Source organism: Sorex araneus, chromosome 2 (genome assembly GCF_027595985.1).
Source record: "Sorex araneus isolate mSorAra2 chromosome 2, mSorAra2.pri, whole genome shotgun sequence".
Lineage (NCBI taxonomy): Eukaryota > Metazoa > Chordata > Mammalia > Eulipotyphla > Soricidae > Sorex > Sorex araneus.
In genome coordinates, this window is record NC_073303.1 from 217,291,922 (window position 1) to 217,364,010 (window position 72,089).

General features: G+C 44.3%; 1 protein-coding gene and 2 non-coding genes across 3 annotated transcripts; 1 reads left to right on the forward strand and 2 right to left on the reverse strand.

Moving 5' to 3' along the window:
• Positions 1-22,062: 22,062 nt before the first annotated feature.
• Positions 22,063-39,761, reverse strand: ATP23 (ATP23 metallopeptidase and ATP synthase assembly factor homolog). The gene is made up of 6 exons (XM_004601656.2): positions 39,357-39,761; positions 36,701-36,746; positions 35,334-35,415; positions 31,654-31,791; positions 28,396-28,479; positions 22,063-22,504 (listed from the first exon to the last, which is right to left on the reverse strand). Exons 1-6 carry the CDS (start codon positions 39,535-39,537, stop codon positions 22,301-22,303), a joined length of 735 nt encoding a protein of 244 aa, XP_004601713.2. The 5' UTR covers positions 39,538-39,761; the 3' UTR covers positions 22,063-22,300.
• On the reverse strand, positions 25,259-25,365 carry LOC129402788 (U6 spliceosomal RNA). The gene has a single exon (XR_008628831.1). It is a non-coding gene; the product is annotated as a U6 spliceosomal RNA (small nuclear RNA).
• Positions 34,049-34,154, forward strand: LOC129402838 (U6 spliceosomal RNA). The gene has a single exon (XR_008628877.1). It is a non-coding gene; the product is annotated as a U6 spliceosomal RNA (small nuclear RNA).
• Positions 39,762-72,089: the final 32,328 nt, after the last annotated feature.

The window sequence follows — 72,089 nt, forward strand, 5'->3', positions numbered from 1 at the left end:
ATAAACAAATAAACATTCTCTTTCTTTTCTTTTTTTTTTTTTGCTTTTTTGAGTCACACTATCTTGCAACTGTAAATCTCACAGTCATTCAAATATATGTGTGTATACATAATTTTACAAATTATGTCAACGTCTCCTGTGGAATTGCCCTCCATGCTCATTTTTTTTCCTTTAAGTATATTTTGGGATAAAGGACATGACACTTGTACTGAAAAGAACAGTTTTTATAGTCCAGAGGTCTTTTTGTTTTTTAAAAAAGATCTCTCAGGGCTGGAGCAATAGCACAGCAGGTAGGGCATTTGCTTTGCACGCGGCGACCCTGGTTAGATCCCCAGCATCCCATATGGTCCCCCGGGCACTGCCAGGGGTAATTCCTGAGTGCATAAGCCAGGAGTAACCCCTGTGCATCTCGGGGTGTGACCCAAAAAGCAAAAATAAATAAATAAATAAATAAAAGACGTCTCATGACATGAATTCCTAGGGACTGGCTTCCAGCTGATCAGGCTCCTTCCCACTGGTTCTCACAAAGTGCGTTTCTCTGAGGGAAGTGGGGCTGGCGCTCCAATCTAACCCAAGTCCCTTTCTCTTTGGCTTCTTTCTTTCTCTGATCATTTTCCTTCACTCACTGCAGGAGGTTGTCTCAATTCTCAGAGTGCTTAATGTTCTCCCTAGGAGCATGAATTCTCTTGGCAAGAATCTTGCCCTTGACTTGTTTGTTGGTACGAGAACAATGCAAAGATCAAGCTGGATAGCACTGGGTAACGTTGTAGACCCGTCCAGTTTTGCCATGGTGACATTTGTGGGCATTCCTTTTTAAACAGTGCCCGTTCTCTGTGAACAAAAGAGGTAAGTGTCGTGCCATATATTTTCCTGTCCTGTCCAAGTTATTTGAGGAATTTTTTATTTTTAATGTCAAGAGCTCTTCCCCACACTCAAGATTCCATGTGACACTCTATGTCAATGACTTCAAGTTATTATTTCACTGGAGTTTCTCACAAAGTTCCCAGTCCCAACATTCTCTCTGCACTACACCTCTTGAATTTTTCACCGAAGCTGTCCCTTCAACATGTCCATCATCACCTTATCCTCAAAATCTATTTCTCCCCCTGTGTTCCAGGATGGACTGGAGCGATAGCGCAGCGGGTAGGTTCACCTTGCAAGAGGCCGACCCGGGTTCAATTCCTCCACCCCTCTCGGAGAGCCCGGCAAGCTACGGAGAGTACCTCACCCCCACGGCAGAGCCTGGCAAGCTACCCATGACGTATTCGATATGCCAAGAACAGTAACAAACAGTAATGTCACAATGGAGGCATTACTGGTGCCCACTCAAGCAAATCGATGAGCAACGGGATGACAGTGACAGGGGCAGTGTTCCAGCATTAGAGAAGTTGCATCTCCTGTCTGTTGACCAAGTCTTATCAATTCTGTCTCCAAAACATTTTCTTTATCTGTCACCTGTTCTCTCTACTTGTTGGTTCAACTTCAAACTTTTTCTTTTTATGGACCCTGGCAAGTATTTTATTATTGCCAACCTATGTCACTCAATGCATTCTCAAAAAGTTTTTCGGATATTTTTGTTTTTCTTTCCTATTACACCTTGCAGTGGTGGGGTCCTGCCTAGTATGATGTTCAGGGGTCACTCCTGGCAGGTCTGGAAAACAATGGGGTGTCACTGATGAAATCCAGGCTTCCCACAAGAAAAGCATGTGTAGTAGCCCCTTGAGTTATTTCTCCAGCCCCATGTTTTTTGGGGGGGTTTGTTTTGTTTTTGGCTTTTTGGGCCACCGCTAGCAATGCTCAGGGGTTACTCCTAGCTCCACACACAGGAATAACTGTTGGTGGTACTTGGAGGACCATACGGAACGTCAAGGGTGGAGCCCAGATGGGTCAAGTGCAAGGCAAATGCCCTCCCTGCTGTACTACTGCTCTCGTAGTTATTTTTTAAATATACATTTTCATATTACCTGCTTTCTTAAAATACTTGAGCAACTGTTCCATAACCTTCCAGATAAATTCGAATTCCATATTATTGCCACCTGGTCCTTTGTACTTTAGTCTTGTCCTAGAATACTCGTCCGTATTACACTTCAACCCATCCTTTTGCACTCAGTTCTCTAACCATGTTGTCTCTCATTAAACTCCGGAAGGGAGAAAACTCCCCAGGAAGGTTCTCACTGGTGGTTCTAGGACAACTGAGAAAACCGGAACTTGGTTCTGATCCAACCGGAACATGGTTCAGTGCAAAGGTCAGGGGTTATGATGCTACTCTGGCCCTGAAGTATCGCAGACACATGGATTGCTGGATGGTGTTGAGAACCTCCAGAACCACACGTGATATTAAACTTCCATGTGAGATACTAGTCTTGTAGAAGAAAAAGAATCATAGCAACACCTACGCAGATTCCAGTCAGTGAGGCTGTAGAATGATCTGCTGAGTGGGGAACCCTGAAAGATCAATATAAAACATACCGTCCCAAATACAATGACACATAAGCACTAAGCCTTGGATGATTGGTGATTTAAACATTTAATCGAATAAAAGTATACAAGGGGCCGGAGTGATAGCACAGCGGGGAGGGCGTTTGCCTTTCACGCGGCCAACCCGGGTTCAATCCTGGGCATTTCATATGGTCCCCTAAGCACTGCCAGGAGTAATTCCTGAGCAAAGAGCCAGGAGTAACCCCTGAGCATCGCTGGGTGTGACACAAAAAGAAAAAAAAATAAAAAATAAAAAAATAAAAGTATACGAGTATTATAAAACTTAAATCAGCAGCACTTGTAAATATAAAATGATGTTTAAAAACACAAAAGGATTCCAGTCCCAAAATAAATCTTCCGATCGAAAACAGTTATTCTACTATTCCAACCAATGATGTTTCTGTTATCATATAATCAGAAAAGAAGTAACTAGGCTTTAGGATAATAAGAAGATGTTTATTTTCTAATAAAACGTTATTAGAAAATTTGGGGCAAGATTTTGGCTTTGTTTTTAGATCAATGAGTTGATTGAAAGTCATGGGTCCCTTATTTATTTTATTTTATTTCTGTAAAAAGCGCGCCAGCGTAAAATGCCTCTAGGTCTATGCACAGTGCCTTAGAAATAAACGTTTATTATCGAAGCACAGCTTTTACCTCTGCTCATGCAAAGAGCTCCTCCTACTGTTTATCCAAAAAGGACTCTGAAGAGAAGAACTATGACTGAAAGGCCAGAGCATGACAAAAATCAAGAATAAGGAACCCAGAGCGTTACGGATTCTGATCACAGCTGGGGCTCTGATTCCTGAAGCAGGAGGAGCCAAAACAAAATTCTAATGTGGACAGAGCTGCTTGGTATGCGAGGGGCTCTCTCCCCTGCCCTGCTCCAGGAACCATGCTTGTTTGCAACTTTCCAGAGACTTCTGGAAATGATGTCTTAACTCACATAAGTACAGCTCCCCTACTAACAAGTGGCAGAGAATTTTTGAAGAACACATCTCTTCCCACTGTGTCCAAACACGCCTTCAAGGACAATTTCCTTTTTACTCTTCATTAAAAAAAAAACATCTTGAAGACGAAAGAATTCATTTCTAATTAATTCTAATTGCTTAATTAGTCTCTGACATTTTTGGTAAATGGATAATAGATTTTGTTATCACCCAATGGACAGAAAGGCACACACCTGGACCGGAAAGAATAAACTATAAATGCAAAACATAGCATCTACCAAACTTGACATTGGCACATTATGGAAAAGGGAGGTAGAGGGAGGAGAAAGATTTATGGACAGGAACTTCGTCTTCCTAATTGATATGAATTAACATTATTCTAATTTCTTGCAATAAGAGCTCTTTTTAATTTCTTAGAGTCAAGGTAATATGTTTACAGTGGTGTTGAGAGTTATGGGCTTAGAGTATATGGGTAACCCACCTTTCCACACCAAAGCCCTCAAGATCCCCCACCCAAACCCCTGTGTCATCTCCAGATCCCCCACCCATGCCCCTGTGTCATCTCCAGTCCACCTACTTCCCTCCCTAACATTTTTTTTTACATCATTTCCTAAATTTCTCTTTTTTTTATAAAGAATCATCTAAAACAGTATTATCTGCTCCAATTTAGATACTGACTAAATTGCGCTCAGGGAGGGGAGACGGGAGCTTCCGCCTTCCATTGACCAGGGACTCTTCATCAGAGTTCCAGAGCACTTCACCAGACCATCTCATTCCGGCCCTATGAACAACCCTTTAAAATAGGTTGTGTTCTCCCCATTGTACTCTTCAAGAGACTGATACCCCCAAAATAAATTAATTTGCTGTAAAAAGAACTGTTTCCAGGTGCCAGAACTAAGATGTGATTATCTAACTCAGAAGCTATGTTCTTTCCTCTGCACTCCCACAACACACAGAGTAGGTGTGTTGTACACACACACACACACACACACACACACACACGAAGAGGCATACATTTAAATCATCCCAGTGTGCAAAACCTCCTGGGTCTTCCAGAAACCAAAACCAACCAATCACAGCAGAGTCTCTCTGAGCTGAACTTCGGTCCCCAGAAATGTTGGTACAAATGCCACCATTCTTCTGCCCACTGTGAAAGGTCTCAGGTGAAGGTGTAGACTCCCTGACATACAGGGATCCATAAATCTGAGATAATAATACTCCTAGAAATAACTCTGGGTTTCTATGGTAACGTGGGTGCTATGAGAAATTAAGTGTAATCACAGAATGAAGAGCTACTCTGGATGGATTTGTTCCCAGAATGACGATATAAGTTGTTTGAAGACAAAGATTGATTTTTATCCTCCTTTACAATTTTCACCCTAGACAGTCTTTTCAAGGTCTCTTAAACCCTTTAAGAGACAAATCTAATGACCATTTCCACATTCTTGTCTTACTTTCTCTCTTAACAGCAGTACACATTTCCTCCCTAAAATGCTTTTTTCTTCTTCAGTGTTATTGTTTTGGTGTGGGTTTGGTTTTGTTGGTTTTTTTGGTTTTGTTTTTTGGGGTGTTTTTGATTTTTGTTTTTTTTTTTGGGGGGGGGGTTTGCCTGTTTTGGTGCTGAAGTTCAAAACGAGTACCTCAGGGCTGGAGTGATAGCGCAGCGGGGAGGGCGTTTGCCTTGCACACAGCCAACCCAGTTTCGATTCCCAGCGTCCCATATCCCCTGAGCACCACCAGGAGTAATTCCTATGTGCAAAGCCAGGAGTAACCCCTGTGCAATGCTGGGTGTGACCCAAAAAGAAAAAAAAAAAACAATAAAAACGAGTACCTCACACATGCAAAGCTTGTGTGAAGATTACCATTGAGAGCCAACTCTGCTCCCTAAGACACTTTCTCTCATTTTATTATTTTTCCTTCTCCAGCTTTCTAACCATCAATCTGACTCCCCCCCGCCCCATATATTTTGCTGGCTTCTCCAAGATTTAGTGTGATTTTTTTTAACCATTTTAGACCATCTTCTCTCAGATCTATGCTTTTTTCCCAAGATCAGCTGTTCCAGTTCCTGGTCTCCAAAATAACGTCTTCATACAAATGCTGCCTAGCTCTGACTTAGCTGACATCAGTGTGTTGGAGTCCAATAAACATCTGAAACTAGTCACATTTAAATCTTGTTCAGGGGCTGGAGTGATAGCACAGCGGGTAGGGCGTTTGCCTTGCACGCGGCCGGCCCAGGTTCAATTCCCAGCTTCCCATATGGTCCCCCAGCACTGCCAGGAGTAATTCCTGAGTGTAGAGCCAGGAGTAACCCCTGTGCATCGCTGGGTGTGACCCGAAAAGGAAATAAATAAATAAATAAATAAATAAAAATAAATCTTGTTCAACATCACCATCTCCTCCAATTCCTGCAGATTGCTCAAGACAAATACCTCTTCCTTCAATCCCCACATCAATAAAAGCAATTGTTCTCCAAAGGGTGTCATGAAATCAATCATTTCTTTTCACTCCATTATTTTCAATTTACTCCAAAGAACCTGGGCAGGTCTGAAATAGCCCAAATAAACTTCCTGTTCCCACCTTGCCTAGAGAGCAGTTAGAATGACTCTTTCAAACTCAACAGTTTCTGACTACTGTCACTGTCACTGTCATCCCGTTGCTCATCGATTTATTCGAGCGGGCACCAGTAACATCTCTCATTGAGGGACTTATTGTTACTGTTTTTGGCATATCCAATATGCACAAGTAGCTTGCCAGGCTCTGCCTCTCGGGCTCCATACTCTCGGTAGCTTGTTGGGCTCTCCAAGAGGGGAGGAGGAATCGAACTCGGGTCGGCTGCGTGAAAGGCAAATGCCCAACCGCTGTGCTATCGCTCCAGCCCATCGCTTCTGACTACACATATATTAAATTTAAGCTCCTGACCAAGCTTTGCAAGATCCCCTGCTTGCCTCTACTTCCTTATCTTCCACTCTCTCCGCCTTGCTGACGAGGGTCTAGTGACAAGAGTTCCTCCCGGTGCCTTGCACACAATAAGTCATCTATTGCCCTAGAGCTCTGAATGTGCTGACCCAGTGCTCATCTTTGACTCTACCTCCCTTAACAACACTCCTGCCAAGGAGACTTTCCCCATCATACATTCCTCACTCTCAACCACAGTACACGACATTATTTTCTTGATAGGCCATGTTAACTTGTCTGTTGTCCTTCTTCCCACTGGAAAGTAAACTGTAAGGGAACTAGATCTTCAATCCATCATGGTCACTAGTATCCCAGTGCTCAGAATGACACCTGGCACATAATAGGTGCTCAATAAATAGAAATACTGGGCGGCCGAGAAGATAGCTCAGCAGTCAGTCAGCAGAGCATACTAAGCAGGCAGGACCCTTGCATTAGCACTTGAACCCTAGCACTACTTGCCACCAACTAGCACTGTTGGGTATAACCCTGGTGGTTCCAAGCTCTGCAAAATGTATTCCTGAAGGACCCCCAAGAATTGCCAGGGTGGCCCTGGGGATGCCCAGCAGCACCGTACTCATAGCAGCTCCACATCCTCAGTTACAAGCATTGAACTACCCAGGCCAATTGGCCAAGGATTTATTAGAAGTGGCCTTCAGAACCCCTGAGCACTGCTTGGGAGCCCCCGTCCAAATACAGATGTGTGTATGGGTGAATAAAGGAATAATTTTGGTTCACTGTATCTAGTGATGATTTTTATGCCACACCCGGATTACAGATGTTAAAGTATCGATCTCTATTATGCCTAAGTCATTCCATAGTTGCCTAAATGGCCCTTCTTAGGTGTGATTCAGATCCCTGATCTTCTAGTGGTGCTGGAAGAGATTGAAACCAACAATCCTCAAGACCAACTCCTCTTTATCGCTGTCTTCATTTTTTTTAATGTAGGAAATAGAGTTCAAATGATGAGTCGGCCTGTTACTCTCTGGACTAAAAGGCAGGAAGCCTGCTAGTTTGGATCACGACATGAATTATCCCGTTTATATTGCCAGGTCGGTGTCTTGCTCCCCTAGAGAACGAGGCAAAGTAATGTCATGAGCCACTTTCAATTTCATGAAAAAAATTCCCTCAGGGACACTCTCTGTGATTCCTAGTGAATCTGCGGTTCGGTTGCAAGCTCATTTTCAGAAATTTCCATTATTTTTAGATATTAAAAGAAATCTCCTAAGGAGGATTAAGGATTAGGTGCTATCCATGTAAAAAGAAAATGATCATTCTTAATCATGTCTGCGTTATGTGGAAAAATGACTTCCTTTCATTGGATTTTGGTTTAAACCGTTCGAGTGAAATTGGCTTCTGGAAAGTTATCTCAGGTGACTTATTTATAGTCATGATGTGGAAATACACCATTTGCTATCAGTATCCTATTATTTCTACTCTGCTCGGTTATTTGTGACCTGAATATAAAGGCCTGATCATTTAATAGGATGAGAAAGCAGCTAAGATTTGTAGGAACAATAGGTAAAACCTCTCATCTCTTCTCTCTGAATGAACTTTAGTAAATTGAGGAGCAAGTCAGGATATACCCAAAGTTCCCACTGCACTCAGAGTCTCTCCCTGCAGGCCCACTTCGAGGAACACACAGCATTCAGAGATGGAGTCATGACTCAAGAAAAAAAAATTATTATTATAGGCATCTGAATACATCTGAAAATAGATCTCAAAATGAGTTACCTAGGTTTTTTTCCTATTTCCCTTTGCATATTTAATCACAACTGAATATGTTCTTTCTAACTCCATCTATTAATAGTGCGTCTATGAATTAGTCTATGAACTAAATTTCACTTTCGCTTTCAGTAGTATGCTACCTTTCTTGGTAATATTTTTAAATGATTTCTAGTCAAAGGGTGCCAGAATCATGTGACATATTACTTCTCTGCAGGGAAAAAAAAAGGCTAGAAATCTTTGGTGTAGTGATAACTTTATTGCCAACCATCATAACACCTGAAAATTCTTATTTATTAAACTCCAAATCCTTCAACCAACTCTCTAGTATGGATAACCACATCCTTCATTTGCTTTAATGCTGCTAACAAATAACTCAAAGCTGTGAGACACTGATGAGATGAAATGAAATTGAGTGTTTGTGTGTGTGTGTGTGTGTGTGCATATGTGTGTGAAAAGAACATCTGTTTTCCCAGGTTGTGTCAAAGATGAATCTTTCTAAATGACTTTTATCTAGGATGTACTCATTAGCAAATGTTTAAATTTCTCATCCCTCCAAACATCTGATCCATACTAAATTAATGGATGGCAATGGTAATTATTGACTGGGGGAACAAAATAGAATGCCACATTAAGAAGTCATTTGAAACCCTGTAATCCACAACCACCATCCTACCCTAAAAGTTAGAGAACTGAAATCACAGGAATAAATGTTCTATTCCCATTCAAAAACCAGAGGCATTTTGCTTCTTTGTCTAAACTGTAAAGTTCTCCGCAAAGAAGTTTATGTCATATCTGGGGTTTTAGCCCAGAGACCTACAAGCTGGAGGTGCTAAATCCATGCTTTTTAATGATGAACTAACTCCTCTCATGTCTACCATGAAAAATACTCCATATATACTTATTAGACCTGGATTTCTCAAAGGGCCTGACAAGTTTTGTCTCAGATGTCTATACTGATAGTTGTTTTATTACAAATGAAGAAAGAAGGATTCTTGAACAAATGGAGAAACCTACATTTTACCAAGTTAAATGTTTTAACTCTGGATGTTCTCTGAATGGGGGTGAATAGATTGCCTCCATGCTCCCCACTACTACCACCAAAAATCCAGTAGCATACCCACCGTCTTTATATATATATATATTTATTTATAAATATATATATTATTTATATATATAAATAATAATAATCATTATCCCGTTGATATATAATCATCATCATCATCCCATTGATCATAGAATTTCTCAAGTGGTCTCATTAATGTCTCCATTCGTCCTATCCCTGAGATTTTAGCAGCCTCTCTTTACTCGTCCTTCCCAGTGGTGCCACATTGGAGGCTCTTTCAGGGTCAGAGGAAAGAGACCCATCATTGTTACTGGTTTTGGCATATGAATACATCATGGGGAGTTTACGAGGCTCTCCCATGTGGGCAGGAAACTCTCAGTAGCAACCAGCCAATAGCCAATGCTCAGACAATAACACCAGTAATACCATTGTGAAATATAACGATGATCAAAATTGACTTGCATTGATCTAAGTTTTGATAATTCCATGTGTCTTTGTGTTGTAATTAAACAATATGAATTTGTTTGCACCTGCAAGGAGACAGGCTGATGTCCTGGGTGGGAAACTGGGAACATTGTTGAAGGGAAGGTCACACTGGTGGTGGGACTGGTGTTAGAGCATTTAGTTAGAGCCTGAAACAACTGCATTATGAGCAACCTGGTAAATCACAGTGTTATTAAAATAAATAAAATTAAAATAAGTAAAACAAAAAATAGCTAAATGTTTCAGTGCCACTAAATTTCTCAGGCGACATTTTTGTGCCTTGTAAAACTCAAGTTTGAGACGTTTCCCAAAGTTCACTGTATCACTGTCATCCCATTGTTCATCAATTTGCTTGAGCGGGCACCAGTAACATCTCCATTCGTCCTAGCCCTGAGATTTTAGCAGCCTCTCTTTACTCGCCCTTCCCAATGGTGCCACATTGGTGGCTCTTTCAGGGTCAGGGGAATAAGACCCATCATTGTTACTGTTTTTGGCATATCGAACATGCCAAAATTCAATATTCGTTCAAAGATCCTGGGGAGCTTGCCAGGGTCTGCCGTTTCCCAAAGTTACTGTATGAAAAAGACTTAAAAACCACTGAAGGACACCACTGTCCTTCAGAATCAAGTTTGGAAATTCTTGCCTTATCTAGACCAATGTTCAACGGGACCCCACTTTGTGCGAGAATAGTGCCCATGAAAAAATGGCTGTTTCCTCAGCCTCAGCTGTTGTTTCATTTGTCGGTAAACAGATAATTATAATATCAACCTCATAGGATGTCATGAGACTGAAATGAAATTAAATACATAAAAGGTCTAATCTAGAACAAGGCAGTCCCCCAGTGAATGTTCCTGCTATATCTAAGTGTATATAGATAGATAAATAGATATATCTACTACATAGATATAGATATACTGTAGGAAGATTGACTGCTCTGAATTTAGAACTGGAATCTAGACCTATGCGTACCTTTGGGGTGGGAAATAGATGCTTTTTCTTTTTCTTTTTGGGTCACACCCGGCAATGCACAGAGGTTACTCCTGCCTCATGCACTCAAGAATTACTCCTGGCGTTGCTCAGGGGACCATACAGGATGCTGGGAATTGAACCCCGGTTAGTGGAGTGCAAGGCAAACGCCCTACCCAGTGTGCTGTCGCTCCAGCCCCGAAATGGATGCTTTGATTTAAGCAAATGACACTTTCTTTGGGGCTCGGGAATCATGAGCTCAGGCAGAGCCGTCTACCACCCTAACTGGAATAACCAATTCCCTTCGCTTGATAATCCTTTGTCCATTGCCTCTGCCTTTCTTAATTAGACCCAAGATCACTCACGTAAGCAGACACACTTGCAAAACCCAAGCGTTCCAGACTAAACTGGAAACACGGTGTTTCAAATAACCGACATGAGAACTAAATTTTTTTCATTCTTAGCCGTGGGTCTCCGGCAAAGGAAATTTGTCTTGAATTGCCTTAAAACCTCTTTTAAAACAATGCAAGTGTTGAGCAGTATGCTAGAACTGCATTTAGTTCTTAATCCGATTTAGAAACACTGCGTGGCAATATAAAAATAAATATTTAAATAAAATCCAAGTTGCCCAAAGCATTGCAAAAGTGAACCTTTGTAACTCAAGTTTTATCAGCGATACATTACTGCCCTCTGCTGGTCAAATTTTCCAATAGCTTGGATTTTTCAAAACTGCATTTTCTGTTTGGTTGTTTTAAACACGTATTGTTTCCTAGGGAGAGGAGTATGTTAAAAGTGGGAATTATTAAATTTGCTTACTATTATCATTTCCTGTTTCAATCATCACTTCAAAAAGTCGCCTTAGTCAAACGCAAAAGATTTCCTGTTATGTTGTAATCATTGACAAATGTTATTCCTCTTTAAAGTGTTGTAAAATATTCCATAAAAGGCAATTTGTGTAAGCATCCTGCTAGCATAGCATATTGATTGCAATTTTTATTGATTTAGATGTAATTTGCTCCGCATTTAACAAGGCCTAGTTCCCAGGATTAGCAAAGAAAAATGTGGTTTATGTATTTGTATGAAACATGGTATACTAAATATTTATAGTCAGCAATACTAAATTATTGAGCAAAAAAATATTTATTGTCTGTTTTAAATACAAATTTTAGGTTTCCTGTGTTTTATCTGGAGATCTTCCCTATTTTCACGCTTGCTCTTAATTTTATCATTGAAACTCTTTGTCCTTGTGATATGCGGCATTTATCTTACTAAAATAATATATAGAGGGGGCTGGAGTGATAAGTGGGTAGGGCGTTTGCCTTGCACGCGGCCAACCCGGGTTCAAATCCCAGCATCCCATATGGTCCCCTGAGCACCGCCAGGAGTAATTCCTGAGTGCAGAGCCAGGAGTAACCCCTGTGCATCGCCAGGTGTGACCCAAAAAACAAATATATATATATATAATATATATATGTATATGTATATATACATATATATTATATATATAAAATAAAACTTATGGGGCCAAAGAAATTATACAGTGGGTAAGACACTTGGCTTGCAAGCGACTGACCAGGTTGGGTCCCTGGCACCCCCTGTCGTCCCCCAGCCTCCACCAGGAGTGATCCTTGAGCCTGTGCCAGGAGTAAACCCTGAGCACCACCAGGTATGGCCCAAAAATTAATTTTAAAAAAACTTTTATTTTTTATTTGGCTTTTTGGGTCATATCTGGCAATGCTCAGGGGTTACTCCTGGCTGTGCATTCAGGAATAACTACTGGAGGTGCTAGGGAGACCATACGGAATGCGGGGGATTGAACCCAGGGTCAACTGTGTGCTAGGTAAATGCCCTGCCTGATATACTATTGCTCTGACACACACAAAAAAAACTTTTTTTCAAATTTTTTTATTAATGAAACACCATGAGGTACAGTTGTAGACTTACAAACTTTCGTGCCTGCATTTCAGTTATACAATGATAGAGGACCCATTCCTCCACCAGTGCCCATTCTCCACCACCAATGGTCCCAGCATCCCTCCCACCACCCCCACCCCATCCACCCCCCCACCCCACCTCTGTGGCAGGGCATTCTCTTTTGCTCTCTCTCTTTCTGGGCATTTTTTGTTTTGTTTTGTTTTGTTTTAAATTTATTTATTTTTTTATTAGTGAATCACCGTGAGGGTACAACTACAGATTTACACATTTTTGTGCTTATGTTTCCCTCACACATTGTTCAAGAACCCATCCCTCCACCAGTGTCCATTCTCCACCACCAATGAACCCAGTATCCCTCCCACCCCCAATCCCATCCCCCCACCCCACCTGGCTCTGTGGCAGGGCATTCGCTTTTGTTCTCTCTCCTTTTGGGTGTTGTAGTTTGCAATAGGGGTATTGAGTGGCCATCGTGTTCAGTCTCTCTTCTACTTTCAGCACGCATCTCCCTTCCCTTGCAGGTCCTCCAACCACATTTTCCTTGGTGTTCCCTTCTCTATTCGGGCTGCCTTTCCCCCAGCATGTGAGGCCGGCTTCCAAGCCATGGATCCAACCTCCTGGTACTTATTTCTATTATTCTTGGGTGTTAGTTTCCTACTCTGTGATTTTATATTCCACAGATGAGAAAAAAAACACTTCATTTCCTTTTTCTGCCCTCATATTTTGGGAGAAACTTAATAAATTTTAACATATAAAACCTAAAGCAAAATTATGAATCAACAGTGACAGCTAGATTTGGCAATTTAGAATATTCCTGATAGAAAAGTTGTGGGTCCGAGGAATAGGACAGTGGTTCAGGCACTTGCCTAGAACGCAGCAACCTGGGTTCCATAGGATACATAAAATGCTTTTGCATTGTTGCAGGATGATAAATTTGGAAATAAAAGGCCCCCCGAAGGCAACAAGGCTCTATCGAATCAAGTCCAAGCTCTCAGACTTTCCTTTCCATTTGAGTCATCTGGAGTTTACTTTTAATATACTTGTATTTGTATTTATTTTATGCCTTATTTATTTCCCGACCATAAGTTTTTTCTTTAATTCTATTTTTTCTAGTTTGTTCTATTTTTTAAATTTTTTATTAGTGAATCAATGTGAGGTACAGTTACAAACTTACAAACTTTCGTGCTTGCGTTTCAGTCATACAATGGTTGAGTGCCCATCCCTCCACCAGTGCCCATTCTCCACCTCCTATGGTTCCAGTATCTCTCCCACCACCCCCACCCCGTCCCCACCACCCCACCGTGCCTCTGTGGCAGGGCACTGCCTTTTGCTCTCTCTCTCCATCTGGGTGTTGTGGTTTGCAGTAGAGGTATTAAGTGCCCATCATGTTCGGTCTATAGTCTACTTTCAACACACCTCTCCCATCCCAAACCGGCCATCCTAGCACCCTTTACTTGGTGGTCCTTTCTCTATCTGAGCTGCCTTTCCCCCAGCATGTGAGGCCGGCTTCTAAGATGTGAAGTAATCCTCCTGGCACTTATCTCTACTGTTCTTGGGTGTTAGTCTCCCATTCTGTTACTTCATATTCCACAAATGAGTGCAGTCTTGCCCCAGTTCATTCTATGGTGTCATTTTCTCCTGCATAAACTCCTCCTTCAGGTTTAGGAGCAATCTCTCTGTTTTTCAGCAGGGTTTTCACATAGCAGGAGAACTTAATGTGAGGTCGGAGGATCCAACCCTGAGCCCTGAAAATTCTTCTGGTAACTTGGAGCGCTTTTTTCACCTGGAGATGCTCAATGACCAGAGACTATCCAACTAAGCCCAAAAGCTCAGCATCACTCTCAGAATTTTATTTTATTGGTTGGGGGGTTGGGGGACCACACCCAGCGATGCTCAGGGCTTTCTCCTGGATCTGCATTTGAATCATTCCTGGGTTAGATCCTGGCACCCCACATGGTCCCCTGAGCATTGCCAGGAATGATCCCTGAGCACAGAGCCAGGATTAACACTCAAGTTGGCCACGTGCAAGGCAAGCGTCCTCCCCTCTGCACTTGAAAACTGGTGCAGTAAAAATTCTCAAACTTTCTGGGCTTTGAGTCCAGCCCCACCACTTGGTCTGAGCACACTTACCAACTCCACCACCACAAGAACATAATGGCATGGTCCTTCCTTGGCCTCTCTGTTGCTTCTGGAACGGGACATCCTTCAGGTACTGGGTGGCATCCAGGTATGCCTGCCCTAGATGGCCTGTGCAGTTTCATCAGTGTCCAGGGTTCTTCAAATGAACACGATTTAAGATTGGAAACTCGGGGCCGGAGCGATAGCACGGCGGGTAGGACGTTTGCTTTGCACGCGGCCGACCCGGGTTCGATCCCCGGCATCCCATATGGTCCCCCAAGCACTGCCAGGAGCAATTCCTGAATGCAAAGCCAGGAGTAACCCCTGAGCATCGCTGGGTGTGACCCAAAAAGAAAAAAAAAGATTGGAAACTCTTCCTCCAACCCCACCCCTACACTTGGTAATGCTCAGGGGTTACTCCTGGCTCTGTTCTCAGGGGTCACTCATGGTTGTGCTCAGGGGTGCATATGGGATGCCCTGAAATTGAACCCGGGTCAGTCACAAGCCACACGAGCACCCCATCCACTGTACTATTTCTCTGGCCCCGAGTTTTGAAACTCCTGATTTGCATGAGTTTGTAACACTGTCTGTAGCACTGTCTGTAGCACTGTCATCCCGGTGTTCATCAATTTCGATCGAGCGGGCACCAGTAACATCTCCATTGTGATTCTTGTTGTTACTGTTTTTGGCATATCGAATATGCTACTGGTAGCTTGCCAGGCTCTGCCGTGCAGGCGGAATACTCTCAGTAGCTTGGCAGGCTCTCTGAGAGGTATGTATATATCTATTACTGTATTTGGGATATGAATACGCCACAGGGAGCTTGCCAGGCTCTCCCGAGCGGGCAATAGACTCTTGGTAGCTTGTCAGGTTCTCCAAGAGGGAGAACTAGGCTATCAGATGCCAGGATAACTCCCGGGAGCTTGGTTTTATAGTCTCTGGATGTTGGCCACTGATGGGATTCCACTGGGATGTCCCTAAAAACAAATAATAATAATAATAATAATACTCAGTTCCTGGCACTGCCTATGGTTCTCTGTGTCCCACCAGCCATCTCTCCTAAGTCAGGGAACAGCCCCTGAGCACAGGTGACGTGGCCCAGCCTCCCCACCCCCCAAAAAGGTTTCCTAATTAATTTAGTGCATATATTGTGACTGTCTAAATTGAAAAATCCAGATGATCATGTACAACGACAGTATTGTAATAACCTCCATAGAAACAAAATAGAAGACAGGAGGAAGAAAACCTTAAGACAGTCGTTCTGCAAGGAGCTACTGTGTTCTTTTCTGTTTCTGCCGTGGTATCCCTTCTTCCCAAAAAGAATTTAGTTCTTGTTCCCTGACTGCTTTTTAAGAAAGGGCCTAAGAATTTGCATTAGAACATTTTATATGCAACATTTCAAATATGCAGTTATTTCAAGTATACAATATACAAGTATAGATTATATTAAATTTCAGGGGAGGGTTCATTTCATCAGAACTCTCTTTAACCGTTTTGGAGCTTAAAGCTGCAATATGCAGATCGCGCGACCACGTAAAGCTGATCAAATCAACCCTTGAAAGTGTAATTGGTAAATCACCTTAGGTGCTTTCTGAAAAATTAACCAAGACAGGTTTGGTGAACCTTTGCTGAGAGAGTCTCTTTAGGACAAATGACTTGGCTCCCCATGAACTGTCATAAAGGAAAACTCCAGCTGCAAATCCCAAGGTGACTTATTTATCTCGCTCGAATGGAGCATAATGACTTCTTAAGCACTGCAAATAATTCTGCTGGTTTAAAATCAATTTTGTTAATACAATTAAATGACACTATTTGATCCTCCAAGTTCAGAAACCATCCATTTGACTTACACGTTTAACTTTCTAATCTGGAAACAGTCACCATCATCTTCCAAAGCTTTCTAATAATGTTTAATGGAAAACATGTGGTGAAAAGCCATCTTTAAAACCTTGAAAACCAGGATTTCCCAGTTTTTTTTATCTTTTCACTCTCTTGTAAGCTGTCATTTGTTGGATTTGTTTTATGACCCATCTGGTCTCTCTTTTGCCTTTTGATTGGTGAGTTCAAATCATTGACTTTTCTTGAAGTTACTGAAACACTGGAATTTATCCTATTTTTCTATTTGGATTCTTGGTGTTTATTAAATTTTCTCTTTTTAAAACCTTATTTTGCGGGGCTGGAGCGATAGCACAGCGGGTAGGGTGTTTGCCTTGCACACGGCTGACCCAGGTTTGATTCCCAGCATCCCATATGGTCCCCTGAGCACCACCAGTGGTAATTCCTGAGTGCAGAGCCAGGAGTAACCCTTGTGAATCACCGGGTGTGACCCAAAAAGAAAAAAAAAAAACCTTCTTTTGGTTTCTTCCTCTATACTTTGATATCTGTCTGTTATATAAGGTCAGATTCCGTTTGTCTCTTCTTTTCCATGTCTTCTAAATAAATTTGTCTTCTCCTGGGCAGCCTCAGAGTGGGACAGGCCCCACCCAGACAAAGCCCCAGTAGCTACTCCCACAGTCCAGAGTTGCTGCCACCCTCAGGACTGAGTGCCACAGAGAACCTAGTCTGCCAAAAACTCCAGGTACACGGGTCTTTGTGGCTGAAAACCCCAGACCTTCTAAGAGTTGAGTAAGCAAACTTCTCCACCACAACCTCCCCAGATTTCTGGAAAACCGGGAAGTCATGCCCAGTTAAATAGTTGACTGCCCAGTTAACTCCCCAGTTAAATATTCTGGATTTTCTGGAACATGCAGCTGCATTCGTGACCATGAGACATGTCCGAACTATACAACACAACGCCGACATTCCAGTAGTAGCGCATCAGATTGGATAGGATGCAACAGAGAAACCAACCTGTGTCAACTAACAAAAACAGGGCTGGAGCAATAGCACAGCACAAATAGGGCATTTGCCTTGCACATGGACGACTTGGGTTCGATTCCTTCGTCCCTCTCGGAAAGCCCGGCAAGCTACCGAGAGTATCCCGCCCACACGGCAGAGCCTGATGAGCTACCCATGGTCTATTTGATATATCAAATACAGTAACAACAAGTCTCACCATGGAAACGTTACTGGTGCCCACTTGAGCAAATCGATTTTGCTGCGCTATTGCTCCAGCTAACAAGAAATATAAAATAAATTATTATAGGCCTGCTATGGGAGCAGGCTTGAGGGGTAGTAGGGAAAATGGAGAACAATGGTGAACGGAGAGTGAGAATGATGGTGGGGTCAGTGTTGGAAACTGAATGTCTGCAACAAACCATTATGAACAACTTGGTAAATCACAGTGTTTAAGTAAAGTGAGAAAAAATAAAATAAGATACATTTGTCTTGATATTACCATAAACTTTACCACTGGAGTTCTATGCTTTTGTCCCTACTAAGTTTAAACTAAGTAAACCTTTATACATTATGAGATCCCACTCTTACTCTTCTCCTTTCCCATATTTTGTCCTTTAAGTTATTTGCTGGGAGCTGCAGGGGCCAGGAATCGAACCCGGGCCTCCCGCATGGCAGGCGAGAATTCTACCACTTAACCACCATGCATCTCCATGGGCTGGAGCGATAGCAAAGTAGGTAGTGCGTTTGCTCTGCACGGCAGCCGACCTGGGTTCGATTCCTCCATCCCTCTCGGAGAGCCCAGCAAGCTCCTGAGAGTATCCCGCCTGCACGGCAGAGCCTGGCAAGCTCCCTGTGGCATATTCGATATGCCAAAAAACAGTAACAACAAGTCTCACCATGGAGACGTTACTGGCGCCCGCTCGAGCAAATTGATGAACGATGGGATGACAAAAAAGTTATTTGCTATTTTCAAGTAAGGTCCCCTTGACTTTTATAGAAAACCATTTGGTGCTGCTTCTAGGGCTGGCTTTGTGGTAAATTTCTTAGCCATTGTTTGTCTAAAGAGCTTTGAATTACTCCCTTGAATTTAAGAGATAAACTAGTTCAGTACATCTTATTTGGATGTCCATTTCTTTCAGCATGTGAGATAGCACAGGGCGTTCGCCTTTCACGCGGCCGACCCATGTTTGATTCCTCCACCCCTCTCGGAGAGCCCGGCAAGCTACCGAGAGTATGGAGCCCGCACGGCAGAGCCTGGCAAGCTCCCCGTGCATATTGGATATGCCAAAAACAGTAACAATAAGTCTCTCAATGAGAGATGTTACTGGTGCCCACTCGAACAAATCGATGAGCAACAGGATGACAGTGACAGTGTTTTGGAGTTATACCCAGTGATGCTCAGGGCTAAGTCCTAGCTCTGCACTCAGGAATCACTCCAGGGTGGGTTCAAGGAACCACCTGGGGTTCTGGGGATTGAACCTGGGTGGGCCGCAACCTGGGTGGGCCGCATGCAAGGCAAATGCTTTATCTGCTGTACGATCACGCCAGCCCCATCTTGTTTGTCTTTTAACTAAATTTTTTTTCCTAAGATTTGTTTCAACACTATTAAGCATACCAGTATCTTCTTGAATGTTTTGGTGATTTTTATATTTATTCAGACTTTCCAATTGTACAAATTTTTTTGTTGTTTGTTTGTTTTTAATCCATACCTGGTGATGCACATGGGGTTACTCCTGGCTCTGCTTTCAGGAATTACTCCTGGTGGTACTCAGGGGACCATATGCAATGTTGGGAATGAAACCCTGGTGGTAAGGTAAGTGTCCTACCCACTGTACTATCGCTTCAGCCCCTTCCAATTCTACAAATATTTTAAAAATCTCCCATGCCTAGTATTTGTATGACTTTCTTTTCCATAAATATCTTTGAGATATATATATACATATATGTATATGTACATATATATATGTATATATATAGGGCTGGAGTGATAGCACAGTGGTTGGGCATTCCCCTTTCATGTGGCCGACCCGGGTTCGATTCCCAGCATCCTACATGGTCCCCTGCACACCACCAAGGGTAATTCCTGAGTGCAAAACCAGGAGGAACCCCTGTGATCACCAGGTGTGACTCAAAAACCAAAATTAATTAATTAATTATTAAAAAATTAAACCAAAAAGAAAAATAAATAAACTAAAAAAAGAAGAAAACAGAAAAAATGAAAGGGGGGGAAATACCAGCTATTTAAATATCCTAGAACTATTTCAGTGAGAGGATGGAGTTGTCTTTGTTTTTGAGGTTCTCTTGTTTTGTTTGGGGGCCACACCCGGGGGGGGGGGGGTGCTGGGAGCGGGGAGGGGTCGCTCCCTGCACATGCGCACCTGGGAACTGAACGCAGGCCTCGGGCATGCAAAGCGTGTGCTCCTGCCTATTGGGCTGTCTCCTTGGTCCCTGGGGAGCTGTGCTTGCAGCGCAGAAGTAGAACCCTTGCTGCGAAGGCATCATCCATGGCATCAAAAAAAGTTAGAGCTAGGAGGTTTGCTCCACGGCTTAGAAGCCGGCCTCGCATGCTGGGGGGAGAGGCAGCTCAGATAGAGAAGGGACCACCAAGTAAAGGGTGCTAGGAGGGCCCGCTCAGGATGGGAGATGCGGGCTGAAAGTAGACTATAGACCGAACATGATGGCCACTCAATACCTCTATTGCAACCACAACACCCAAAAGGAGAGAGAGAGAGAGAGAGAGAGAGAGAGAGAGAGAGCAAAAGGGAAAAGGGAATGCCCTGCCACAGAGGCGGGGTGGGATGGAGGGGACGGGGTGGGGGTGGCGGGAGGGATGCTGGGACCATTGGTGGTGGAGAATGGGCACTGGTGGAGGGATGGGCACTCGACCATTGTATGACTGAAACGCAAGCACGAAAGTTTGTGAGTCTGTAACTGTACATCACGGTGATTCACTAATAAAAAATGAAAAAAAAAAGTTAGAGCTAGAGTGATTGTACAACAAGTAGCATTCCCCTGATCTGGGTTTGATCCCCGGAACTCTGTATATATGGTCTCCCCAGTCCCCGCCAAGAGTGATCCCTGAGCACAGAGCCAGGATTAAGCCCTGAGCACTGCCATGGGTGGCCCAATATAAGAGAGCGAGAGAGAGCGCATAACCTCTCATCTGAACATCTATGTTCAGAAACAGCCGTCAGTGATGAGAGCGCATCTCAAGTGTATTTCGGGCAGGATGCTTTCGCTCTAATCCCCATAAAGGGCCGGCGACCAACCTGCTCCAGAGACACGCAGAGCCGCCTGCCTGCCACTGGACAGCGGTGGTGGGAGAGGGGCACCTGCAACTGGGCGACAAGCTGGAGAGAACCAAAATCAACTGCAGTGTAGCGTCCACACCTTCCCCTGAAAACTGCACACACTCAGTAGACTCCAGAGTCAGAAAGGTTTTACATTGGACATATTCTAGCGATGCAATCTTTTCTAGATTGGGAGACGTTTTTCTACTGGTCCTTTTCCTCCATCCTCCGGGATCTTCAAACCTGATTCTAATACTTTATAAGTTGGAGCTGGAGCGATAGCACAGCGGGTAGGGCATTTTCCTTGCACATGGCGACCCAGGTTCAATTCCCAGCATCCCATATGGTCCCCTGAGCACCGCCAAGAGTGATTCCTGAGAGCCAGAAGTAACCCCTGTGCATCTCCAGGTGTGACCCAAAAAGAAAAAAAAAAAAAACCTTTATAAGCTATTAATCATGAGCCGGACTAACAGTACTGTGGGTAGGGTGTTTGCCTTGCATGCACCTGGGTTTCTTCCTCAGCTTCCCATATGGTCCCCCGAGCACCGCCAGGAGTAATTCCTGAGTGCAGAGCCAGGAGTAACCCCTGAGCATTACCGAGTGTGACCCAAAAACAACAAAGTAAGTTATTAACCCTAAGGAACTACTTTGTAATTTACATGTAATCAAATATTGACTAAAAACGAACAAAAAGAAATTCCTGCCAATTCCTTATCTTTGAATTCTTCACTGGCACATGTATCACAGACATACTACGGTCTTTCAGCTCAGACATAGGCCAAGAGAGGTTTGTGTAGAACCAGTGGAAGATGCAGCCTCAGTTAAAGGGAATTCAGTAAGACTGACAATTTTTTCCTAATTCAAAACTCAGATATGTGGCCTGAATTGAGAATGGTTATCTGAAAATCTTGCGATAAAATTTTAATCTGATTGCACTATATATTTAATGGAGTATTTTTTCTGAAGCAAAAGGGGAAAACATATAACCAGGACTGTCCCCATAAAGGGATATCATCCCCAAAAGAACCGGGAGAGAGAAAGCTCTGATCAGAGAATGAACTGTTCCCAACTTCATTCTGAGTATGTTTTGATGATCTCAATAACTATTCTAAAATGAGACCTGTGCATTTTTTTTACCTTTAATGTATATATCAACAGTGGTCACCATCAACAAATTTCAGAGGTTTTATAATCAAATTTCAAATAATTGCAATAATAAAAACAAACCACTAATTAAATAAAAACACAATTCTTTTAAACAATAGTATAGAAAATACCCAAAAAAATGTAATTTATTTGCCTAATTCATCAGAGTTAGCTACAAAGATACATTTTTGCCTTGGAGTTTAAGGCCATTTCATTTTCTCTTATCAGTTACCGTTTCTGATGCTAGAATCACTATCTTCTGTTCCAGCTGCATTTGTTCAAACTTTATATATTTATCCGCTTTACGACCATATTTTCTTCATAATCATTGAACTTCTGTAAAATAAATATCACTGTCTTCATATATTTGAGTAATATCGATCACGGTTTTGAAAGTCCCTATGAGCATATCTTGCATAAGTTTTGTTATGCGGAATCCTTCCAAAAGGTTCGTGGTCATTGAAACAAGATTCAAAAACTTCATCCACAGCCTTCTGAGCTACTTCTCTGCTAACGTTTCTAACAGCCAGAATAGAAAGGATGGCTCGGTCTCGCACACACGTCTAAGGAGAAAGAAAAGTGGCTTTAAGTTCATGTGAAAATTTAATCATAAACTAGTATTTTTGCATTCTGTCAAAATCACAATTAAAATGAATTTCCTCAAGTATCATGCTGAGTGAAATGAGTCAAAAGGAGAGGGACAGATATAGAATGGCTGCATTCATTGGTGGTACATAAAAATATAGAGAGCGGAAGACTAATATCCATGGCCAGCGAAAGCAGCGGCTAGGAGGACTGGCCAATGTTGGAATTCACCACAAGTGTGCGAGGGGCGGAGGGTAGGTAAGATAGAGAAGGGACCAGTATGACAATAATAGCTGGAAATGATCACGCTGGAACAAGATCTGAGGGTTAAAAGTAGGTAAGGGGTATTCTTGATAACGTTTCAGTATCAATATTGCAAACCACAATGCCCAAAAGGAGGGAGAGAGGGAGGGAGGGAGAGAGAGAGAGAGAGAGAGAGAGAGAGAAAGAGAGAGAGAGAGAGAGAAGAAAAGCGCCTGCCATAGAGGCAGGGGGTGGGGGTGGGGGGATGGGAGGGAACCTAGGGACACTGGTGCTGGGAAATGTGCACTGGTGGAGGGATGGGTGTTTAACTACTCTATGACTGAAATCTAATCATAAACAGCTTTGTCAGGGACTACCTCACAGCGATTCAATTAAAAAGTAAAGGGGGCTGGAGCGAAAGCACAGCGGGTAGGGCGTTTGCCTTACACGTGGCCAACCCGGGTTCGAATCCCAGCATCCCATATGGTCCCCTGAGCACCGCCAGGGGTGATTCCTGAGTGCATGAACCAGGAGTGACCCCTGTGCATCGCTGGGTGTGACCCAAAAAGCCAAAAAAAAAAAAAAAGAAAAAAAAGAAAAAAAGTCCTCTAATTTCCTCAGATTGTTACATTATAGATCATGTTAGCCCAATTCAAACTACTCAGATATAATAAGCAAGACCGCTTCCATCTTCTCATCTTCATTAACAAAACCAGCATTCTCTGAAGTTCCAGGCAACGTCTGTAAAACAGTCCCTCCCAGTGTGAAACAGTACTTTAAAAAATTAAGCATTTATTTAAGAAATACGATTCTGGCTGAATTTTTAATGTCTACAACCTACATTTCGTATGCATGCTCTCTCAACTTTTCAGCTGAACAATACGAGATAACTTTTCCTTGAGAGGGAACTCTCCTTGCAGACTAATAGGAAATCACACTCCGCAAACACACCAAATCTCAGGTTGTGGAGATAGTACAGGAGTTTAAGGTGCTTGCCTTACAGGCAGCGCAACCCAGTTTGAACCCTGGCACCACACATGGTCCCCGAGCACCGCCATCAGGAGTGGCCCCTGAGCACAGAGCCAGGAGTAGTGCCTGAGCATTGCTGAGTATGGCCCAAATATACACATAATCTGAAAATGTCTTAATTTTTCAAAGAGGAAAAAAAAATACACATTTTTTTTCTAAGCGCTCTTTGCATGAGTTATCTCCCTGCGTGCTGAAAATGGGTAAATAATGGCTTCTCATTTATGCTCATTATTTGCATAATGCTCATTATGCAAACCATAATGCCCAAAACAGAGGGAGGGAGGGGGGGGAGAGAGAGAGAGAGAGAGAGAGAGAGAGAGAGAGAGAGAGAGAGAAGAAAAGAACCTACCAGAGAGGCAGGCTGCAGGGGTGAGGGGGTGGGGGGATACAGGGACACTGGTGGAGGGATGCATGTTGAATCATTGTATGACTATAACCCAATCACAAACAGCTTTGTAATTGTGTATCTCACAGTGATTCAATTAGTTAATTAATTTAATGAGGCTGGGGATATAGCTCAATAGTAAAGCACAGCCTTGCATGTGTATGATGTTCTCTGAGTTTGACCCACAGTACCACACAAAAAATAAAAATTCCTCTAAATAAGAAAAAGCGGGGCTGGAGAGATAGCACAGCGGGTAGGGCGTTTGCCTTGAACGCGGCCGACCCGGGTTCAAATCCCAGCATCCCATATGGTCCCCTGAGAACGGCCAGGGGCGATTCCTGAGTGCAGAGCCAGGAGTGGCCCCTGTGCATCGCCAGGTGTGACCCAAAAAGCAAAAAAAAAAAAAAAGAAAAAGCTATTTCCCTATAGAGATAATTTACAGACTATTATACAGTAATACTCTAGAATTTCATAGTATTCTAAATGCTCGAAGAATAAGAACCTGCCATTCTATTCCTCAAACAGCATTTAATCTATTTCTCAAAAAAATAACATTTAATCTTTTCTTCTTTTCTTTTTTTTTAATTAATTTATTTATTTTTTAATTAGCGAATTGCCGTGAGGGTACAGTTACAGATTTACACATTTTCATGCTTGTGTTTCCCTCACACAATGTTCGAGAGCCCATCCCTCCACCAGTGTCTATTCTCCACCACCAATGAACCCAGTATCCCTCCCACCCCCAATCCCATCCCCCCACCCCATCCCGCCTCTGTGACAGGGTATTCCTTTTGTTCTCTCTCTCCTTTTGGGTGTTGTGGTCTGCAATAGGGGTATTGAGTGGCCATCGTGTTCAGTCTCTAGTCTACTTTCAGCACGCATCACCCTCCCCGCGTGGAATCTCCATGCACATTTTCCTTGGTGTTCCCTTCTCTATCTTAGCTGCCTTTTTTCCCCAGCATGTGAGACCCGCTTCCAAGCCACGGAGCCAACCTCCTGGTCCTTATTTCTACTATTCTTGGATGCTAGTCTCCTACTCTGTTATTTTATATTCCACACATGAGTGCAATCTTTAAAAAATATTGAACTCTTCACGAGTTTGCGTGTCATCCTTGTGCAGGGGCTATGCTAATCTTCTCTGTATTGTTCCAATTTTAGGATACGTGCTGCCAAAGCGAGCACTAACATTCAATCTTTTCCTAACATCAGCTGACCACTAGATGGCTACAGGTCCTGTCGATCATTTGCTTTTTTCTGCACATTCCCAGCTTTATTTCACTCTGCCAGCAGGCACAGCAGATGCTCCTTAATGCACATATCAAGAACACTGAAACTCTCACCCGAAAGGACATATACACACACCTACGTTACTGCACCATTATTTACAATACCAAGATCTGAGAACAACTGGCGCGCCAAAAAACACCTGAGTGGATAAAGAAACTGTGGGACAGTTATAAAAACAATAAAATGGTCTTCTAGTATTCAATTATGAAAACATGAGATCTTTCAGTTCGCTGCACCTTGGGTGGAGCTTGATGGGGTCATCCTAAGTGAAGTAAGTTAAAAAGAAAAAAGGCAGATACTAGATGATCATGCTCACAGGTGGAGTATAAGTCAACAAAGCAAGGGAACAGAAACATTGCAAAGAAATACATCCTGAGAAATTGCCAACGAACTGCGAATGGGGAAAGCTAGGGCCCTCGGATAACGGCAGAGGGATAATGACACTCTGGTGGGCGTACAACGTAGTAGCATTGCAAGTCATCGTCATCATCATCATCATCATCATCATCATCATCATCATCCCATTGATCGTTGATTTTCTCGAGCAGTCTCAGTAACGTCTCCATTCGTCCTAGCCCTGAGATTTTAGCAGCCTCTCTTTACTCATCCTTCCCAACAGTGCCACACTGGAGGCTCTTTCAGGGTCAGGGGAATGAGACCCAGCATTGTTGCTGGTTTTGGCGTATGAACACGCCATGGGGAGCTTGCCAGGCTCTCCCAGGCGGGCAGGAAACTCTCGGTCGCTTGCCAGGTTCTCCGAGAGGGAGAAGTAGGCTATCAGATGTCCTGGCTATCCCCCAGTATTGCAAATATAGACAATAATATCAATACTACTGAAAATCATGATACTTCAACAAAAATAACTGCGTAGAAAAATTACAGTCATCATAATTGTCATTATAGTAAATTACTGTATAATAAATACAATAGTTATAATATATTCTATCACTACAATACCAGTGCTCTTCCACCCAAATAACATCAACACTGATCTTTATTAAACAGAGTGGCAGAAGGCTTATGCCTGGCCCGGGTTCAGTCACCAGCATGTACCAGATGGCCTCCTACATCAAGCCCCAGAACTGAACCAACCGGAATGACCCCCATGCCCTCTGAGCATGACTTGAGAAATCAAAAATAAAACATGGACACGGAGTCCCTTGGTTATTGTGGGCAAAACTGCTTACACCGTCAGTTCATCGGTTCTACCCTACACTTCCTCTCCCACCCTCTATCTATCACAGATCTTCAACGCTTTCTGGCAGGATCTGGGCCAGAGAGACAGCACAGCGGGAAAGGCACTTGCCCTGCATGCATACTGCTAATTCAGGTTTGATGCCTGGCACCACAGATGGTCCCTGACGCCCCCAGTAGAGACCCCTCAGCACCGAGCCAGGAGTAAGCCTGGCTTCCTTCCGGGTGTGATCCGAAAACAAACAAAAACAGCTTTCCAGCAGAATCATCCTGCCTATTTCTTGCTTACGCCTTGCTTATACATTTCTTCTTAGCTCAGTCCATCATAAAAAAGACTGCCAATCCAAAGCTTTTTTTTTTTTAATCCCTTCATACAGCCTTTAAAAAATGCTCTAGGGGCTGGAGCCACAGCACCGTGGGTGGGGCGTTTGCCTTGCACACAGCCATAGCACAGTGGGTGGGGCGTTTGTGAAGAGCACACAACCCGGGTTCGATTCCCAGCATCCCATATGGTCCCCTGAGCACCTCCAGGAGTAATTCCTGAGCGCACGAGCCAGGAGTAACCCCTGTGCATCACCAGGTGTGACCAAAAAAGCAAAAGAAAAAAAATGCTCTGACACAGGGCAGAGCAATAATATAGCAGGAAGGAAGGGCATTTACCTTAATGTGGCCAAACCGGGTTTGATCACAGGCATCCCATATGGTCCCCTGAGCCCTGCCAGGAGCAATTTCTCAGTGCAGAAGCAGGAGCAACCCCCTGAGCATCACGGGGTGTGGCATAAAAACAAAAAAATAAAATAAAAAATAAAAGTGTTGTAACACAGCCAAAACTGTGCTGCAATGCAGTCTCTGTTTTGAGAGATATTTTTTTTGTCTCAAAAATAACACTGTAGAGGGTGGAGGGATAGCACAGTGGGTAGGATGTTTGCTTTGCACGGGGCCAACCCAGGTTCAATTCCCAGCATCCCATATGGTCCCCTGAGCACCGCCATGAGTGATTCCTGAGTGCAGAGCCAGTTGTAACCCCTGAGCATCGCCGGGTGTGACCCAAAAAGCCAAAAAATAATAACACTGTAGTTGGAGGCCACAGCAATAGTACGCCTTTCACGCAGCTGACCAGAGTTCAATCCCCGGTACCCGCCTCAAGCACCACTAGGAGTGATCCCTGAGCGCAGAGCCAGGAGTAAGCCCGGAGCACAGATGTGTGTGGTTCAAAAACAAAAACAAACAAATAAACAAAGAATAGCACTGTTATTTTCAAAATACAAACCCAGTACTGCTAGGATAAAAGCAAGATAAGCTGTGATTTTATTTGAACATCTATTCCCATCCAAAAAGTCCCAAGAATAAGACTGTAACTCTTCTCTCTATAACAATCTCTCATGCAGTAAGGGATAAGGATGCAGCTTAGAGAGGCATATACTTTACACGTAAAAGTACCTGGGTTCAATCCCCAACACCAAAACTCACAAACATCTTATCCACAGTTGTAAATTATCAGGTAAAACTAAATTTGACTTAATCAGTAAATACATTGTTTATTTACTCTATAAAAATACTGGATGTAAACAGCATATTTACCATTTGAGTCAAATTATTTACATATATGCAATTCTTTTCATAAAACAGGTGTTTTAAATTTCAAATATTGGATGTACTTCTCATTTCTTTATTTATTACTTTAACTCAGAGCACTCCTGAAAGCATGTGATTTCATCTGTTAATTTTTACCTGGTGGTGTTGTTTTAATCCAAAACGTAATCTGAATATTTCATTAATAAGTGAACAGTCTCCACTGAGGTTGGCGGCTCGAACCTATCACAGGAGAGAGGCAAACAGAAAGAAAGTGCTTACACTCTAAACATTTACAGCAACTCATATTTTTAAACTGCAGAAGAATATATAATTAGTGTGTTTTTTAAAAAACAGGTAAGACATATTTAAAATTATTTTCAACTCTATCATCTCAGAAAGTTCTTTTTTTTTTTTTTTTTTGCTTTTTGGGTCACACCCAGCGATGCTCAGGGGTTACTCCTGGCTTTGCACTCAGGAATTACTCCTGGCGGTGCTTGGGGGACCATATGGGATGCCGGGGATTGAACCCAGGTCGGCCGCGTGCAAGGCAAACGCCCTACCCACTGTACTATCGCTCTGGCCCCAATCTCAGAAAGTTCTTAAGAAAAAAATCGGACATCCACGATCTATGCTTGACAATGTCACATATGTTGAGCAGGGGGTATAACTGCTTACCGAAGGGAATTTTCAAAACTTTACAGTGCAGCATTACTGATGGGACTAATTTCTTCTATAACCAGAAGTCAGAGGGTTAGACTCCACCACTAAAGTCCATGCTCTCCATGCTATACAAACACTTCTAGAAATTACCAAAAGGATTTCAAGAAAGTATTCTCTTTTTTTCCCCTGCTTTTATTTTTGGGGCCACACCCAGCCACGCTCAGAGCTTACCACAGGCAGGGCTCAGGAGACCATACGCAGTGCTGGAGGCAGAACCCGGGTCTGTCATGTGCAAGACAAGTGCCTTGACGCCTGTACTATCTCTCCAGCCCCGTCAAAGATGAGCAAAATGAGTTTCAAATGTGAACTTAAAGCTAGATACATGACATTTGCCATATGAACGCCCCCAACACCAGGCTATATTGCTGAAACTCTCTTGGACCTTCCCATAAACCTAGGTAAATCATAACCTACATGGCCTTAAGTGCCCTATGAAAAATTAAGTAGTAGGAAGCTCAAAGAATCAAAAACAAGGGCCGGAGTGATAGCACAGCAGAGAGGGCATTTGCTTTACACACAGCTGACCCGGGTTTGATTCCCAGCATCCCATATGGTCCCCTGAGCAACGCCAGGGGTAATTCCTGAGTGCAAAGCCAGGAGTGACCCCTGTGCATTACCGGGTGTGACCCAAAAAAAAAAAAAAACAAGGACATCTCAAACTGGTCTTGCTATGATTAGGAAATATTTTCTGATTTACTGTACTTTTAAGGTAAAGTGCGGTCTTAATAGATAAAAGTCTTAGAAATATAACCAGAAATTCTACAACCAACCTCACCAATTTTTTTCAAACAGAATGACCCAGTTATGATTTCTACAATAATATAGTCCTGTTCCTCCTGACATCCAAGAGAGCTCTATTAAAGAGATCTATTAAAAAGAACTATTCTGGGGCCGGAGCGATAGCACAGCGGGTAGGGCGTTTGCCTTGCACGCGGCCGACCCGGGTTCGATCCCCGGCATCCCATATGGTCCCCCAAGCACCGCCAGGAGTAGTTCCTGAGTGCAAAGCCAGGAGTAACCCCTGAGCATCGCTGGGTGTGACCCAAAAAGCAAAAAAAAAAAAAAAAAAAAAAAAAAAAAGAACTATTCTACAAATCTACAAATAATATGACATGTAACTAGATGCATGTAATTAACTGTTTATTAATTTCAATGAAAGAAAAAAATCTAAGATATAAAATAAACATTTGATTGTTTTGGGTTTTTCGGGGGGGAGGGAGTGCACACAGCATGCCCAGGACTTACTACTGGCTCTGTGCTCAGGGATCATTCCTGGCGGTGCCTGGAGCACCATCTGGGGCACCAGATATTAAACCAGGTTGGTCACATGCAAGGCAAGCTCCTTAACCATGTACTCCTAGCTCTCCAATGCGCAATTCTGAATTTTTGGATATTTTTTGTTAGCCTTTCAGCAGGTTGAAATCTGCAATTAATGAAATACATATCTCTCTAGGGCCAGAGATATACATGTATATTTTTAAGAGCAATCCAAAGGGCTTAATAATATATATATATATATATATATATATATATACATACATATATATATATATAGAGAGAGAGAGAGAGATATGTTAAATTTTGATTTTGTTTTTTTGGATTCTTTTTTTTGGTTTTTGTGGTGTTTTTTTTTTTTTTTGCTTTTTTTGGGTCACACCTGGTGATGCACAGGGGTTACTCCTGGCTTTGCACTGAGGAATTATTCCTGGCGGTGCTCAGGGGATCATATGGGATGCCGGGGACTCGAACCCGGGTCGGCTTCGTGTAAGGCAAACGCCCTACCCGCTGTGCTATTGCTCCAGCCCCTTTATGTTAAATTTTGGAGACTACATGTTTTACTCTAGACCAAGCAAGGAATTTCACCTACATTCGCAGCACGGCAAATCAGCAAGGACCCTGGATGTAATTCTTACTATCACTTACTACCCCTAAGACCTAAACAACTACGCCATGTTCCACATATATAAAACAGGGATTACAGAATGGATCGTTAGGAAGAGTAAAATCAGAGTCCTCAGTAAATGTTAAATATTAACTAATAGTTATTAACTAATTATTTGCACTGTCATCCCATTGTTCATCGATTTGCTCGAGCGGGCACCAGTAACGTCTCCATTGTGAGACTTGTTACTGTTTTTGGCATACCGAATACACTACGGAGAGCTTGCCAGGCTCTGCCGTGCGGGCTGGATACTCTCGGTAGCTTGCCGGGCTCCCCGAGAGGTGCGGAGGAATCAAACCTGGGTCAGCTGTGTGCAAGGCAAACTCCCTACCTGCTGTGCTATCGCTCCAGTCCTTGTAAGTATAGTCATATTTATTAGGATTTAATGGTTATACTTAAAGACAATTCTAAGATACTTTTAAACTCTCGTATCTCAAAAATTATATTCAGCAAAGTGAACAAGAGTGACATGGAAGTATGACAGTAAGAAAAGGGATACGGGGCTGGAGCGATAGCACAGCGGGTAAGGCATTTGTCTTGCACGCAGCCAACTCGGGTCCGATTCCCAGCATCCCATAGGGTCCCCTGAGCACCATCAGGAGTAATTTCTGATGCAGAGCCAGGAATAACCCCTGTGCATCACCAGGTGTGACCCCCCCCAAAAAAAGATACATTTAAATAAATTATACTTGAATAAATGCTCAAACTGAATGTTCTGGGGGAACAAACGTTACTGCCACAATAACACTCACCTCTGAGCAGGCCAAATGTCTGACGTTGGTAAACCAGTCAACGTGGGCACGACAGTGATCAAAGGCATGAATGAGCTCGTGGGTCACCACTCTGTTCATGTGAGCCTGACTCCCGATATTATTCTGGCACAAAACAATCTACAAGATACAAAGACACAAAGGTAAAAGAAAGTCACAGTTATTTCTAAACTTGACTCTCATTGCTCATATATTTCATCTTCTCGCACAAAAGGGAAGGCGGTTTCACATGGTCCCTACGGTCCCTATTCTCCACCAACCCTCTCCCAGCCCCCGCCCCCACCCATCTATCAAAGGTTCTACCTATGCCTGCTCCACTAAGTCTTCCCCAGTGTCGAACTTCTCCTTTCTCTTCTCTTTGAGCTCATAGCACTGACAGATGTCTGTTCATATACCTGCCTGGTGAATGTACCAATCGGTCTTAGACTTTATGACACTATAATAAAAAGGGGTGGACATTGAAATGAAGCCGGCAGATTGAAATTCCAGTCCCACTCCATACTAACTCGGTGACCATTGAGAAAGTTTCTTAATAGCGTGTCTTATTTTCTCAACAATGGAAAACAGGGAGTACCTACCTTATTGTTAGAATTAAGGGAGCCCCTAGAATTAAGCGAGACCAAATCAAAATGATTATTTAAGATTTTTATTCTTATTAGCGATTAGTCAATCGGCAACTAATGGGACAGTACAAATTTTAATTTAAGTGAGAGTTCCCAACTGTTTAACACAGCTAAAAGGCCTAGCAGATCTCTACAAAGTCCTTCATCCCCAAAGAGTCGCGTACAAATTCTTTTCCAGTGCACGCGGGACATTCTCCATGACAGAACACATGCAAGGTCAACAAGCATCACTGCATAAAATCAAGATAATGTTGGTGGGAAGTTGTAATGGTGTAATGGTGCTGGGATTGGTATTGAAATACTGAAAGTAATCAATTACTGTGAACAACTTTATGGAAAATCACTGTATCACTGGCATCGGCACCAGTAACTTCTCTATTATACTCAGCCCTGAGATTTTAGCAACTTCTTCTTCCTCATCTTTCCCAATGATTGGAAGCTCTTTCGGGGTCAGGGGAATGAGACCTATCATTATTGGTTCTGGCATATCGAATATGCCACAGGGAGAGTGCCAGGCTCTGCCATGCAGGCAGAATACTCTTAGTAGCTTGCCGGGCTCTCCGAGAGGCATGAATATAATTGTTATTGTATTTGGGATATGAATACGCCACGGGGAGCTTGCCAGGCTCCCCCAAGCGGGCAACAGACTCTCGAGGTAGCTTGTCAGGTTCTCTGAGAGGGAGAACAAGGCTATCAGAAGTCACTTCCAGGAGCTTGGTTTTATAGTCTCTAGATGTTAGCTATTGATGGGATTACACAGCGCCAGGGGCAGTGCAATTTATTTATATGAAAAATAAAATTTTTAAAAATTAAAAACTAAAAAGAAATCAAACTTGCTCTTCAGCCCCATGTTCTCATTTAAACAAGTATCTCTCCACGTCTCTTTGCTGGCTTGCTTCCTGGTTTGCTGCTCAAGTTCATGCTCTCCCTTGAACGTGGATCTTACTTGCTTACCCCTGTGATTTTTGCCTGTAGCTTTTTTCCACTCTGGAGAAGCCCACATTCTCTCTTGAATATGTATTTGCTCTCTTTCTGTCCCCTCACATCTTTCTAAGTAAGTTTTGGTCAATAAAAACAATCTCTGGAGCGATAGCACAGCGGGTAGGGTGTTTGCCTTGCACGCGGCCGACCCAGGTTCGATTCCCAGCATCCCATATGGTCCTCAGAGTGCCGCCAGGGCTAATTCCTGAGTGCAGAGCCAGGAGTGACCCCTGTGCATCACCAGGTGTGACCCAAAATGCAAAAAAAAAAAAAAGAAAAAAGAAAAAGAAAAAAGAAGACAGTATTCATATAAACTATTCTCTCAAAGATGCTTTGAAAACGGAAATTAATGACAAAGAGAAACTGGGAAAATAACTCAAACACTTGGAAATTAATTTTTTTTAATAAAAAAAAGGATTTTCTGAATTTAAGGAAAAAGGAGACCAATCTAAAAATGGAATATCTGAAAATAGAAGAGAATAAAATGGAGATAGATAGTAAATGAAGCAACAAGTGGCCAAACGCAACAGAACTGGAAAGTTGGTCTACAGAACTGAGCGTCCCCTGCACCTTAGACAGAGGAGCTTTGAGACTACACGGCTCACCAGTTCCTGTCCTGTTTCTCTATAACCCTCATTCATTCCTGCACTCTTGCTTAGCAAGACACACATGACTTGTGCCTTCCCAAAACAACCTTTGATCATGATACGCTGCTATGTACAAAAGTCTCTATCTTCCTCTGCCACAAAGAGGCTTTAAAATTCTCAAACCTAATGCTCACTTCAGCAGCACATATTCTAAAATTGGGACGATACAGAGAAGATTAGCATGGCCTCTGCACAATTTGACATGCAAGTTCATGAAGTGTTTCATATTTTTTTTGTATATGTATGTACACACACTGGAAAAATAGAACAATATCCAGCAAGGAATATTCCACTTGAAACAGATATTTTGAATACCTAACTAACCTTTTTTTTTTTTTAATTTTTATTCTTGTATAGAATCACCATGTGGAAAGTTACAAAGCTTTCAGGTTTAAGTCTCAGTTATACAATGCTCGAATACCCATCCCTTCACCAGTGCACATATTCCACCACCAAGAATCACAGTATACCTCCCTCCCTACCCCCACCTCCCCAGCCCCCCACCCCGCATGTGTAACTGATAAATTTCGAAGTGTTTCATATTTTTAAAAAAGGGAATGCCCTGCCACAGAGGTGGGGCAGGAGGGTGGGGGTGGTGGGAGGGATACTGGAGTCATCGGTGGTGGAGAATGGGCACTGGTGGAGGGATGGGTACTCAATCATTGTATGACTGAAACACAAGCACGAAAAGTTGTAAGTCTGTAACTGTACCTCACAATGATTCACTAATAAAAAATTTAATTATAAAAAATAATAATAATAAATAAATAAAATTCTCAAATCTAATCTGTCGGCATCTGTTAGTCAACTATATCACTGTACCATTGGTAACCATTTATCTGCCCGTACTCACAAAAAGTTTGACCTATTTAGGGGCTAGAGTGATAATACCATGGATGAGGAATTTGCCTTGCATGAGGCCAGCCCAAGTTCAGTCCCCGGCAAGCCCTATCAGGAGTGATCCCTGAGCACAGAGCCAGGAGTAACCTCTGAGTACTGCTGGTAGTGCCCCCCTCAAAAAAAAAAAATAAAGTTTGACCTTACTCAAATTTTGTAATTTGTCTATATCCATGTCCTCTCATAAAATGTAAGATTCATAAAAGGACCATATTTTTAATCCAATACCATCTACCAAAGGAATGCCCAGCATATAGAAGATGATCAGTAAGTACCAAGAGAGAAAATTACATGAAAGAATACAACTTAGCAAAAATGTCCACTTGAGGGGCGAGGTAAGGCATTTGCCTTGTATGCAGCCTCTGTGGCCCACCCTAATTTGATCCCTGGCACCACATATGATTCCCCCAGCATCACTAAGGGTTGTTCCTGAGCACAGTGCAAGAAATAGCCCCTGAGCACCTAGGGATATGGTCAAAAACCTCCCCCCACCAAAATAAAAGAAAAATCCTACCTGAGAAGTTGAAGCATCAAAACCTCCACTGACATTTCCATTACAGTCTTCACATGAAAAGTGCCTTTCTCTGTTCACTTCACTAAAGAAATTAGAGACAACATCCAGAATTAGCACCTGGCATGGACATCAGCCCTGGGTCCTGAGTCAGAAGACCCACATCACTTAATCCCGCGCCACTAACACGAAAGAAACACTGGCAAAGCTCCGAGTCAAGACTCAGATTCTTGGGGGCCAGAGCACAGCGAATAGGGCGTTTGCCTTGCACGCGGCCGACCAGGGTTCGACTCCCAGCATCCCATAGGGTCCCCCGAGCACTGCCAGGAGTGATTCCTGAGTGCATGAGCCAGGAGTAACCCTGTGCATCGCCGGGTGTGACCCAAAAAAAAAAAAAAAGACTCAGATTCTTTTTTTTTTTTTTTTTTTTTTTTTTTGCTTTTTGGGTCACACCTGGCGATGCACAGTGGTTACTCCTGGCTCTGCACTCAGGAATTACCCCTGGCCGTGCTCAGGGGACCATATGGGATGCTGGGATTTGAACCCGGGTAGGCCACGTGCAAGGCAAACGCCCTCCCCGCTGTGCTATCTCTCCAGCCCCAAGACTCAGATTCTTTTATCTGCAAAACTGATAGTAATTCAGAGTCGACAGCTTGATTCCACAAGGCATTTGGTAAACTGATTGAAATCATACTGAAACTAGGCTGGAATTCCTGCCTGTCATCCAGAATGTTAAGGGATCCCAGAAGTTACTTCCTCTCAGTCCCTTGAAGGAAGTTAAGCCATCCCTAGATGACACCGATGTGGCAGCTGTGAATTCTTATCCATCACTGACAATGCTGAGGCTGAGGTAGTGAAAAAGTTAAGTTTGGTAATTACTTACAAGAAATATTTTTTAGTATTGTCTTTACTAAAGCGATAGCACAGCGGGTAGGGCGTTTGCCTTGCACGCAGCCGACCCGGGTTCGATTCCTCTGCCCCTCTCGGAGAGCCTGGCAAGCTACCGAGAGTATCTCGCCCTCATGGAATGAGCCGTGGCACATTTGATATGCCAAAAACAGTAATAACAAGTCTCACAATGGAGACGTTACTGGTGCCCACTCAAGCAAATTGATGAGCAACGGGATGACAGTGACAGTGACTATCTTTACTAAGTCCCTAGGTGAATGGTAGTATTAGGGATTTAGTAATCCAGAGCAGAGATGTCCCAAAGAGGATAAGGGCTGCCTGGAGAAAATGCAGCCAATAACCATCACCTACATTTAGAAAGAGCTTTTCCATAGCCAGAAATGAAAATCTTAAGTAATTTCAATTTTTGAGATTTTGTATTTCAGCAACCAGGATATTCAGCGTACTTCAAGAAGACTTACCATCCAGTGTGTTTCATGGCATCAAGGAGAAGTTTGACGTATGGATCTAGAAAGACACGGGTTCGATTAAGTATGCTAATTTGGAAAAAGCAACACCAGTTAAATTATCCAAGTGGCAGTATAGAAGATACATTATCCAGAAGTAACTCAGACATCTCAATGAAGTAATATTACTTAAAACTAATAAAAAATAAATAAACCATTATAAAGGCCTAAATTCACATAAGGGCTAGAGAGATAAACAGTATCATGGTAAGGTACATGTCTTACATGCAACCAAACCCTGGTTGGATCCATGGCATCACATATGGTTCCCAAGCACCACCAGAAGTGACCCATGAACTCAGGGTCAGGATTGATTCTTAAGCACCACCAGAGGTGCACCAAAGCCCTCCCCCCAAAAAATAAAAAGTATTACAAGTTAATAAGCACTGAAATGTATATACTTCTTCTCTGTCTTCTCATTTACTGGTGAGGGGAAGGAGGAGGGCACAGGGATATGGTTCCTCGTGTCCAGCAGGGGGTGTGGGGGATGCAGAATAACCATGATCTGCCCCTACCCTGAGCTGGGGGTAGATTGAGACTCAAAAATAAATGAATAGGGTCCAGCTTCAGGACTGATCTCAGAGATGCTGGCAGCTGAGGTATCCCAGGAAGGCCAAGCAGCCACCAGGTCAAGATCACTGGACCGATAGCACAGTGGAGAGAGCATTTGCCTTGCACATGGCCGACCTGGGTTCGATTCCCAGCATCCCATAGGGTCCCCCGAGCACCGCCAGGAGTAATTCCTGAGTGCAGAGCCAGGAGCAACCCCTGTGCATCTCTGAGTATGACCCAAAAAGCAAAAAAAAAAAAAAAAAGAGTGTAAATGTCTTAAGAGTGTAAAAATTAAAACTGGGGCCATAGAGAAAGTATAGCTGGTAAGGCATTTACTGTGCATGCTGCCAACCCAGGTTCGATTCCTGGCACCTCATATGGTCCCCTGAGCCCACCAGGAGTGATTTCTGAGAGCAAAGCCAGGAGTAAGTCCTGAGCACAGCTGGGTGTGGCCTTTAAAAAAGAAAAAGAGTGTAAACCATAAAATAATTATTGATACTATTTAGTGAACATATATTTCACCCACCTGCCCCAGGACGGGTAACCCACCCTCCTCACGGCCCATCTCCTCCACTGGAAGATCAGCTGCCCCGTACTCCGCCCCTCAGACTCAAAACATCTACTCCTCACAACCCTAAAGGAAGTGTTTTGGGGCTGGAGCAATAGCACAGCAGGTAGGGTGTTTGCCTTGCACGCGGCCGACCCAGGTTCAATTCCTAGCATCCCATAGGGTCCCCCAAGCACCGCCAGGGGTAATTCCTGAGTGCAGAGCCAGGAGTAAGCCCTGAGCATCGCTGGGTGTGACCCAAAAAGCAAAAAATAAAATAAAATAAAGGAAGTGTTTTTAGCCCTCATTGTCCTTCCCCCGCCCCAGCAAAAAGGCTAGAAGGGATCAGAAAATTAATAGCATTCCTTCCTCCACACTAACAATGACCAGAATTTAAATTCCTGTCCAAGTCTATGTTCTTTCCACTGTGGCCCGCTTCCAAACATCTTCAAGCCAACATCCTTACTCCTCTTTGTCTTTCCAGGGACCAGAACACAACCTCGGAGGCAATGAACGCTAGCAAAAAAATGTCGATGTCAACTTTCCCTCTGCCCTCCTTCCTCTCTCCGGCAATTTCCTAACAGGCACTGAAGGCTAGTACATCTTTGGGTAAGTGGGCATTTGAATGATGACTGAGTGATGGCTATGAAAAAGTATGAAACAATGAACTACAAGTAACCCTACCTTGGGACAAGTATGTTTAAGTGATTTTCCAGGCGCTCCTTGGCAAGACTCTATATAAGTCAAGGGGTGAGGAAATCTCTAATGCCATGTCCCTGGGTCTACAGAGAAAACGGATCCGCGGGTAGCTGGGTCTCTATTTAACCCACCAAAGTGGTCTTTATCTTTCGGGGGTCCTGTGGACTCTCTCTACCCAAAAAATGCACAGGATTCAGCTACTCAAAATTTCTCATTCGGTCCATTTCAAAGGGGTTCTACTCTCAGAATTTCATCTGTGTATGAAGGCTAAGGAAGGGGAGGTTTGTAACCCTGTTTGGCTCTTGCCAGCAGGAGGTATGCCTTAATCAAGGTGACTTTTGAAACTCCTGTCTCACCCGGACTCTAAAAGCCGCGCGTTGCTGTAGAATTTTCAAAGAATTTTCTGAGAATCTATCAGACTAGTGAGTGTGTGGGTGGGGGGGGTATAGGGAGGGGGAAAGACGGGGGCTGGGGGGAGGCAAACTCCTGGCCCGATCCTTTGCTCCTTCTAAAATCAGGGGACTGAACCAAAGCGGGCAGGGCGCTTGCCTTGCACCCAGCGAACCCAAGTTCGAGCCCCGGCACCCCCAACGGCCCCCGGAGTCCGCCCCCAGGGACCCCCGAGCAAAAGAGGCAGGAGTGAGCCCTGATCAGCACCGCGGGATGTGGCCCCAAGACAAAAGCAACCCTGGGGCCTCGGGGCCGGCCGGAAAGCCGATGCCCAGCACGCCGCCCCGCTCCGGCCCTTCCTTCCCCGGCCGCTGCCGCCACACTCCAGCCTGCGCGCCCCCAGCGCCGGGCCCCCGCGCCTACTTGTCCGCAGCGTCTGCAGGAGCATGAGCTGGCACTTCTGGTGGTTGGAGAAGAAGCTGGAGAGGAACCCTGGCGGGGGGTGCCCGCGGGCCTGCCGCTCGGGGAACACTTGGCAGCCGACGTGCTGCTGCTGCTGCTGCTGCTCCGGGCCCTGGCCGCGCCCCCCGGGTTCCCCAGACATGCCGACCACCGGCCCCGCCACTGGCCCCTCCCGCCCGCCGCCGCCCAGGGGGGACGCGGAAAGGTGAGGGCCCTTCCGCCAACGCCACGGCTGGGGCCCGCCCTCCGCTAGGCCCACCCCGCGCGGGGCGGAGCTGAGGACGTTGGGCGGGAGGACCCTCCGAGCAGGACTGAGGCCGCGGGGCCGGGCCCGGGCTGGGGCGCGGGGCGGCGCGGGGTGCAGGGGGTTGGCGGGGCGGAGTGAGCGGAGAGAAGGGCGGAGCGACAGGGTAGGAGGGCGGAGCTCCAGGTAGGTAGGCGGGGTTATGGGACAGGAGAGCGAGGAGACAGGGTAGGAGGGCGGAGCTCCGGGGTAGGTGGGCGGGGTTATAGGACAGGAAGGCGGGGAGACAGTGTAGGAGGGCGGGGTGACAGGGTAGGAGGGCGGGGCTATAGTGTATGTGGGCGGGGCTATATGGTGGGTGGGCGGGGTCTCGTGACAGGTAGGCGGGGCTACAGGCAGAGGGGCGGAGTGAGCGGAGAGAAAGGCGGGGCAACAGGGTAAGGAGGGCGGGGCGACAGGGTAGGAGGGTAGGACTTGGTCAAGTTGATGACCATAAGTTCGAGGACGGGAGGGCCTGGCTAGAGGCCTGAGTAAAGATGCGGGGCAAGATGAGGGGCGTTGAACCCCTTTCTCTGCCCCACTATGAAGTTCTGATCAAATAAATCCTATTCTACGGGTCATTCCCAGATACCTAAATCAAAATTAGCTCCCTTGCTCTCACAATGTGCAAAATTCTTTGTACCTGTTATCACTTTCATCACAGTCTTCCAAGTTTCAGTTGATGTGTGACTCTCTTTTCCCATTCAAAATACTCAACTCAGAGGCCAGAGCAGAAGCACAGTGCATAGGGCCACTTGCCTTGCACACAGTCCAGCCGGGTTCGATGCCCGGCACTCCATATGCGTCCCCCTCCCCTCTTCCCTGCCCTCCTCGCCACCCACCCCCCACCTCCCAGCACCACCAGGAGTGATCTCTGAGCACAGGAGTAATCCCGAGCACTGCCAGATGTGGCCCCAAACAAAAACAATTATTCAACTCACACTTTTAGTCAGCACCTGTTGTGATGGTTGGAATAAGAGAATTGCTGTGACTAAATAGGATTATGCAGTTTATATAAGAAATGCATGAACAGGGTAGGAAAAATAATACAGCGGGTAGGATGCTCACCTTGCTTTCACCTGACTCAGGTTCCATCTCCTGCACCGGATATGATCCCCAAAAACCCCACCAAGAATGATCCCTGAGCACAGAGCCAAGAGTAAGCTCAGGTTTAAGACCCGGAGTGACTCACACATACACACACAAAAACTTTCAAAAAATGTTTAATACAAGTATCAAGAGGGCTTTAGGATTATAAACAGTGCTTATGTGTCATAGATGTATCTAAATTGAGATACTAGGATCATTCATTCATTGAAATTAACCAATACAAACACTTATGTAAATAGAATGCTGGAGTCTTTTAGTTTACAAAAGGAGCCTGGGCCAAAGAGATAGCATAGCAGTTATGGCACTTGCCTTCACATGGCTGACCTGGGTTTTATCCTAACATCCCATGTAGTCTCTGACATCCCATGTGATCCCCAGAGCACTGCCAGGACTGATTCCTGAATATAAAGCCAAGAGTAACCCCTGAGCAGCATCTCTCCGTGTGCCTGGGGGGAAGTGGGAGGGGGCGGCCACTTCTGATTGAGTTCACCTCGGATAAATCATTTCTTCTTTGGGGGGGTGTGGCACAGCTGATGGTGTTCACGGTTGCTCCTAGCAGTGCTTGGGAACCATGTCAAACCACGAAGCCAACATGGGCCTCCTGGTACTTTTTCTACTAAGCTGGTCACTAGTTGAGCTTCCTCTCAGACCTCTGGATACATTATTTCTTTTTCTTACTTTTCTTTTTTAATCACCCTGAGATATACAGTTATAAAGTTGAGGATAGAGTCTCAGTGAAACAATGTTCCAACACCCTGGATACATCATTTCTAATCCCCACAATGACTCTTAAAAATCAGTATTTGTACATAAGGAAAACGGAGTAATTCACCCAGAACCACAACCTAGTAAAATGTTAGTATGCATATAGAAAATAAAACCATAACAGATTAGTGGGACTAGTCTGGAATAACTAGGGAAAGCTTGATAAATAAAATGAGATTGTCTCACGATGATTCACTAATAAAAAATATTTTTAAAAAAAGAAAGGAAAATTAGATTGGAATGAGCCATACCTCTAAAACTATTTGAAAAACTATTTAAAATAAACTCAGCTACATTAAAAAAATACAAATTAAAAGTCTAATTTCCCCCTAGAAATTAGCAAACTTTTTAAAATATTCATTACTGAAGGCAACAAAGGGAGAAAATTAGAATTTTATGGCAAAATAACTGTCTAGAAATGAGTATTGCTGTATTCTCTGGAATTGTCCTAATGTTGCACAGTATCTTTAGCATCAGAACTGTAAGCTTTAAGAACCTGAATAGTGCTGGGGGCATGGAAGGACACATGCCTGCACATGTATGCCTGCACTGTGCATGACGTCAATGGTGTGGGGGGACTTCAGTCACTCCCCTAACCCCATCATCAGGTATGGTCCAGTGAGCCCCAGTACCAGTGGTCCTTACCCCCCAAAACAATTTAACTTTAATTGAGCAGACTTTGTTTTGTTTTGTTTTGTTTTTTGCTTTTGGGGTCACACATGGCAATGCACAGGGGTTACTCCTGGCTCTGCACTCAGGAATTACTCCTGGCGGTGCTCAGGGGACCCTATGGGATGCTGGGGATCAAACCCGGGTTGGCCGTGTGCAAGGCAAACACCCTACCCGCTGTGCTATTGCTCCAGCCCCAAATTGAGCAGACTTTGGATATATTTGTAGCTTCACTTTAGAATAAATTATGTGCAATCCATTTGACCCAATGGGAAACAGGAAAAATAAGTACCATAAAGAAATGAGAGTATAGGCAAAGATTTTAATAGAACGGTTTTTATTTCTGCATTGCAGTAATGACTGAGGGCAAAAAGAACTGAATGAGGGCAAAAAGAACTGAAACTATCCCGGAGTCCAATAAGAGAAACAGTGTAAACTGTGTTGATGACGTTACTATCTTGAATGTTTACAAAAGTTTTGTTACTTTTGTAACACAATGTGATTTTGAAATTTTGTCATCTGCAGACTGCTGCAACGAGTTCTGAATCCTGGGTCTGAGTTGTGATATTTAAACATTTTCTAAAGAAAAATAACTGCTTTTTGTAAAAGGAAATGAAGAGTTTAAAGATTTTAAATATATCACAGCTACAAAAGAGGTCGCTTATAATTAAAGTACTCATCACTTTCCCTTTTGTAATAATAAACGTCTCATCCACATACTGAAAACCAAGCAAAAAAGGCGACAGAATAGCGTTTCATTAGCTTTCCATTCATTTTGAACGTTGGCAAGGAACAAAGTAGTCCCCACCGCCTTCCAGACACTCGCCACTCCCTCCTAGTGATCCCACGAAGCAGGTAATCGCCCCACACCTGAGCTGTTGCCGTGACAGTTCAGGAAGGAGTCAGCCAGCCCATCCAGGAAGTGAACGTAAAAAGGCGCGCAGCGTTCTGGGAAGAGTGGCCGGAGCGGGGGCGGGCGCGTGGTTAAACGGTTGCCGGGGCAACCGGAAGCACAGAAAGGTTACCCGCCGTTTGGAACAGATAGCGCATGAGATGCTCAGACGTGTTTGGGGGCGCGCTAAAAAGGTTTGAGTGCTCTTTCAAAAGAATATCATCCTGGGGCTGGAGCGATAGCACAGCGGATAGGGCATTTGCCTTGCACGTGGCCAACCCGGGTTCGATTCCCAGCATCCCTTATGGTCCAAAAAAGAATAAATAAATGAATAAATGAATAAATAAATAAAATTAAAGTAAAGGGGCTGGAGTGATAGCACACCGGGTAGGGCGTTTGCCTTGCACGCGGCGGACCTGGGTTCGAATTCCAGCATCTCATATGGTCCCTTGAGCGCCGCCAGTGATAATTTCTGAGTGCATGAGCCAGGAATGACTCCTGCGCATTGCCAGGTGTGACCCAAAAAGCAAAATAAATAAAAGTAAAGTAAAGTAAAGTAAAAAATAAAACAAAGAGACTGCTATTGAACCAGGAAAAGAGCTCTAAGTGTCAGTACTTAAACACTTAAGCACCTTACACAGTGAATTTCCCACACCGGCACCAGCCTAGCTCAGACTCCTACCCGCTTCACACCAAGTCTCCGCAACTTGCAAAACACCTTCGTTACTACACATGTGGAAGGTCACTGAAAATCCAGCAGACTTTGGGGCTGGAGCAATAGCACAGCGGGTAGGGCGTTTGCCTTGCACAAGGCCGACCCGGGTTCGATTCCCAGCACCCCATGGTCCCCTGAGCACCGCCAGGGGTAATTCCTGAGTGCAGAGCCAGGAGTGATACCTGTGCATTGCCGGGTGTGACCCAAAAAGCAAAAAGAAAGAAAGAAAGAAAGAAAGAAAGAAAATCCAGCAGACTTTCAAAGACAAACATGCTCTCTCAGATTAGAGAAGGATAATAAGGGTGGGGAATAACACCAAACGTTCTGTTTTTTAAAATATTGGGGAGAGTATGATTTTGATTAAAAATCATAATAAATAACCAGAAATTTGAGATATAAGCAGGTGAGTACTAGAGATTGAGCCTAGAAATAGTTTTTCTTTTTGCTTTTTATTTTTATTTTTATTGTGGTTGAATAATAAATCACCACCACAAAAATGCCAAAGATCCTCCTCCACTGTCCTTAGGTTACTATTTACCCAGATTTCCCCCCACCACCTCTCTCCCCTAACCCACGTGGTCACCTCAGTTTTGCAGTCAGAAGTCCAAAGGTTTGTTTTCATTGGGTGCTGTTCATCCCTTTAGACCTTGAGTGAGATCATCTAGCATATGTCCTCTAATGATTTTTGCTCAGTAAGACCCACTCTAATTCCATCCAAGCTTTAGCATTTCATTTTAGAGCTGAGTAGTATTTCATTGTACACATAATCATTGTCACTGTCATCCCATTGCTCATCGATATGCTGGAGCAGACACCCGTAACATCTCCATTGTGAGATTTGTTGCTACTGTTTTTAGCATATCGAATACACCACGGGAAGCTTGCCAGGCTCTGCTGTGTGGGCAGGATACTCTTGGTAGCTTGCCCGGTTCTCTGAGAGGGACAGAGGAATTGAACCTGGGACGGCTACGTGCAAGGCTAACGCCCTATCCACTGTGCTATCGCTCTAGCCCCATTGTATACATATACCACAATTTTTTTTTATCTATTCATATATTGTTGGCCATTTGGGTTCCAGATCCTGTAAAAATGTAAATAGCACTACAATGAACATCAGTGTATGTGTGTGTGTGTGTGTGTGTGTGTGTTATCTTTTAAACTTAATGCTTTTGTGTTTTAAGGGCAGATGCAAAGGAGTGGGTCGCTGGTTCCTATGGAAATAGAACTGGGTTTTTTTAGATGATTTTTAAGAACATTGATCTTCTAGAATCTCAGAGAAAAGTGACCTCAACTAGAGGATAGTTTACCTGATAAACTCTCAAGCCTCAGTGCCCAGCGTTTAATAAGTCTTAAACATTGTAAACCTGAAAATTCTGTGAGGACTCTGGGTGGGTGATTTCAGGAACTGCAGACCTGGAAGAGGTATTTACCCTTCCTACCAAGGTGGGAAAGAGATCTAATGACACATGATAGAGTGCTGCTAGACATTAACTATATAAAATTAGTCACATAAAATAAATGTTTTAATCTTAATTTATCTTTATTTTATTATTATTATTTTTTTTTGCTTTTTGGGTCACACCTGATGATGCACAGGGGTCACTCCTGTGCACTCAGGAATTACTCCTGGTGGTTGATCAGGGGACCCTATGGGATGCTGGAAATCGAACCTGGGTCGGCCTTGTGCAAGGCAAATGCCCTACCCGCTTTGCTATTGCTCCAGCCCCTTAATTTATCTTTTTTTTTTAATTTTTTTATTGAGTCACCATGTGGAAAGTTACAAAGTTTTCAGGTTTAATTCTCAGTTATACAATGCTTGAATACCCATCCCTTCACCAGTGCACATATTCCACCACCAAGAATTCCAGTATAGCTCCACCCCGCACCTCCACACCCCTAACCCCCCCACGCCCCTAGCCCCCCACCCTTAGCCCCCCCGCCTGTGTAAATAATAAATTTCACTTTACTTTCACTTTGATTGCATACAATATTTCAACAAAACTCACTATTATTGTTTGGAGAGTCTCTCCCCTAAAGTCAGACCTGCTGAAAAGGAAGTATTAGATAATTTGTTTTCCATTGCTGAGGATGAAGAGGTATGAGGTCGAGTGACCACACTTAGCAGCCTCTCGGTTTGGGGTTTCTGTATTTTAGTATTTTAGTAACTAAGTCCAGAGAGATATCTGCCAGAAGTTGCATCATTGCCAACTTGCACTTCTCAGTTACATTATATTCCACATATGAGTGCAATCTTTCTATGTCTGTCTCTTTCTTTCTGACTCATTTCACTCAACATGATACTTTCCATGTTGATCCATTTATATGCAAATTTCATGACTTCATGTTTTCTGACGGCTACATAGTATTCCATTGTGTAGATGTACCAGAGTTTCTTTAACCAGTCATCTGTTTTGGGGCACTCTGGTTTTTTCCAGATTCTGGCTATTGTAAACAGTGCTGCAATGAACATAGAAATACATATGCCATCTCTACTATACCTTTTTGCCTCTCCGGAATATATTCCCAGGAGTGGTATTGCTGGGTCAAATGGAAGCTCAATTTCTAATTTTTTGAGAATCGTCCATATTGTTTTCCAAAAGGGCTGAACCATTCGGCATTCCCACCAGCAGTGAAGAAGAGTCCCTTTCTCCCCGCATCCATGCCAACACCGGTTGTTTTTGTTTTTTGGGATGTGGGCCAGTCTCTGTGGTGTGAGATGATATCTCATGGTTGTTTTGATCTGCATTTCCCTGATGATTAGTGATGTGGAACATTTTCTCATGTGCCTCTGAGCCATTCGGATTTCTTTAGGAAAGTTTCTGTTCATTTAATCACCCCATTTTTTGATCGGGTTGGCATTAATTTATCTTTTATAGAGAATAAAGAGGGAAGGAAGGAGACTGTTAAACAAGATGATCTTGATACTGGGAGTAGAAGGGCAGAGCACCAGATAAACTAGTTGATCTGATCATCTTAATCTAAGCCAGTTGAAAAAGTATACAACACTAGATTACGGGTGACCAGAATGGGAAATAGGTAACAGAAAGCTCCAGACAGACCCCACCCCCAGGTGCTGACTTGCTCTCTCTGAACATTCACTACACCCAAACTGACTGCAGAATTAGTCAGGCTCAAAGACCTGGACAGACGGAAGAATCAGTAGGCCCGTACAAAAGGCAAAATCAGGCACGACTCTGACCCCCAGACAACAATAAGGTACTGAGTACAGGGGTCTCACCATGCCCAGTGGCTGCAACTGGAGACTAAGGAAATCTGGGGTGACAGATAAACAGAGGTTCAGCCCTAAAGAAGACCAGGGATAAGATTTCAAACTAGGAAAATGTAACTGGGAAGAAAACAGCATAGGGTAAGACCAGGCCATCATACACCAGGAAAGCAGAACTGCACAGGAACAAGGCCGTATCATCACACACTGAAGGCAGTCAGGATCCAGACCGGAGAAAGAAAGAGAGGGAGGAGAGAGAGAGAGAGAGAGAGAGGGAGGAGAGAGAGAGAGAGAGAGAGAGAGAGAGAGAGAGAGATGTGAGACAAGTGATATACAAAGGGAACCCAGCCCCGTCTGATTTGAACTGTGGAAGAATACTTTAACTTCTTTGTTGTTTAATGAGGGGGGCGGGGAACCACACTTAGCAGCCCTCAGTACTTAACCCTTGCTCTCACTCAGGGATCACCCCTGGCAGGGCTCAGGGAACATCTGGGGTTCTGGGGATTGAACCATGCCAGCTGCCTCCCAGTCAAACACCCTATCTTCTGTACTATCTCTCCAGCTCAGTCATTATTTCAATAAAGTTTTATTAAGTATATTAAGATTTGTGTTGGATTTTAGGTTTAACTTTGGTTTGTCGTTTCTTCCCACCCACCCTTTCTCCACAGGGAGCTCAGGTTTATTGTGTAACTCCCACCATAGTGCTCCCAAGACACACCCAATTCCATCAGGCACTCCCAATCCTCTGTGTTTATCTTTAACCACCCCTTTGTGCTCTTCTTCCCCTATCTGCTAATCACTTTTCCCTCCAAATAAGACCCTGTGACTTGTAAAGTCAAATTCTTCTGAGAACTCTGGATTTTGTATATGTAAGTGAAATATTACTTTTCTCTTTCCTTATGTCCTTTGCATAGTTTATTTTAGAGCAATGTCCTTTTTTGTATAGACACAGGAAGACAGTTATTGCTATGCTTTTGTGACTTGAGAGTTAATTGACCCCAAATAATATTTATTCCTCTGTACCCATCATATTTATTTGACGTAAGCCTCAGTTGCCCTTATTCCTAACACTCCTAAATGGTGGGGTATGGTGAGGGGGGTCCCTCCAAGGGACAAGGATGGACCCAAGGCAAGCTATAAACTACCTTGGCATCGAAAAGAGACAGGCTAAGAGGCATAAGAAGTATAATAAGTTAAGAGCACGGTCATGAAACAAACTCTGTCATGGTCTAAAAAAGAAGTAACTGAATAAGGACCCTGCCAGGGTTAGGAAAGACTAACCTGGCCTGAGGATTGTAGTCTGGGATAGATAGCCAGGAAGAGCCACCCTTTAAGCTTAATATATCTCTTACTGTGTCCATATGAAATTACTAGAAATATTTCTACACGGCCAACCTGGGTTCGATCCCTGGCATTCAATATGGTCCCCCAAGCACTTCCAGTAGTAATTCCTGAGTGCAGAGCCAGGAGGAACCCCTGAGCATCGCCGACTGTGACCCAAAAAGCAGAAAAAGAAGTAAATTTAAGATAACTGTTGAAATTGGCTAAGGAAAGAAGAAAGCAATACACTCTTAGACGGAATTCTGCCCTTGGGTGGATCTCCTAGCAGAAATAGTGCTAAGCACTTAGATTTTGTCCCTGAGTATCTCCTAAAAGAACTTCCCCTGAAGAAAGGGCTTTACATTGTTTATGATAATGTGTTCATTGTTTATGATAATGTGCGGTGGAACATTATCATATTAACATCATAACATGTTCACCACACCTATGTGTAATTGCTACTCCCAACACTTCATGATTTCTGTATAACTAACGCTATGAGACTTAATAAATGGCTACTGATTGTCAATCACCCTGGTAGCTCCTGTTCCCTCTTTCATTTGTCCATTGCCATTGGCTGGCTGGGGGCATGGTGGTTCAGCCCTGAAAGCACTCAGGGGACCCTAGGGTCACCTCGGACAGGCCGGCGACCACCCATCATGCAGGAATAGCAACAGATATGTATTTGGTTCTTCATAAAACTATAATCCCTCTGAACACAGGAATCTTATGTATGTCTCATCACAGATCTAGCACCTAGCACAATGCATAGCAGGTACTGAATATACGCTGACTTTAAAAATGAAATTAAGAGGGGCTGGAGCAATAGCATAGCAGGTAGGGCGTTTGCCTTGCATGCGGCCGACCCAGGTTCGATTCCCAACATCCCATATGGTCCCCCGAGCACCACCAGAAGTAATTCCTGAGTGCAGATCCAGGGGGAAAAAAAAGAAATTAAGTGACTATACTTCACAGTGCGTGAGAGGCAGGGATGCATTAGATAACTTTTGAGAGGCTTATAGGCCAAAAAACAAGGCAGCTTCTCTTATATGTAAATAACTAAGCCAAGTTCCAAAGTAGTGGCATTTAAGGAGAGACAGACACCATGGGACTCAGAAGAGAATACTTTTTTTTTTAATTTATTTATTTTTAATTAATGAATCACCATGAGGGTACAGTTACGGATTTATACACATCTGTGCTTATGCTTCCCCCATACAAAGTTCGGGAACCCATCCCTTCACCAGTGCCCATATTCCACCACCAGTAAACTCAGCATCCCTCCCATCCTCCCCAATCCCATCTCCCCCCCACGCCACCCTGTCACTGTGGCAGGGCATTCCCTTCTGTTCTCTCCCTCTAATTAGCTATTGTGGTTTGCAATAAAGGTGTTGAGTGGCCACTGTGCTCAGTCTCTAGCCCTCATTCAGCCCGCAACTCCCTTCTCCCACATGGCCTTCGACTACATTATAGTTGGTGATCCCTTCTCTGAGTTGCCCTTTCCCCAGAATGTGAGGCCAGCCTCCTAGCCATGGAGTCAACCTCCTGGTAGTTGTTTCTACAATTCTTGGGTGTTAGTCTCCCACTCTGTTATTCTATATGTCATAGATGAGTGCAATCTTTCTATGTCTGTCTCTCTCTTTCTGACTCATTTCACTTAGCATGAAACTTTTCATGCCGATCCACTTAAATAAAAAATTTGTGACCTCCTTTTTTCTAACAGCTGCATAGTATTCCATTGTATAGATGTACCAAAGTTTCCTCAACCAGTCATCCGTTCTAGGGCATTCGGGTTTTTTCCAGATTCTGGCTATTGTAAACAGTGCTGCGATGAACATACATGTGCAGATGCCATTTCGATTATACTTTTTTGCCTCTCTGGGATATATTCCCAGCAGTGGTATTGCTGGGTCAAATGGGAGCTCAATTTCTAATTTTTTGAGAATCGTCCATATTGTTTTCCAGAAGGGCTGAACCAGTGGGCATTCCCACCAGCAGTGTAGAAGGGTCCCTTTCTCGCCACATCCTCTCCAACAGCGGTTGCTTTTGTTCTTTTGGATGTGCGCTAGTCTCTGTGGTGTGAGGTGGTATCTTGTGGTTGTTTTGATCTGCATCTCTCTGATGATTAGTGATGTAGAGCACTTTTTCATGTGCCTTTTGGCCATTCGTATTTCTTCTTTGGTAAAGTTTCTGTTCATTTCTTCGCCCCATTTTTTGATGGGGTTGGATGTTTTCTTCTTGTAGAGTTCAACCAGTGCTTTATATACCATTGGTATCAACCCCTTATCTGATGGGTATTGTGTAAATATCCTTTCCCATTCTGTAGATAGTCTTTGGATTCTGGTCACTGTATCTTTTGCGGTGCAAAAGCTTTTTAGTTTAATGTAGTCCCATTTGTTGATCTCTGTTTTTACTAGATTGCTTAGTTCTGTGTCACCTTTGAAGATACCTTTATCTTCAATATCGTGGAGGGTTTTGCCGACCTTGTCTTCAATGTACCTTATGGTTTGTGGTCGAATGTTGAGGTCTTTAATCCATTTTGATCTGACTTTTGTGCATGGTGTCAGGTCAAGGTCTAAGCCCATTTTTTTGCATGTGGTTGTCCAGTTGTGCCAGCACCATTTGTTAAAGAGGCTTTCCTTGCTCCACTTCACATCTCTTGCTCCCTTATCAAAGATTAGATGATCATACATTTGGGGTTGTGTGTAAGGGTATTCCACCCTGTTCCATTGGTCTACGGCTCTGCCTTTGTTCCAGTACCATGCTGTTTTAATTGTTACTGCTTTGTAGTAAAGATTGAGGTTGGGGAGGGTGATACCTCCCATCGTCTTTTTCCCAAGAATTGTTTTAGCTATCAGAAGAGAATACTTTTTTAGAGGATTTAAGCTGGGCTTTGTAAATGGATCATTAGAGTTGAATCATGCTGATACTGGGAAGACTAACGTTGAAAGAAAGCTACAGAGTGTTTGAGACTGCCAAGATAAAGGCAGGCTAAATAGCTGAAAGCAGAACTTGGAAGATGACCCATTAAGGAAGCAGCAAAGTAATAAGTGGGGGAAGTCACGCAGGAGGTTTAAAGGGGCATCTGGAGAAGTGAGTTTCATCTTTTTAAGCTCATTTCAAAAACTGGAGAGACAGTTCACTGGGTAAGCTGCAAGCAACCAATCCGAGAGCAATCCTTGTATCGGGGTCCCACCAGGCACAATGCCTGCATGCTACTGGCTGTGACCACCCCCCCCAAAAAAAAAACCAACAGAATTTTCATTTCAAGAGGGAAATGTTAACCAGTATTGTCAAAGAGTATGGAGGTAGCTGGCCATTGAGGAGGAGATTAAGGGAAAACAATTGACTTTAAATAACCTTATCTTTGACTAAATTATAACAAAGAGGCTTGTTTGTGGAGGTAAGGAATATGTTTCCATAGAAGCAAGGAAAGACACTCCAGTGGAGAGATAGTAGTTGCAAAAATAAGAAAGGAATGAATTTATACAGCAATAATTGGAAGGATCTAAACAGTAGTAAAACTAATAAAATCAAGAAATGAGAACCTCAGCTCACCAGGTGTGAGCATTTTACAATCCCACCTAGTTGCTAGGGGTGGCCTCCAGCCCTGGAAATAATAGAGTTTTGGTTTTGGTTTTGGTTTTTGCTTTTTGGGTCACACACCTAGAGATACTCATCAATTACTCCTGGCTTTGCACTCAGGAATTACTCCTGGGTTCGATTCCCAACATCCCATATAGTCCCCCGAGCACCGCCAGGAGTAATTCCTGAGTGCAAAGCCAGGAGTAACCCCTGTGCATTGCTGGGTGTGACCTAAAAAATATGAACTCTCTTTTTATACGCAAATGGTATTATATTAGTATTAGTCACACACACCCTTTCAAGGAACCACCCTTCTGCAACTGTGGTGATGTTCTAGAAGGGCTGATTGTTTATTCCCCACGCCCCCACTCCGACACTTCCTCCAGACCTGACTAATGATGACGACCAGTGGAACTTTTGTTAGCACGATTTATTCCCTGAAGTTACAGGTGCCAAAGATGTAAACACGAAACAAACAGGCCTCCCTGTACCACCACTTGGAGGTTTGCATAAAATTGAAGATGAAAAAAGTGGACACTGAAATCATGAGACCGACACTTTTAAGGACCAACTTAAAACGGTGTCTGTCACAATGACAGGCTAGGGCTGGCAGGAAGGGAACCTGGGAACATTTTGGAGGGAAGTTGACACTGGTGGTGGGACCAGTGCTGGAATCTTGTATGTCTAAAACTCAACTATGAATAACTTTGTAAATCATGGTGCTTTAATAAAATTTAAAACATTTAAAGAGGCTAGTTACACATTTAAATCAATATTTCTTGTTTCTTTTATGCCTTATTTTAAATTTGGTATTCTATAACACTACAGTTCTCAACTTACAAATTTAGTATGATTCTTGATCCCATTCTATTTTAAAATCATTTTTTATTTGCTTATTTGTCACTGAGCAAAATTACTTCAAAATTCACTAAGGGAGAAAATATAAAATGCAAAAATATAAATAATGGAAGGAGCTAAAAAAGTACAATAGAGAATTCCTAAATGAGGCATGTAATTAGATATTAAAACATTAAGAACAGGGTACAGTGCCGCCCTGCAGGTCAACCTGTACCCCCGAGGCAAGTGCATCAGTAGTCTGATGGTGCCTTCAGGCTTCCAGATACCCCCAAATTGCTGCTGTGCTCTGGCCGGACCCCAACAACTTGGGACCAAGTTTCCTGAGAAATTAAATGGCCAAAAGTTAGGTATGTGGGAGTCACGCCCACACACCACCTCCAGCTCAGCTATACAAGCTCATTTGTGAGCCTCGCTTCAGAGATCAATAAATGAGTCTCAAAAGAGATCAAAAGCAGGCCATTTAGGCACATTAACAGCCATGATTCAGAGACTCACAAATAAATCTCAGAGGAGAGTAGCACGCCTCAGAGATGTCTCCTCACCCCGCACCGGGCTGATTTCACTGGGGCAACTTGGAGGGGGGTAGGTGTGTTACTCCGCCTACCAAATGAACCCCAGCAGCCATAAACCTTTAGAACCCAATCACCACCACGCTCAAGGGCAATCTTCACAGGCTCGTCCTAAGCCCCCAACACATGAGGATGAATCTGCTAAAAAAAAAACAAAACAGGTAGGCAGGACCAGTGACTAAAAACTCCAGGCTTCACAGAGTTGAGGATGGCAACCTCCCCCATCTCCCAACTCTTCTGGTTTCCTGGCAGTCACGCCTAAGAACTGCCTCGGGGGACCATTTAAGTGCATCTACAGCCACGATTCAGAGACTCACAAATGAATCTTGGAAGAGAGCAACATGCCACAGAGATGCCTCTGGACCCCAAGTATTTAAAAAATTTAGGATTCCAGGAGCACATGATCACTCTTGCAGCCACGTGACACCTCAGACAATTCATGGCAAGCAATACACAATAAATTATTTAGCATCTACCTAAGGAGCAGGCTGGGATGGTGGTGGGAAGATTCAAAGTAGTGCTGGTGGGAAGGTGCAATGGTGGTGGGATTGGTGTTGAAATATTGAGTGTAAACAATTATTATGAACAACTTTATGAAAAATTATTTTAATTTTAAATTTTTCTAATTTGTAAAAATAAAATATTAAGAACAATAGACAAGGTGGCATGGAGTTAGAAATAGTTGTGGGACAATTCAAAGTGATTATACATTTCAGTCTGAATATTAATACGTATGAGAATTTATATATGAATTTTCCATACTTAATGCACGGTAAAAGAAAAAATATTAAACAAGGAGGCCTCACATGACCAAACCTGGATTCAATCCCCAGCACTACAATAAAACAATATATTTGAGGAGGAGAAAATAATAACTTGCTCATAATCCCAGAATAAATTCCAAATGAATTATGAGTCAAATATAAGTACTAAAGATCCATATTTCAGTTGACACATAACTGGTGCAATCCCTAGGAATATCTGTTAAAATTTTTAATAATACATTTGGACACAAATTTTCAATTATAAAAATTTATGCTACAGAAATGAAACATTAATAAAAGATGCATGGAGGGGTAGGGGAGATCGTACAGTGGGTAGGGCACTTGCCTTACACACGGCTGAACTAGGTTCCACCCTGGTCACCCCATACTGTCCCCGAAGGCTAGCCAGGAGTGACAGCTGAGCTCAGAGTTAGGAGTAAACCAAGAGCACAATCATGTGTGACCCAAAACAAAATACTATAATAAAGATGAAAATATATCCAAATATTTAAAATAGTATGTATGTAGAACAACAAAGATAGTTTTTATCTTCACGAATCACGAAATCCCGTTGATTGTTGATTTCTTGAGTGGGCTAAGTAACCTCTCATTTTGTCCTTTCCCTGAGATCTTAGAAGCCTCTCTCCACTCGTTCTTCCCAACGATGCCACACTGGAGGCTCTTTCAGGGTCAGGGGAATGAGACCCAGCTTGTTACTAGATTTAGCATATGAATACACCATAGGAAGCTTTCGAGGCTGTCCCATATGGGCAGAAAACTCTCAGAAGTTTGCTAATTTCTCCCAGAGGGAGAAGTAAGTCATTTTTATCTTGTATCTATAAAATGGATGTCAAAATTGATTCTCAGAAAGAGACAGACATAGAAAGATCACACTCATATGTGGAATATAAAGTAGCTGAGAGGTACAAGCTTACAATGTTGCGATTCCTGGCAGACATTTCTCTGGACTTAGTTACTAAAATACTAAAATACAGAAATCCAAAACTATGCTGCTGCTGGTGCGGCCTCCTGACCTCATATCTCTTCATTCTCAGCAATGGAAAACAAATTACCAAATGCTTTCTTTTCAGCAGATCGACTTTAGGGGGGAGAAACTCCAAATCAATAATAGTGAATTTTTTGTTTAAATATTGAATGTAATCAAAGTAAAGTGAAAGTAAAGTGAAATTTACCAGTTACACATGCGGGGTGGGGGGTTGAGGAGGTGGAGGGAAGGGGGGAGGTATATTGTGATTCTTGGTGGTGGAATATGTGCACTGGTGAAGGGATGGGTGTTTGAGCATTGTATAACTGAGACTTTAACCTGAAAGCTTTGTAACTTTCCACATGGTGAATCAATAAAAGAATTTAAAAAAAATTGATTCTTAGGAAAACAAAGTTATTTTTATGTATGAAATGTATGCATAAAGTACACAAACATATACAGTATGTATGTAGTATTAGAATTTCATGGAGGAGTATGATAAAAAAAAAAATTTAGGGGCTGGAGTGATAGCACTGTGGGTAGGGCGTTTGCCTTGCACAAGGCCGGCTGACCCGGTTCGATTTCCAGCATCCCATTTGATCCCCTGAGCACCACCAGGGGTAATTCCTGAGTGCAGAGCCAGAAGTGACCCCTGTGCATCGCTGGGTATGACCCAAAAAGAAAAAAAAATGTTTTAAGGACTCCTTGCAGAGATAATAACAGATTAAATACTAAAAAAATAATTTATTGGGGCTGGAGCAATAGTACAGCTGGTTGGATGTTTGTCTTGCACTTGGCCGACTCGGGTTTGATTCCCAGGATCTCATATGGTCCCCTGAGCCCCGCCAGTAGTAATTCCTGAGTGCAGAGCCAGGAGTAACCCCTGAGCATCGCCGGGTGTCACCCCAAAAAGCAAAAAATAAAACAGAAAAAAACAAAAAAAATTTATTTCCAAATGATTTTTTTTTGGTTTCTTGGCCATACCCAGCTGGATTCAAGGATTACTCCTGACTCTGTGCTCAGGGATCACTCCTGCTAGTGCTCAGGGAACATAAGTAGTTCTAGGGCTCAAACCCAGGCCATCTGTGTGCAAGGCAAGCTCCATGCCTGCTGTGCTCTCTCTTCAACCCACACCATGCATCTCCCTTATCTTCAACCTTAAAAAAATTAATATATGCATATTGACAGATGCCCAAGATTTTTAGGTATATTATAATATAGCAATTATATACATTAAAGTATATATATGAAGGATTTATTTTTTTTTTTTTTGCTTTTTGGGTCACACCTGGCAATGCACAGGGGTTACTCCTGGCTCTGCACTCAGGAATTACTCCTGGCAGTGCTCAGGGGACCATATGGGATGCTGGGAATCGAACCCGGGTCGACCAAGTGCAAGGCAAACGACCTACCTGCTGTGCTATTGCATCAGCTCCAAGAATTGATTTTTTTATCTTTGAGATGAAATCTATAAAAATATTCAATTCTATGTTAATTATTTTAAGACTTACATCACGTTTAAAACTTATAATTTGGGGTTCCAGGGATGTGGTTCAAGTGGCAGAGCACTTGGGTTGCACTTCATCTCCCCATACCCCCAGGCACCACTAGATGTGGGCCCCATATATAAAATTTTTACATAAAATTTTTTTATATAGGGGCTGGAGCAATAGCACAGCAGGTAAGGCATTTGCCTTGCATGTGGCCGACCCTGGTTCGATTCCCAGCATCCCATTCTTCCCAGCCCTGAGATCTTAGCAGCCTTTCTTTGCTTGTCCTTCCCAACAGTGCTGCATTGAAGGCTCTTTCAGGGTCAGGGTAATGAGACCCATCATTATTACTATTTTTGGCATATGAATACGCCACGGGGAGCTTGCCAGGCTCTGCCATGTGGGCAGGATACCCTCGGTACCTTTCCAGGTTCTCCGACAGGGAGAAGTAGACAATAAGAGGTCGCATGGCTGTAAACGCAGCCGCCCACTTCCAGAGCTTTGTTTTATAGTCTATAGGTGCCTTATGTTTTGTTTTGTTTTGTTTTGTTTTGCTTTGCTTTTTGGGTCACACCCAGCAATGCACACGGGTTACTCCTGGCTCCACACTCAGGAATTATTCCTGGCGGTGCTCGGGGGACCATATGGGGTGCTGGGATTCTAACCTGGGTCAGCCGCATGCAAGGCAAACGCCCTACCCGCTGTGCTATTGTTCCAATAAGTGCCTTATGTTTTAAAGAAATCAATTCTATCCCAGAGCCAGGCAGATAGCTCAAGTGGAAGAGCACATACCTAATAACTTTTGACCATGGTTATTAGGATGAGCTAAGGGTTCCAATAATATTTCTGAAGACAGGGTTGCTCTAAACAAATAGAAAAATTCGTATACCTGAGTATTCTCCGGTCATTGCCACTGACACCTAGTAAACGTAATTTATTAAGGACTAATGTCTATGAAATTGTCATTTTTCTCTAGAGTGTTTGGTTAGGTGTTTGTTTTTGGTTTTCTGTTTTATTTTGTTTTACCTTGTGGGGAATAAAATCAATACATACTCTGTGATTTTCACATATTAATTTTTGGAATGATCCTCAACTCACTAGTTACCAGTAGCACTCTAGTGAATGCAATGCTCAACCATGTGGCCTCGTTTTAAGAAGTAAAAGGTCAAGTTGATGGTTGCTTTTTGAGCTTTAGTATCTACAAAATGCATCTTCCTAAAATTTAATCAAAGTTCGGGGCTGGAGAGATAGCACAGCGGGTAGGGCGTTTGCCTTGCACGAGGCCGACCCGGGTTCAAATCCCAGCATCCCATATGGTCCCCTGAGCACCGCCAGGGGTAATTCCTGAGTGCAGAGCCAGGAGTAACCCCTGTGCATCGCCAGGTGTGACCCAAAAAGCAAAAAAAAAAAAAAAAAAAAATTTAATCAAAGTTCAAAGCAGCCCAGGTGAGTGCTTCAGGATGCGGTGGCAGCCTTTGGTGGCAGAGCATAAGTTATGCTTTTACGTTATTTAGTAAGTTAAAATCATCAGATTGGATTTATTGTTTTTATAACATAATAAATATATTTTATAAAATTCCATAACTTTTAGTAAGCCTGCTTTTCCTAGGAATATTACCATGTACAAAGGAAGCTGAAATATGCTTAGCATTATTCATGAATCTCTAGACATTCAGTTTTGTGTATTTATAACTTTATGAAGATGCACAGCTTTCTAAAAGAGTTTATGACCTTCAAGAAAGAAAGGGTCTCTGACCTAATAAATTAAGTCAAGCCCTACCTTCTGTATTTATTTTCTACTGCTGCAGAAACAAATTGCCTTCTAAATTTTAGCGACTTGAAGTCATTGATTACCCAGCAGCTCCAAGTGTTAGACATCTGGTCTATAGATTCAAACCAAGGTGTTGGCAGGGCAGGCAGGCTGCTTTCTAGAGGCGTTGAAGGAGGATGCGGTTCTTTTCTGGTTCATGCTGTTGGCAGGGACTGGAGCGATAGCACAGTGGGTAGGGTGTTTGCCTTGCACGCGGCCAACCCGGGTTCGATTCCCCCATCCCTCCCTGAGAGCCCGGCAAGCTACCAAGAGTATCCCGCCCGCATGGCAGAGCCATGGCAAGCTCCCCATGGCATACTCGATATGCCAAAAACAGTAACACCAAGTCTCACAATGGAGACCTTACTGGTGCCCGCTTGAGCAAATCGATGAACAACGGGACGACAGTGACAGTGACAGTGCTGTTGGCAGAGTCTACTCTGCAGTTAGAGGACTCTAGTCCCCATTCCCTTGCTGAATGTCATCTGAGTGCTATGCTAAGCTTCTAGGCACAGAAGGGACCCCCGCACTCCTTGCTTTATGGGCCCCTGATTCCCTCTTCAAAGTCAGGATTCCAGTTCTCATTCTTGAAGTCCGTCCTGCCTTTTCTTAATTTTCTTCTCCCTGGCTTATTTCCTGCTTTTTTTCTTTCACTTTCAAACGCTCATATGATTATAACCTGATTGCATGAGGCTTGTGTGGATCATCTAGGATAATCTCCCCATTTTAGGCTTCATAACCTTAATTCCCACCCTAACATCTCTTTACCATATGACGTGACTTAGTCACAGATTTCTGGGACTAAAGTGTGACATCTTTGGGGCCAATAATTCTGGGCACTATTGCTTTCCATCTGCTCTGTACTGCTCATTTCTTTCCAAGAATAGAGGTGAGGCTCATGGTGTTGAAAGTAATATTTGTGCTCAAAACCTTCTTCAGTTTTCTCGTCACTAATTAGTGACCCTCCTCTAATTAAAGGTTCAGTGGCTAAGATCCCAGCAGCACCCTAACCCCCCTGCTTGTGAGGCCATGTCTCTGCCTTTCCTCCACTTTGAAAAAATTAAGTTGGGGCCGGAGCGATATCACAGCGGGTAGGGCGTTTGCCTTGCACGCGGCCAACCCGGGTTCGATCCTCGGCATCCCATATGGTCCCCCAAGCACCACCAGGAGTAATTCCTGAGTGCAAAGCCAGGAGTAACCCCTGAGCATCGCTGGGTGTGACCCAAGAAGCAAAAAAAAAAAAATTAAGTTTTCAGAACTGGCAACAAGAGCTCAGTTCAGTGGTAAAGTGTATGATCCTGGGTTTGGCCCATGGCAAAAAGGGGCTGGAGCAATAGCACAGCGGGTAAGGCGTTTGCCTTACATGTGGCCGACCCGAGTTCAATTCCTCTGCCCCTCTCAGAGAGCCCAGCAAGCTACCGAGAGTATCCTGCCCGCACGGCAGAGCCTGGCAAGCTACCCAAGGCGTATTCGATATGCCAAAAACAGTAACAAACAAGCCTCACAATGGTGACGTTACTGGTGCCCGCTCAAGCAAATCGATGAGCAACAGGATGACAGTGACAGTGACCGTGATGTACATATGTATTTATTGTTGTGGTGCCACACCTGGTCATGCTCATGGGTTACTCCTGACTCTGCAATCAGGAATTACCCCAGGAGGCTTGGGACGCCAAATGGGATGCTGGAAATCAAACCCTGGTCAGTCATGTGCAAGGTAAGTGCTTTAATCCCTGTACTATCTCTCTGGCCCCAGTAAAGTTTTGCTGTTGTTGTTCTTGTTCTTGTTCTTGTTTGCTTTTTGGGTCACACCCAGTGATGCTCAGGGCTTCCTCCTGGCTCTGCACTCAGGAATTACTCCTGGCGGTGCTTGGGAGACATATGGGATGCTGGGGATCGAACCACGTGCAAGGCAAACTCCTTCCCCCGCTGTGCTATCACTCCAGCACACACACACACACACACACACACACACACACACACACACACACACACACACACATAAAGTTTTTGACTGGAAAAATTCAAATAAAATAAAACACTGGAATGTTAAGGCCTGTGATGGTATCAACTGTGAGAGTGAAGACCATTCTCAGCAAACCACCAACACTCCAGAGAATGTTGACCCCTCCTTGAGGGGACACTTGGTCATCATGTAAAGAGCCTCCTGGTACAGTGAGAAGGGACCGTAGTCAGGTCACTGTAGACTCAGTCTTCCCTGGAGGGAAGAGAAGAGGCTCTGGGCGGACTGATGGTGGGGAAGGGTGGGAGACGGGCGGCATACACACTGGGATTTCATACCAAACACAATCCGGGGTCATCCTGGCCTTCTACCCCGGGCTTCTGCTGCACCGTGGAGGACAATCTGTGGAGGTTCACGTCCCACCTGTGTGGTGATTCAGGAGAATAGGCCACTTGTTGAAAAGGGAGGTGTTCTGGCCCAAAAAAACGGAGCAGGGTTGGGGCTGGAGCGATAGCACAGCAGGTAGGGCGTTTGCCTTGCACGAGGCTGACCCAAGTTCAATTCCCAGCATTCCATAGGGTCCCTCAAGCACTGCCAGGAGTAATTCCTGAGTACATGAGCCAGGAGGAACCCCTGTGCATCGCCGGGTCACTGTCACTGTCACTGTCATCCCGTTGCTCATCAATTTGCTCGAGCAGGCACCAGTAACATCTCCATTGTGAGACTTGTTACTGTTTTGGGGATATCGAATATGCCACAGGAAGCTTGCCAGGCTCTGCCCAGGTGAGATATTTTCGATAGCTTGCTGGCTGGCATTGCCAGGTGTGACCTAAAAAGCAAAAAAAAAAAAAAAAAAAAAAAAGGCAGGCTGGTGTGTGTGGTGTGGGATAGATGGGGGGGGTGGTGGAAGGGAAACGGGGAACATTGGTGGTGGGAAATGTGCACTGGTGGAGGGACGAGTGTTGGGTCATTGTATGACTAAAACCCAATCGTGAACAGCTTTGTAACGGTCTATCTTGTGGATGTTCAGTTTAAAAAAATTTATTTCTCGGACCTTCTGCCTGCTGCCCAGCCGTGCCAAGTGCAGCTGCCTCCAGCTGACATCAGGGAGCCTGATGCCGAACTGGACGAAGAGCCCTTCCCTTCCAGCTAAGTTCCAGAAACCTCCACACCCGACCTGCACCATATAAATAGGTCTCACACCACAGCTCCTGAGGCGATACTCAACAGACTCCATGCCGTTCACAATTACGCTTCCGGGCCAGGGGGATTGCCCCATAGCTGGAAGCCTGCTTCATGAGCAGAGGGGAGAAGGCAGATGGAACAGAGGAGGGATCACTAAGGAAATGATGGCTGGAGGAATCAGTTGGGATGGGAGGTGTGTGCCGAAAGTAGATAATGGACCAAACATGATGACCTCTCAGTGTCTGTGTTGCAAGCCATAATGCCCAAAAGTAGAGAGAGAGTACGGGGAATATTGTCTGCCATGGAGGCAGGGGGAGGGCGGGAAAGAGGGGGTTATACCCAGGATATTGGTGGTGGGGAATGTGCACTGGTGGAGGGATGGATGTTTGATCATTGTGAGATTGTAACCCAAACATGAAAGCTTGTAACTATCTCACGGGGATTCAATAAAATTTAAAAAATTATGCTTCCTGCCACTTGGTGAAGACTTGAAGAGAAGAAAGAGGGCAGCCCCAGCCTAATCTTTCAGCATCTTCCAGGGGTCTAACGGCAAAAGTTCGCCCCCAGCACAGCAAGAACTGTACAGAATCGATGGGGAAACATGTAGAAGCCCACCAAGCCCTGTGAATGTAAACAGGATCACTGAGGACATAAAAATCACCAGTAAATATTCAGATATCATCATGAGGATGTTTAACGAGCTCAAAGAAATGATGGCCCCAGGGAGTCAGCAAAGCACAAGAAAGTAGAAGAGTTGAAATGAAAAAACTACTACAATCAGAAATGACAGGAAAGAGGAACATAATAGGTGAATTTAAAAAAAAAATTCACTAGAAGATCTGAATAGCAGAATGTATAGAACCTGAGAAAAGAGAAAGAAAAAAAGGTCAAGGAGCTCCAAGATGAGAAGGAAACCGGAGAAGGTGAGGGAAGGTCTGAAATGAAATGAACGGCTTGCCAGAGAACTACCGGAAAGCTCAAAAGAACAATCTAAGAATCCTCAGAGTCCCTGAAGAACAGGAAAGCGAATGCCAGGGGGACACTGCAGCCCTTTGAGCTCTGTCTCCAGATCTCACGAACGTTGGATACTATTGTTTGAGCCATGCTCAGGGCTTACTCCTGGCTCTGTGCTTCAGGGATCACTCCGAGCAGTGCTCAGGGTTCCATAGGTGGAGTCAGGGACCAAACCCACGTCAGCATGTACAAAGCACATGGCTTACTCTCCCCGGCCCCTTCATCCCCTGGATCAATGGTTTTAATGCTTACGTTCACTTGTCACTTAGACACCATCAAATCTTAACAGGGTTACTTTGGGTATGGGCTTCATGTCACTCATCTTCAAATCTTCTCCTAATGCCTCTCTTTTTTATTTTTTTAGCTTTTTGGATCACACCTGGTGATGCACAGGGATTACTCCTGGCTCTGCACTCAGGAATTACTCCTGGTGGCGCTCGGGGAAGACCATATGTGATGCTGGGAATCGAACCTTGTGCAAGGCAAACGCCCTCCCCGCTGTGCTACCGCTCCAGCCCCCCATCTCATTTCTTGAGCTGAGTGTGACACAAAATCAAAAACACATACGTCTCTGCTATAAGCATGGTGGAAAGTTTAAACACAGGACTCAACCTTTAAGGATGGAAAGACTTTGAGTGACAAGATGGAGAGAGTGTTCCATTGTGTCTTGGGACTTTGGCTTCTCAGAGGCCCTGAGTTCAGTTCCAGGCGCCACATAATCCCCTACCCGGGAACACTGGGTGTGGCTTTGGTGGCCTCCACGCACACGGGGCCAGAGCATCACACCACTGGGACTCAAGCATGGCCAGTTTCTTTTTTTTTTTTTTAAAGAGTCTGGTTCAGTGGCACAGGAATGCCTAGAGAGGAAGCTAAAAGAGGGCTTGGGAGGAGATCCAGGGTCCCGAGTGCTGGGCTGCAGAGTTCTTGTGCATGCAGCGGGGAGCTGCTGAGGTGAGGAAGGAAGGGAGAAAGAATGATTGTGAAGAGAAAAGTAATCCGCATTGTTCATTCACCAAGCCCAGGGTGGGCACGGTGATCGGGGGCGGTCGGACAGCTCCTTCCCACCCACCACTGCTGCTTGGGAGGTCCGAGTTCCTAGCCCCCAAAAAAACCTTCTACCAAATACAAAGAAGAGGGGGCAAAAGATGGCTGCAGGGTTCGGGTCCTGCTCTGCAAGCAGAGGGGCACAAACCCAAGCCCCCATGCCACCTACATGTGCCACACACTGTCCTTGCCGCTCAGCTCTCTGCAATCCCCAGCACGACCCACCAGTGGGTAGGGTGCCTCTCTTACATGCAGGCCACCAGATTTTATCCCTAGGACCCCCTATGGTCCCTGGAGCCCCACCAGGAGCAATCCCTGAGTGCAGAGTCAGGAGTAAGCCCTGAACACTGCTGGATGTGACCCAAAAAAGATCATCATCATCATCATCATCATCATCATCATCATCATCATCATCATCACCATCATCATCATCATCATCATCATCATCACCATCACCATCATCATCATCACCATCATCATCATCATCATCATCCCGTTGATCATCGAATTTCTCCAGCGGTCTCAGTAACGTCTCCATTTGTCCTTGCCCTGACCTGAGATTTTAGAAGCTTCTCTCTACTCGTCCATTCCAATGGTGCCGCATTGGAGGCTCTTTCAGGGTCAAGGGAATGAGACCCATCATTGTTACTGGTTTTGGCATATGAATACACCATGGGGAGTTTGCCAGGCTCTCCCATATGGGCAAAAAAAAAATACACAAAAAATTTGACCAAAGGGGCTGGAGAGCTGCTATAGCAGGTCAAGTGCTTACCTTGTATGTGACTGACCCTAGCTCGATTCCCTGTATCACGTGTGGTCTCCCAAGTACAACTCCTGAAAATACAGCCAGGAATAGCTTCTGAGCACTTCTGAATGTGACCTCAAAAAATAAAACACTAATAAATAAAAATTATCAGAGAATCCAAAGATAATTTTTTCCAAAAGAAGACATACAAAGGTCCAATAGGTTCATAGATGACTATTCATATCATATAATTTCCAATCATCAGGGAAGTGCAAATCACAAAGCCTAGTGAGATATGTGCTCATAGCTAGTAGAATGATGACACCTCAAAAGCTGTAAGATTGGGGCTGGAGCAATAGTACAGTGGGTAGGGCGTTTGCCTTGCACTCGGCCAACCCGGGTTCGATTCCCAGCATCCCATATGGTCCTCTGAGCACCGCCAGGGATAATTCCTGAGTGCAGAGCCAGGAGTAACCCCTGTGCATTGCCAGGTGTGATCCAAAAAAACAAACAAACAAAAAAGCTGTAAGATAACGGGTACCAGAGCAGATGCCGAGAAAAGGGAAGGCTCGTGTGTTCCTGGTGGGAACGTAAATTGGGACAGTCACTCTAGGGAAAACGGCATGGAGTTCCTTCAAATTATACAAACAAAATGCCACATAATCCCCCCCGCCCTCTATTCAAAGGAAATCAGTCCTCTCTGCCAGAGATCTCTTTGTCCCCAAGTTCACTGCCGCATTAGCCAACCAATGGGAAGCACCAGCAGTTTCCACCAGCACATGGGTGAGCACAAGGTGAGAGGCATGTACGTATTTACACACACACACACACACACACACACAAAAATGAAATAATTTGCGTCCATCAAAAGGAAGGGGTCAGGGATGGAGCAATAGCACAGCGGGTAGGGCGTTTGCCTTGCACGCGGCCGACCCGGGCTCGATTCCCAGCATCCCATAGGGTCCCCTGAGCACTGCCAGGGGTGATTCCTGAGTGCAGAGGCAGGTGTAAGCGCTGAACACTGCCCAGGTGTGACTCCAAAACTAAAAATAAAATAGAAAAGGGGAAAGAAAAAGTGCTGTCCTATATATGAAAGTTCCTATCACAATGTGTAATGATAGAATTTTTGTTTTCTTTTTTTAAAAAACTTATTATGGCACCATGATTTACCAAATCATGCACAATACAGCTGTTTCAGGTGGTCAGTGTTCCAAATCAATCCCATCACCAGTGCGACCTTCCCTCCACCAGTGTCTCTAGTTTCTCACCCAGCCCCCAAGCCTGCCTCCTTAATAGGTGCAAACAAATGTATACCATATTGCCTATCAAAACACTATCAAGGGGCTGGAGCAATAGCACAGCGGGTAGGGCGTTGCACGCGGCCAACCCGGGTTCGATTCCCAGCATCCCATATATGGCCAGGGGTAATTCCTGAGTGCAGAGCCAGGAATAACCCCTGTGTGTTGCCGGGTGTGACCCAAAAAGAAAAAAAAAATACTATCAAAAGACAGATCAATAAAAGTCCATTGGTGGGCATTATTGATCTCATAACGGCCATTGTCTAAGGATTTACTGGGCTGGCTGGTGCTAGTAGCGCCTTCTGTTTTACTGTTTTCTATCATTGAGCTTGGTGGTTTTCAACACAACTTTCCCATCAAATTTGCTGTGGTCCCTCTGGGCTGAGAGTACTATGACAGTTGGAGGTGTCGTGACCATTTGTGAGTGACCACACACTCCAGGAGAGAGGGAGCTGGATCGACTTGGTGGCTTGGAGCCTTGAGGAGGTTCCGTTGTGGATCTGGGTCGTTCCTATACTGAAAAGTATCAGGTGTGGCTGCCGGATGCTGTGCCTCAGGCAGAAAGGGAATTGCGGCTGCCCCCATTGTGAGAAGACACCAGAGGGGTTTTTTTTTATAATTTATTGATTTTTTAATTAGTGAGTCACAGTGAGGGTACAGTTACAGATTCACACATTTCCGTACTTGTTTTACCCTCATGCAATGTTCGAGAGCCCATCCCTCCACCAGTGTCCATTCTCCACCACTTATGAACCCAGTATCCCTCCCACCCACCCCCAATCCCATCCCCCAACCCTACTCCACCTCTGTGGCAGAGCATTCCAATTTGCTCTCTCTCGACACCAGAGTTTTTAGCCCAGGCCGTTCTGCCTAGAGAGATTCAGCAGCGTCCATGTTCTTTTGGACATTAGGTGTGGAGCTGGGCTATTTCCCTGCCGGAAGGTGTCAGGCGTGGGCAAAGGTAGCTGGAATCTATCCACACCTACTCAGAGGGCCCCAGAGTTTGATTCAGCTGCTTGTTCAAGCTTAGCTCTGGAGCTGGACTATTTCTATGTCCGAGGGTTGTAGGTAAGGCTATGGGCTTCGTGCCTGCAAGCAGAAAGGGTAATGATGAAATTTGAATTTAAGGCGGTGGAGGAGAGGCGGGCAGAGGTGTTTGATTTTATGGTGTTTGGGCTATACCCAGCGGTGCTCTGGGCTTACTCCTGGTTCTGCAATCAGGGTTTATTTACCCCTGGTGGTACTGGGAGGGGCCCAGATGGGATGCTGAGATGGAACCCAGATTGGCCACATGCAAGGCAAGTGCCCTACCCACTGGACTATCACACCAGTCCCATGGTGGACTTTTTTTTTCTTTTTAGGTCACACCTGGCGATGCACAGGGGTTACTCCTGGCTCTGCACTCAGGAATTACCCCTGGCCGTGCTCAGGGGACCCTATGGGATGCTGGGATTTGAACCCGGGTCGGCCGCGTGCAAGGCAAACGCCCTACCCGCTGTGCTATCACTCCAGCCCCAGGACTTTTTTTTTTTAAGGAGGGCCACACCTAGCAGTACTGGGAGTGGAGGCCCCAGATGGTGGGAAAGTGGCCGGGGCCCCACTGGTGCTTCAGTCGGGGAGTTGCAGGCCTCTGGGGGGCCATGCGCTGTTGGGGACCCACCTTGAGGTCCCACCATGTGCTCTGACACTTGAGTGACTCTCCCAGGTGATGTGTGTTAACCAAACTTCTTACGGTGCTCAGTTCACAACACATCACTCTATCACTGTCATCCTGTTGTTCATTGATTTGCTCGAGCAGGCACCAGTTACGTCTCCATTCGTCCCAGCCCTGAGATTTTATTTATTTATTTTTACTTATTTATTTTATTGAATCACCATGTGGAAAGTTACAAAGTTCTCAGGCTTATGTCTCAGTTATACAATACTCAAACACCCATCCCTTCACCAGTGCCCATATTCCACCACCAAAAACCCCAGTATACCTCCTGCCCCCCGCCCCCTACCCCCACCTGCATAATTGATAAATTTCACTTCATTTTCTCTTTACCTTGATTACATTCCATATTTCAACACAAAACTCACTATTGTTGCTGGAGTTTCCCCCAAAAAAAGACAGCCCTACTGCCAAGGAAGCATTTGATAATTAGTTTTCCATTGCTGAGAATGAAGAGATATGAAGTCCCGCTGTTCCAAGTACATAACTCTTTTTTTTTCCTCTTCCCACGCCACCAAGTTCATGCCTGCTTAATAGTCCTCATAATACGGCTGACCAGCCTTGAGATTTTAGCAGCCTCTCATGACTCATCTTTCCCAACAATCAGAGACTCTTTTCAGGGTCAAGGGAATGAGACCTGTTATTGTTACTGTATTTGTCATATCGAATATGCCACGGGGAGCTTGCCAGGCTCTTCCGATCACAATACATACAGACATCAAATTATTATGTTGTCCACTTAAACTATGACATAGTTATATGCCATCTCTCCATAGTACTGGAAAACATTAAAATCCCAAATAGCACTCGAATCCACTCCTTCATTATTCACATCTCCACTCTGAGGCCTTCATCATCTTCCGCTGAATTAATACAGCAGTTAATGAATTTTCTGTCTTCTTCTGGCTGCCACCTCAATTATTTTTAGAGCATAACTCTGATCCTGTAGCTGCTGCCTAAAATATTCAATGGCCCTCCACCCCAGCCCCTTGGAGCCGCCACCAGCAGGACATTGCAATCCAGATTAGGGTCTACGCCCACAAAACTCTTCAGCCTCCTCTGTCACCGCGTCTGCCCAATTGTTGATTTAGTCATTGATCATCTACTAAGCCTCTCAGACCCTCTGCCACAGCTTCATTTGCATTTCTGGGACACCCAGGGCACTGTTCTGCCTCCCTGGCTATCCTTTTTTTTTTTTTAATTTTTAAAATTTTATTGAATCACCGTGAGATAGTTACAAGCTTTCCTGTTTGGGTTACAATCTCACAATGATCAAACATCCATCCCTCCACCAGTGCACATTCCCCACCACCAATATCCCCGATATACCCCCCTTTCCCACCCTCCCCCTGCCTCCATGGCAGACAATATTCCCCAGACTCTCTCTCTACTTTTGGGCATTATGGCTTGCAACACAGGCACTGAGAGGTCAACTTTAGGCATGCATCTCCCATCCCAACTGGTTCCTCCAGCCGTCATTTTCTCAGTGATCCCTTCTCTATTCCATCTGCCTTCTCCCCTCCGCTCATGAAGCAGGCTTCCAGCTATGGGGCAGTCCCCCTGGCCCTTGTATCTGCTGTCCTTGGGTGTCAGCCTCATGTGATGCTACTCTACCCTACACTCCACAAATGAGTGCAGTTCTCCCTGGCTATCCTTACCCCTACCTGGGCCCCCTCCTCCGTCTGCACCCTCACCAGCCTGCCTGCAAAACTTCCCCCTCAGGAAGACATTAGCCAAGCGCTGCCACCTCTCTGAGCTTCTCTGGCCCCCAGCCAGGTGGAGAGACTGCCATGGCCGGCATTCCTCCATCCTCACAGCAGGCTCGACGTCCCCCGGCCTCTGCACTCAACACCCAACCCAGCACTTAACTGATCTTTCTTTTCCTCTATACGTCACACACCCCAAAGACCGACTTACACCCCTCTAAGTCATCTCTAAGTTTCTTGCAGCATTCAGTGGAGTCTAATATAAAAGCTCAATAAGGTTGGGTTGACTATCACTAACATCTTTTCCTGTGTGGGAATTCTGTGACTCTGGGACCCGGGGACAGCTGAGCAGTAACACCTTGCAGGTACAAGGCCATGAGATGCAGCCCCAGGATGACCTCCAGCCATTCTGCATGGGACCCCGCTCTTTGGAACCCCGCAGGCGGACGGCACCACAGCCAATTGCATGCAAGCACCATTACTGAAATGCCAACCAAGCCCCTGGAGAGCACTGCAACTTCGAGCACCAAGGCCATGTGTGTGATCCCCTCAGAGCAGAAACAAAAAGGGAAGGGAGGGGCTGGAGCAATAGCACAGCGGGTAGGGCGTTTGCCTTGCACGCGGCCGACCCGGGTTCGATTCCCAGCATCCCATAGGGTCCCCTGAGCACCGCCAGGAGTAATTCCTGAGTGCAGAGCCAGGAGTAACCCCTGTGCATCACTGGGTGTGATCCAAAAAGCATAAAAAAAAAAGAAAAACAGGGGAAAGGGAAGAGGGGGTATTTAAGTTCATAAGCAAATAAAGGCGACATTCCATGCCTCGGACACAAGATCAAAACTTAGAAAATGATTGCTGAGAATATATCATAGGTGTGTACTACGCTCCACTCAAAACCGCACACTTGGATTTTCGTATTTGGCGTTTTCTTTACCGTCCTGCAGGCAGCATCCGCAGATGTGTATCTGTATTGGTCCTCTCCTGGCTCATCTCTGAGCCGCATCTGCTCTGTGAGTGTTAAGCAAACGTTCCCAGTGAACTCACTTCCTTCCTGATCCGTATCTTTATTTCTGTAACTCTCTCGGCAGGCAAGCAGGATTCCTACGGTGTCATACCACCGTTGGACACAAGGGGGAAACAGGGAGGCCAGGTTCGTGTTAAAAACGCTTGTGAGGTGTCAGTAAAAAGTTAACTAAATACTTGGGTGCGTCTCTCCATTTTGTGCTCAGAAGTGGGATAGATGCTGTGCTGTGCCCAGAGGTTGAGGGGAAGAGAGATAGATTAAAGAAAAAAAAAAAAGAGAAACGCCAGGCCCCCGCTCGGGGGACCTGGCGGAAACTCTCAAGTCACATACTGCAGGTTGCTGGTGGGCTGCCGGTGTCCCAAGCAGCTCCGTCCTCTTCGTCAGTCATTCTGGGGGTGCGGGCGCGGAGAAATGGGAAAGCCCACGTGGCTGCACTCTCTTTAAGTGTCCGATGTGGGCGGAGACCGGTACTTCCCCGCCCTCGATCCCCCGCCAGCCGCGCCGCGCACTTGGGTGCGTCTCTCCATTTTGTGCTCAGAAGTGGGATAGATGCTGTGCTGTGCCCAGAGGTTGAGGGGAAGAGAGATAGATTAAAGAAAAAAAAAAGAGAAACGCCAGGCCCCCGCTCGGGGGACCTGGCGGAAACTCTCAAGTCACATACTGCAGGTTGCTGGTTCAAAATGGTAGCCATCTCTCTAGACTGAACTAAGCTATATCCCCACGCTGGCTGAGAAGAAATATCCTTCTTTCTCGGGAAGAAACGTGGCGTGGTGTCAAACATAGTGTGATGTCCATTAAGCAAACAGACCTGGTGGCGTGGGAATGGGAAATAAGGGGAAAAATTAGGTACATGGACCAGCGGGACGCTGGTGGTATCTCGAGCCGGAGCCGATATCAGCGCAAGAGCTTTGGTTCCAGAAACTGCTTCCAGACACTCTACTAGACTATCAACTAAGCCAGAGCCCCACGCCGGCTGATGACGGGAAATAACCATCCTCTTCGGTTTTTTTTTCCCTTTGTCAGACAGCGTGGCGATTACTAAACAGGCGTGAACTCGGTGGCGCGGGGCAAGGGGGAAAAAGAAAAGTTATGTAACAAACAGCAGGACTTAATATCTCTATATGCTTAGTAATGGAGAATTATCAAATGCCTCATTGGCAATAGGACTGTCTTTTTCTTTTTGGGGGGAAACCCCAGCAACGGTAGTGACTTGTGTGTTGAAACATGGAATGTAATCGAGATAAGCGCAAATGAAGTGAAACCTATCACGTATAAGGGTGGGGACTAGGGAGGTGGGAGGGGGCGGCAGATAGACTGGGGGGGTTGGGAATGTAAGATGGGCACTGGTGAAGGAAGGGGTATTTGAATATTGTATAACTGACATAATCCTGAGAACTTTGTAACCCTCCACTTGGTGATTCAATAAAAAAAAAAAAAAAAAAGTTAACTAAATATATCTACATCTCAAAATAATTTTAATTTAAAAATGATGCTTAGTCAACTCATTCGTAAATGCTGTAAACTTTAATTGTAAGAGTTAAAATGGAATTTTTATATGTTAGACTGTATGCTTTGCTATGAGAGTTAGGCTAAAATATGGTTGGAAATCTCTTTCAAGTCTATTGAAAGACTGAGGCTAATATAGTTAAAGATGAAGTCTTTTATTCGTTTGATCTTGTAATGATTGTTTATCAAATAAGCAAATATGGGGCATGAGGAGAAAATAAACTGGTCATATACTGTTCTTTTATTCTTTGATTTTAATTCCAGTGATTTTTTTTTGTCACAGGAAACAAAATATTCTTTATGATATCAGTGTTTTAATTTTGAGGGACAGTAGCATCTGGGACAGATGTTGTTATTGAGAGTTATAGTTATTTTCTAAAGATTAAGACTTTCTCCAAAGTGTTTACATTCTTCAAAACAGTCAGTTTCAAAGTGTAACATATGGAATATTTGTATC

Coding starts and splice junctions, on each gene's coding strand:
- ATP23 (XM_004601656.2), bottom strand. CDS start 39,537: ATGTCTGGGGAACCCGGGGGGCGCGGCCAGGGCCCGGAGCAGCAGCAG. Junction 36,747..39,356: donor CCTGCAGACGCTGCGGACAA/GTAGGCGCGGGG, acceptor GTGTCTTTCTAG/ATCCATACGTCAAACTTCTC. Junction 28,480..31,653: donor GACATTTGGCCTGCTCAGAG/GTGAGTGTTATT, acceptor CTCCTGTGATAG/GTTCGAGCCGCCAACCTCAG.